This window comes from Cherax quadricarinatus, chromosome 99 (genome assembly GCF_038502225.1).
Source record: "Cherax quadricarinatus isolate ZL_2023a chromosome 99, ASM3850222v1, whole genome shotgun sequence".
Classification (NCBI taxonomy): Eukaryota; Metazoa; Arthropoda; class Malacostraca; order Decapoda; family Parastacidae; genus Cherax; species Cherax quadricarinatus.
Window position 1 is genome coordinate 10,273,134 of NC_091390.1, and position 72,089 is coordinate 10,345,222.

The window sequence follows — 72,089 nt, forward strand, 5'->3', positions numbered from 1 at the left end:
ACCTATAATAACTACCATTCTCGCCTATAATAACTATCATTCTCACCTATAATAACTATCATTCTCACCTATAATAACTGCCATTCTCACCTATAATAACTACCATTCTCGCCTATAATAACTATCATTCTCACCTATAATAACTACCATTCTCACCTATAATAACTACCATTCTCACCTATAATAACTACCATTCTCACCTATAATAACTACCATTCTCACCTATAATAACTTCCATTCTCACCTATAATAACTACCATTCTCACCTATAATAACTACCATTCTCACCTATAATAACTATCATTCTCACCTATAATAACTATAATTCTCACCTATAATAACTATCATTCTCACCTCTAATAACTACCATTCTCACCTATAATAACTATCATTCTCACCTATAATAACTCTCATTCTCACCTATAATAACTACCATTCTCACCTATAATAACTATCATTCTCACCTATAATAACTATCATTCTCACCTATAATAACTACCATTCTCGCCTATAATAACTATCATTCTCACCTTTAATAACTACCAATCTCACCTATAATAACTACCATTCTCACCTATAATAACTACCATTCTCACCTATAGTAACTACTATTCTCACCTATAATAACTATCATTCTCACCTATAATAACTATCATTCTCACCTATAATAACTACCATTCTCACCTATAATAACTACCATTCTCACCTATAATAACTACCATTCTCACCTATAATAACTATCATTCTCACCTATAATAACTATCATTCTCACCTATAATAACTACCATTCTGACCTATATTAACTATCATTCTCACCTATAATAACTACCATTCTCACCTATAATAACTATCATTCTCACCTATAATAACTACCATTCTCACCTATAATAACTATCATTCTCACTTATAATAACTATCATTCTCACCTATAATATCTACCATTCTCACCTATAATAACTATCATTCTCACCTATAATAACTACCATTCTCACCTATAATTACTATCATTCTCACCTATAATAACTACCATTCTCACCTATAATAACTATCATTCTCACTTATAATAACTATCATTCTCACCTATAATAACTACCATTCTCACCTATAATAACTATCATTCTCACCTATAATAACTACCATTCTCACCTATAATAACTATCATTCTCACCTATAATAACTACCATTCTCACCTATAATAACTATCATTCTCACTTATAATAACTATCATTCTCACCTATAATTACTACCATTCTCACCTATAATAACTATCATTCTCACCTATAATAACTACCATTCTCACCTATAATAACTATCATTCTCACCTATAATAACTACCATTCTCACCTATAATAACTATCATTCTCACTTATAATAACTATCATTCTCACCTATAATTACTACCATTCTCACCTATAATAACTATCATTCTCACCTATAATAACTACCATTCTCGCCTATAATAACTATCATTCTCACCTTTAATAACTACCAATCTCACCTATAATAACTACCATTCTCACCTATAATAACTACCATTCTCACCTATAGTAACTACTATTCTCACCTATAATAACTATCATTCTCACTTATAATAACTATCATTCTCACCTATAATTACTACCATTCTCACTTATAATAACTATCATTCTCACCTATAATAACTACCATTCTCACCTATAATAACTATCATTCTCACCTATAATAACTACCATTCTCACCTATAATAACTATCATTCTCACTTATAATAACTATCATTCTCACCTATAATTACTACCATTCTCACCTATAATAACTATCATTCTCACCTATAATAACTACCATTCTCACCTATAATAACTATCATTCTCACCTATAATAACTACCATTCTCACCTATAATAACTATCATTCTCACTTATAAAAACTATCATTCTCACTTATAATAACTACAATTCTCACCTATAATAACTACCATTCTCACCTATAATAACTACCATTCTCACCTATAATAACTACCATTCTCGCCTATAATAACTATCATTCTCACTTATAATAACTACCATTCTCACCTATAATAACTATCATTCTCACCTATAATAACTATCATTCTCACCTATAATAACTACCATTCTCACCTATAATAACTAACATTCTCACCTATAATAACTACCATTCTCACCTATAATAACTATCATTCTCACCTATAATAACTACCATTTCTCACCTATAATAACTATCATTCTCACCTATAATAACTATCATTCTCTATAATAATAACTACCATTCTCACCTATAATAACTACCATTCTCACCTATAATAACTATCATTCTCACCTATAATAACTATCATTCTCACCTATAATAACTATCATTCTCACCTATAATTATCATTCTCACCAATAATAACTACCATTCTCACCTATAATAACTATAATTCTCACCTATAATAACTATCATTCTCACCTATAATAACTATCATTCTCACCTATAATAACTACCATTCTCGCCTATAATAACTATAATTCTCACCTATAATAACTATCATTCTCACCTATAATAACTACCATTCTCACCTATAATAACTACCATTCTCACCTATAATAACTATCATTCTCACCTATAATAACTATCATTCTCACCTATAATAACTACCATTCTCACCTATAATAACTATCATTCTCACCTAAAATAACTATCATTCTCACCTATAATAACTATCATTCTCACCTATAATAACTACCATTCTCGCCTATAATAACTATCATTCTCACCTATAATAACTATCATTCTCATCTATAATAACTATCATTCTCACCTATAATAACTACATTCTCACCTATAATAACTACCATTCTCACCTATAATAACTATCATTCTCACCTATAATGACTATCATTCTCGCCTATAATAACTATCATTCTCACCTATAATGACTATCATTCTCGCCTATAATAACTATCATTCTCATCTATAATAACTATCATTCTCGCTTATAATAACTATCATTCTCACCTACAATAACTATCATTCTCACCTATAATAACTATCATTCTCGCCTATAATAACTATCATTCTCACCAATAATAACTATCATTCTCACCTATAATAACTATCATTCTCACCTATAATAACTATCATTCTCACCTATAATAACTATCATTCTCGCCTATAATAACTATCATTCTCACCTATAATAACTATCATTCTCGCCTATAATAACTATCATTCTCACCTATAATAACTATCATTCTCACCTATAATAACTGCCATTCTCACCTATAATAACTACCATTCTCGCCTATAATAACTATCATTTTCACCTATAATAACTACCATTCTCACCTATAATAACTACCATTCTCACCTATAATAACTACCATTCTCACCTAGTCTCACCTGGTCACAGACCGGGCCGCGGGGGCGTTGACCCCCGAAACTCTCTCCAGGTAACTCCAGGTATAATAACTACCATTCTCACCTATAATAACTACCATTCTCACCTATAATAACTACCATTCTCGCCTATAATAACTATCATTCTCACTTAAAATAACTACCATTCTCACCTATAATAACTACCATTCTCGCCTATAATAAGTATCATTCTCACTTATAATAACTACCATTCTCACCTATAATAACTATCATTCTCACCTATAATAACTATCATTCTCACCAATAATAGCTACCATTCTCACCTATAATAACTACCATTCTCACCTATAATAACTACCATTCTCACCTATAATAACTATCATTCTCACCTATAAAAACTACCATTCTCACCTATAATACTACCATTCTCACCTATAATAACTATCATTCTCACCTATAATAACTATCATTCTCACCAATAATAGCTACCATTCTTACCTATAATAACTATCATTCTCGCCTATAATAAATAACCATTCTCACCTATAATAACTATCATTCTCACTTATAATAACTATAATTCTCACCTATAATAACTACCATTCTCACCTATAATAACTACCATTCTCACCTATAATAACTACAATTCTCGCCTATAATAACTATCATTCTCACTTACAATAACTACCATTCTCACCTATAATAACTGTCATTCTCACCTATAATAACTATCATTCTCACCTATAATAACTACCATTCTCACCTATAATAACTACCATTCTCACCTATAATAACTACCATTCTAACCTATAATAACTATCCTTCTCACCTATAATAACTATCATTCTCGCCTATAATAACTACCATTCTCACCTATAAAAACTATCATTCTCACTTATAATAACTACCATTCTCACCTATAATAACTACCATTCTCACCTATAATAACTACCATTCTCGCCTATAATATCTATCATTCTCACTTATAATAACTACCATTCTCACCTATAATAACTATCATTCTCACCTATAATAACTACCATTCTCACCTATAATAACTACCATTCTCACCTATAATAACTACCATTCTCACCTATAATAACTACCATTCTCACCTATAATAACTATCATTCTCACCTATAATAACTACCACTCACCTATAATAACTATCATTCTCACCTATAATAACTATCATTCTCGCCTATAATAACTACCATTCTCACCTATAATAACTACCATTCTCACCTATAATAACTATCATTCTCACCTATAATAACTATCATTCTCACCTATAATAACTATCATTCTCACCTATAATTATCATTCTCACCAATAATAACTACCATTCTCACCTACAATAACTATAATTCTCACCTATAATAACTATCATTCTCACCTATAAAAACTATCATTCTCACCTATAATAACTACCATTCTCACCTATAATAACTACCATTCTCACCTATAATAACTACCATTCTCACCTATAATAACTACCATTCTCACCTATAATAACTACCATTCTCACCTATAATAACTATCATTCTCACCTATAATAACTACCATTCTCACCTATAATAACTACCATTCTCACCTATAATAACTATCATTCTCACCTATAATAACTGTCATTCTCACCTATAATAACTACCATTCTCACCTATAATAACTATCATTCTCACCTAAAATAACTATCATTCTCACCTATAATAACTATCATTCTCACCTATAATAACTACCATTCTCGCCTATAATAACTATCATTCTCACCTATAATAACTATCATTCTCATCTATAATAACTATCATTCTCACCTATAATAACTACCATTCTCACCTATAATAACTACCATTCTCACCTATAATAACTATCATTCTCACCTATAATAACTATCATTCTCGCCTATAATAACTATCATTCTCACCTATAATGACTATCATTCTCGCCTATAATAACTATCATTCTCACCTATAATAACTATCATTCTCGCTTATAATAACTATCATTCTCACCTATAATAACTATCATTCTCACCTATAATAACTATCATTCTCGCCTATAATAACTATCATTCTCACCTATAATAACTATCATTCTCACCTATAATAACTACCATTCTCACCTATAATAACTACCATTCTCACCTATAATAACTATCATTCTCACCTATAATAACTATCATTCTCGCCTATAATAACTATCATTCTCACCTATAATGACTATCATTCTCGCCTATAATAACTATCATTCTCACCTATAATAACTATCATTCTCGCTTATAATAACTATCATTCTCACCTATAATAACTATCATTCTCACCTATAATAACTATCATTCTCGCCTATAATAACTATCATTCTCACCTATAATAACTATCATTCTCACCTATAATAACTACCATTCTCACCTATAATAACTACCATTCTCGCCTATAATAACTATCATTCTCACCTATAATAACTATCATTCTCACCTATAATAACTGCCATTCTCACCTATAATAACTACCATTCTCGCCTATAATAACTATCATTCTCACCTATAATAACTACCATTCTCACCTATAATAACTACCATTCTCACCTATAATAACTACCATTCTCACCTATAATAACTACCATTCTCACCTATAATAACTTCCATTCTCACCTATAATAACTACCATTCTCACCTATAATAACTACCATTCTCACCTATAATAACTATCATTCTCACCTATAATAACTATAATTCTCACCTATAATAACTATCATTCTCACCTCTAATAACTACCATTCTCACCTATAATAACTATCATTCTCACCTATAATAACTCTCATTCTCACCTATAATAACTACCATTCTCACCTATAATAACTATCATTCTCACCTATAATAACTATCATTCTCACCTATAATAACTACCATTCTCGCCTATAATAACTATCATTCTCACCTTTAATAACTACCAATCTCACCTATAATAACTACCATTCTCACCTATAATAACTACCATTCTCACCTATAGTAACTACTATTCTCACCTATAATAACTATCATTCTCACCTATAATAACTATCATTCTCACCTATAATAACTACCATTCTCACCTATAATAACTACCATTCTCACCTATAATAACTACCATTCTCACCTATAATAACTATCATTCTCACCTATAATAACTATCATTCTCACCTATAATAACTACCATTCTGACCTATATTAACTATCATTCTCACCTATAATAACTACCATTCTCACCTATAATAACTATCATTCTCACCTATAATAACTACCATTCTCACCTATAATAACTATCATTCTCACTTATAATAACTATCATTCTCACCTATAATATCTACCATTCTCACCTATAATAACTATCATTCTCACCTATAATAACTACCATTCTCACCTATAATTACTATCATTCTCACCTATAATAACTACCATTCTCACCTATAATAACTATCATTCTCACTTATAATAACTATCATTCTCACCTATAATAACTACCATTCTCACCTATAATAACTATCATTCTCACCTATAATAACTACCATTCTCACCTATAATAACTATCATTCTCACCTATAATAACTACCATTCTCACCTATAATAACTATCATTCTCACTTATAATAACTATCATTCTCACCTATAATTACTACCATTCTCACCTATAATAACTATCATTCTCACCTATAATAACTACCATTCTCACCTATAATAACTATCATTCTCACCTATTATCCCACCTTTAATATAGACTTACCTTTAAATTTAAAGGTATAACTAAGGTCTTGTACGTCCACTGTGACTTCCATTTTGCACTCACATTCCCCTCTAGGGAGGTTCCTTGATGCTGGTGAGGGGCTCTTGATCTAGGGAATTGGATCTGTGCTCCAGTTCCCTGAAACGAGTCTAAATACCTTCCATTCCCCCCCCATGTGCTGTATAATCCTACGGGTTTAGCGCTTTCCCATAGATATAATTCTATTCTTTAAGACAGTAGTAAAATTTAAATAATAATTACAGAGTATTAATTTAAATAATAATTACGGGGTAAATTTAATTTTCTAATGGGGAAAAGGACACTTACGTACAGTTCAGGATATTAAGGACACCGTTTCTCTACGAACGGTTTCTTCAGTCCTAAGTACTGAAGAAGCCAAGTATAGGAACATAAGAAAGGACCTACAGGCCTACTGGCCTATGAGAAGCAGGTCCAATTCCCCTACCGGTTAAGCTCACTAACCTAGTGACCTTAAGCTCACTTAGGTCCAACTCACACCCACCCACACCCGCTCATGTATTTATCCAACGTGGCTCTGGTGGCCTGGTGGTTAACGCTCTGGCTTCACACGGTGAGGGCCTGGGTTCGATTCCCAGCCAGAGTAGAAACATTGGACGTGTTTCTTTCCACCTGTTGTCTATGTTCCCCATCAGTAAAATGGGTACCTGGGTGTTAGTCGACTGGTGTGGGTCGCATCCTGGGACACTGACCTAAGGAGGCCTGGTCACAGACCGGGCCGCGGGGGCGTTGACCCCCGGAACTCTCTCCAGATAAACTCCAGATAAACTTTTGATACTACACAACGTTTTAGCTTCTCTGACGGTACTCGGGAGTTTGTTCCACTCCCCCACTCCTGTCTTCCAATAAACCTCCTAATCTGTACATACCTGGAGTAAACCTGGAGGGTATTCCGGGGATCAACGCCCCCGCGGCCCGGTCCACGACAAGGCCTCTCGGTGGATCAGGGCCTGATCAACCAGGCTGTTACTGCTGGCCGCCCGTAATACAACGTGCGAACCACAGCCCGGCTGATCTGGCACCGACTTTAAATATCTGTCCAGTTCCCTCTTAAAGGCAGCCAGGGGCCTATTAGGCAGCCAGGGGCCTATTAGGCAGTCAGGGGCCTATTAGGCAGCCAGGGGCCTATTAGGCAGCCAGGGGCCTATAAGGCAGCCAGGGGCCTATTAGGCAGCCAGGAACCTATTAGGCAACCAGGAGCCTATTAGGCAGCCAGGGGCCTATTAGGCAGTCAGGGGCCTATTAGGCAGTCAGGGGCCTATTAGGCAGCCAGGGGCCTATTAGGCAGCCAGGGGCCTATAAGGCAGCCAGGGGCCTATTAGGCAGCCAGGAACCTATTAGGCAACCAGGAGCCTATTAGGCAGCCAGGGGCCTATTAGGCAGTCAGGGGCCTATTAGGCAGTCAGGGGCCTATTAGGCAGCCAGGGGCCTATAAGGCAGCCAGGGGCCTATTAGGCAGCCAGGAACCTATTAGGCAACCAGGAGCCTATTAGGCAGCCAGGGGCCTATTAGGCAGCCAGGGGCCTATTAGACAGCCAAGAGCCTATTAGGCAGCCAGAGACCTATTAGGCAGTCAGGGGCATATTAGGCAGCCAGGGACCTATTAGGCAGCCAGGGGCCTATTAGGCAGCCAGGGGCCTATTAGGCAGCCAGGTGCCTATTAGGCAGCCAGGGGCCTATAAGGCAGCCAGGAACCTATTAGGCAGCCAGTAGCCTATTAGGCAGCCAGGGGCCTATAAGGCAGCCAGGAACCTATTAGGCAGCCAGGAGCCTATTAGGCAGCCAGGGGCCTATTAGGCAGCCAGGGACCTATTAGACAGCCAGGAGCCTATTAGGCAGCCAGGGGCCTATTAGGCAGTCAGGGGCCTATTAGGCAGCCAGGGGCCTATTAGGCAGCCAGGGGCCTATTAGGCAGTCGGGGCCTATTAGGCAGCCAGGGGCCTATTAGGCAGCCAGGGGCCTATTAGGCAGCCAGGGACCTATTACATATGTGTTTTTCCCACATCTTGTGGGTATCACCATTCCTCATTTTCTAATGGGTTGCAGACAAGCACACCTGGACACAAGACGCTACCAGCAGCTAAAGATAGCAGAGCGTTTCACTCAAGCCGATGGCAGCGCTAAGCTTTACATAGGCAGGGAAAGCCTCTTGCCCGGGCAGTCAGCTTGGCCCATCCCTCACGATGCTCCTTACAGATCCTACCTAGACCGCTGCCTCATGGCTGTTACTGAGGTCAGTGCCTGTAGAAATTTCTCCAACAGTTGTGAAGGGCTATTAATTCCAAGGAATTGGAGCTATCCTACCCTTTCGCGGATCACACCTAATTACCCCTCGTTCTCTTAAGGTTTTAACTTAGCCCTATGAATATGGTAATTGATAATGGATGCTAATTACATCGTGGCTATAATATTTTTTGCAAATCTTGTATTCAACAGGTTGGACTGTACGAAAAATGGAGTAAAGATCTTATGTTGCAAGCTCAGGCAAAGAGCCGCAAGAGACAGCAGCAACAGCAGCATGGATCAGGGGAGTCAGGCAGCATCATTGTGGCACTCACCATCAAACACTGTCAGGGCGCCTTCATGCTGCATCTCCTGGGACTTATAATTGCTCTACTTTCGTTTCTCGTGGAGGTGTTGACACTGTGTGTACTGTACAGCGGACATTAACGTTGTGTCATGTCATCCCAGGAACTAAAACATCCCTAATAGGTAGATGAAATGCTTATAATCATAACCATAGAAAGGGTGGACTGGCAAACCAGCGGAAGGCCTCGGTCAGATGACCAAAAGCTCCAATGGCAGGTCTTCGTATACACATGTGTCCTTTTACCTAAGATATTGTCAGAAATTCTTCCTTTAGTAATAAAGTGTCTCTCTCTCAGTCCTCGTAGCGAATAATAATCATAATTAACATGACAGACAAGAGATAATGTGTGTAAATTATTCCCAAAATTAATACCAGGTAACCCCTGGAAGAGAACTTCAGGCCGGTGAAGGGCTCTTGATTTAAGGAAATACAGCTAGTACCTTGTTCATCCCGTCAAAACTGATTACCTTCCATTATCCAGGTACTGTATGACCCCTTAGAGTCTGGTGCTCCAAATAAATATAACGATGCCCGTGGCCTGGTGGCTAAAGCTATAGCTTCACACCGCGAGGGACTGCGTTCGATTCTCCGCGAGGGTAGAAACATTGGACGTGTTTCTTGACACCGGTTATCTATGTTCACTCATCAGTAAAATGGGTACCTGGGTGTTAGTCGACTGGTGTGGGTCACATCCTGGGTGTTAGTCGACTGGTGTGGGTCACATCCTGAGTGTTAGTGGACTGGTGTGGGTCACATCCTGGGTGTTAGTGGACTGGTGTGGGTCACATCCTGGGTGTTAGTGGACTGGTGTGGGTCACATCCTGGGTGTTAGTCGACTGGTGTGGGTCACATCCTGGGTGTTAGTGGACTGGTGTGGGTCACATCCTGGGTGTTAGTGGACTGGTGTGGGTTACATCCTGGGTGTTAGTGGACTGGTGTGGGTCACATCCTGGGTGTTAGTGGACTGGTGTGGGTCACATCCTGGGTGTTAGTCGACTGGTGTGGGTCACATCCTGGGTGTTAGTGGACTGGTGTGGGTCACATCCTGGGTGTTAGTGGACTAGTGTGGGTCACATCCTGGGTGTTAGTGGACTGGTGTGGGTCACATCCTGGGTGTTAGTGGACTGGTGTGGGTCACATCCTGGGTGTTAGTGGACTGGTGTGGGTCACATCCTGGGTGTTAGTGGACTGGTGTGGGTCACATCCTGGGTGTTAGTGGACTGGTGTGGGTCGCATCCTGGGTGTTAGTGGACTGGTGTGGGTCACATCCTGGGTGTTAGTGGACTGGTGTGGGTCACATCCTGGGTGTTAGTGGACTGGTGTGGGTCGCATCCTGGGTGTTAGTGGACTGGTGTGGGTCGCATCCTGGGTGTTAGTGGACTGGTGTGTGTAACATCATGGGTGCTAGTGGATTGGTGTCGGCCTCATCCTGGGTGTTAGTGGATTGGTGTGGGTCACATCCTGTGTTAGGGGAATGGAGTGGATCGCTTCCTGGGTGTTAGTGGACTGTTGTGCTTCACACTCTGGGTGTTAGTGGTCTGGTGTGGGTCACATCCTGCGTGTTAATGGACTGGTCTGGGTCGCATCCTGGGTGTTAGTGGTCTGGTGTGGGTCACATCCTGGGTGTTAGTGGACTGGTGTGGGTCACATCCTGGGTGTTAGTGGACTGGTGTGGGTCGCATCCTGGGTGTTAGTGGACTGGTGTGGGTCACATCCTGGGTGTTAGTGGACTGGTGTGGGTCGCATCCTGGGTGTTAGTGGACTGTTGTGCGTCGCATCCTGGGTGTTAGTGGACTGGTGTGGGTCACATCCTGGGTGTTAGTGGACTGGTGTGGGTCACATCCTGGGTGTTAGTGGACTGGTGTGGGTCGCATCCTGGGTGTTAGTGGACTGGTGTGGGTCACATCCTGGGTGTTAGTGGACTGGTGTGGGTCACATCCTGGGTGTTAGTGGACTGGTGTGGGTCGCATCCTGGGTGTTAGTGGACTGGTGTGGGTCACATCCTGGGTGTTAGTGGACTGGTGTGGGTCACATCCTGCGTGTTAGTGGACTGGTGTGGGTCGCATCCTGGGTGTTAGTGGACTGTTGTGCGTCGCATCCTGGGTGTTAGTGGACTGGTGTGGGTCACATCCTGGGTGTTAGTGGACTGGTGTGGGTCGCATCCTGGGTGTTAGTGGACTGTTGTGCGTCGCATCCTGGGTGTTAGTGGACTGGTGTGGGTCGCATCCTGGGTGTTAGTGGACTGGTGTGGGTCACATCCTGGGTGTTAGTGGACTGGTGTGGGTCACATCCTGGGTATTAGTGGACTGGTGTGGGTCGCATCCTGGGTGTTAGTGGACTGGTGTGGGTCGCATCCTGGGTGTTAGTGGACTGGTGTGGGTCACATCCTGGGTGTTAGTGGACTGGTGTGGGTCACATCCTGGGTGTTAGTGGACTGGTGTGGGTCGCATCCTGGGTGTTAGTGGACTGTTGTGCGTCGCATCCTGGGTGTTAGTGGACTGGTGTGGGTCACATCCTGGGTGTTAGTGGACTGGTGTGGGTCGCATCCTGGGTGTTAGTGGACTGGTGTGGGTCACATCCTGGGTGTTAGTGGACTGGTGTGGGTCACATCCTGGTTGTTAGTGGATTGGTGTGGGTCGCATCCTGGGTGTTAGTGGACTGGTGTGGGTCACATCCTGGGTGTTAGTGGACTGGTGTGGGTCACATCCTGGGTGTTAGTGGACTGGTGTGGGTCGCATCCTGGGTGTTAGTGGACTGGTGTGGGTCGCATCCTGGGTGTTAGTGGACTGGTGTGGGTCACATCCTGGGTGTTAGTGGACTGGTATGGGTCACATCCTGGGTGTTAGTGGACTGGTGGGGGTCACATCCTGGGTGTTAGTGGACTGGTGTGGGTCACATCCTGCGTGCTAGTGGACTGGTATGGGTCACATCCTGGGTGTTAGTGGACTGGTATGGGTCACATCCTGGGTGTTAGTCGACTGGTATGGGTCACATCCTGGGTGTTAGTCGACTGGTATGGGTCACAACCTGGGTGTTAGTCGACTGGTATGGGTCACAACCTGCGTGTTAGTGGACTGGTATGGGTCACATCCTGGATGTTAGTCGACTGGTATGGGTCACATCCTGGGTCTTAGTGGACTGGTATGGGTCACATCCTGGGTGTTAGTGGACTGGTATGGGTCACATCCTGGGTGTTAGTCGACTGGTATGGGTCATATCCTGTGTGTTAGTCGACTGGTATGGGTCACATCCTGGGTGTTAGTTGACTGGTATGGGTCACATCCTGCGTGTTAGTGGACTGGTATGGGTCACATCCTGGGTGTTAGTCGACTGGTATGGGTCACATCCTGGGACAATGACCTAATTTGCACAAAATGTTACATAGTAGTATGTCACTGATGTCAGCTATGATCTGTATACCTTGTACATGTACTTGTATACCTTGTACATGTACTGGTATACCTTGTACATGTACTTGTATACCTTGTACAGGTACTGGTATACCTTGTACATGTACTTGTATACCTTGTACATGTACTGGTATACCTTGTACATGTACTTGTATACCTTGTACATGTACTTGTATACCTTGTACATGTACTTGTATACCTTGTACATGTACTTGTATACCTTGTACATGTACTTGTATACCTTGTACATGTACTTGTATACCTTGTACATGTACTTGTATACCTTGTACGTGTACTTGTATACCTTGTACATGTACTTGTATACCTTGTACATGTACTTGTATACCTTGTACATGTACTGGTATACCTTGTACATGTACTGGTATACCTTGTACATGTACTTGTATACCTTTTACATGTACTTGTACACCTTGTGCATGTACTTGTATACCTTGTACATGTACTTGTATACCTTGTACATGTACTTGTATACCTTGTACATGTACTGGTATACCTTGTACATGTACTTGTATACCTTGTACATGTACTTGTATACCTTGTACATGTACTGGTATACCTTGTACATGTACTGGTATACCTTGTACATGTACTTGTATACCTTGTACATGTACTTGTATACCTTGTACATGTACTTGTATACCTTGTACATGTACTTGTATACCTTGTACATGTACTTGTATACCTTGTACATGTACTGGTATACCTTGTACATGTACTGGTATACCTTGTACATGTATTTGTATACCTTGTACATGTACTTGTATACCTTGTACATGTACTTGTATACCTTGTACATGTACTTGTATACCTTGTACATGTACTTGTATACCTTGTACATGTACTTGTATACCTTGTACATGTACTTGTATACCTTGTACATGTACTTGTATACCTTGTACATGTACTTGTATACCTTTATACATGTACTTGTATACCTTGTACGTGTACTTGTATACCTTGTACATGTACTTGTATACCTTGTACATGTACTTGTATACCTTGTACATGTACTGGTATACCTTGTACATGTACTGGTATACCTTGTACATGTACTTGTATACCTTTTACATGTACTTGTACACCTTGTGCATGTACTTGTATACCTTGTACATGTACTTGTATACCTTGTACATGTACTTGTATACCTTGTACATGTACTTGTATACCTTGTACATGTACTTGTATACCTTTTACATGTACTTGTATACCTTGTACATGTACTTGTATACCTTGTACATGTACTTGTATACCTTGTACATGTACTTGTATACCTTGTACATGTACTTGTATACCTTGTACATGTACTTGTATACCTTTTACATGTACTTGTACACCTTGTGCATGTACTTGTATACCTTGTACATGTACTTGTATACCTTGTACATGTACTTGTATACCTTGTACATGTACTTGTATACCTTGTACATGTACTGGTATACCTTGTACATGTACTGGTATACCTTGTACATGTACTTGTATACCTTGTACATGTACTTGTATACCTTGTACATGTACTTGTATACCTTGTACATGTACTTGTATACCTTGTACATGTACTTGTATACCTTGTACATGTACTGGTATACCTTGTACATGTACTTGTATACCTTGTACATGTATTTGTATACCTTGTACATGTACTTGTATACCTTGTACATGTACTTGTATACCTTGTACATGTACTTGTATACCTTGTACATGTACTTGTATACCTTGTACATGTACTTGTATACCTTGTACATGTACTTGTATACCTTGTACATGTACTGGTATACCTTGTACATGTACTGGTATACCTTGTACATGTAATTGTATACCTTTTACATGTACTTGTATACCTTGTGCATGTATTTGTATACCTTGTACATGTACTTGTATACCTTGTACATGTATACCTTGTACATGTACTTGTATACCTTGTACATGTACAAGGTATACAAGTACATGTACTGGTATACCTTGTACATGTACTTGTATACCTTGTACATGTACTTGTATACCTTGTACATGTACTTGTATACCTTGTAAATGTACTTGTATACCTTGTACATGGACTTGTATATCATGTACATGTACTTGTATACCTTGTACATATACTGGTATACCTTATACATATACTTGTATACCTTGTACATGTACTTGTATACCTTGTACATGTACTTGTATACCTTGTACATGTACTTGTATACCTTGTACATGTACTGGTATACCTTGTACATGTACTGGTATACCTTGTAAATGTACTTGTATACCTTGTACATGTACTTGTATACCTTGTACATGTACTTGTATACCTTGTACATGTACTTGTATACCTTGTACATGTACTTGTATACCTTGTACATGTACTTGTATACCTTGTACATGTACTTGTATACCTTGTACATGTACTTGTATACCTTTATACATGTACTTGTATACCTTGTACGTGTACTTGTATACCTTGTACATGTACTTGTATACCTTGTACATGTACTTGTATACCTTGTACATGTACTGGTATACCTTGTACATGTACTGGTATACCTTGTACATGTACTTGTATACCTTTTACATGTACTTGTACACCTTGTGCATGTACTTGTATACCTTGTACATGTACTTGTATACCTTGTACATGTACTTGTATACCTTGTACATGTACTTGTATACCTTGTACATGTACTTGTATACCTTTTACATGTACTTGTATACCTTGTACATGTACTTGTATACCTTGTACATGTACTTGTATACCTTGTACATGTACTTGTATACCTTGTACATGTACTTGTATACCTTGTACATGTACTTGTATACCTTTTACATGTACTTGTACACCTTGTGCATGTACTTGTATACCTTGTACATGTACTTGTATACCTTGTACATGTACTTGTATACCTTGTACATGTACTTGTATACCTTGTACATGTACTGGTATACCTTGTACATGTACTGGTATACCTTGTACATGTACTTGTATACCTTGTACATGTACTTGTATACCTTGTACATGTACTTGTATACCTTGTACATGTACTTGTATACCTTGTACATGTACTTGTATACCTTGTACATGTACTGGTATACCTTGTACATGTACTTGTATACCTTGTACATGTATTTGTATACCTTGTACATGTACTTGTATACCTTGTACATGTACTTGTATACCTTGTACATGTACTTGTATACCTTGTACATGTACTTGTATACCTTGTACATGTACTTGTATACCTTGTACATGTACTTGTATACCTTGTACATGTACTGGTATACCTTGTACATGTACTGGTATACCTTGTACATGTAATTGTATACCTTTTACATGTACTTGTATACCTTGTGCATGTATTTGTATACCTTGTACATGTACTTGTATACCTTGTACATGTATACCTTGTACATGTACTTGTATACCTTGTACATGTACAAGGTATACAAGTACATGTACTGGTATACCTTGTACATGTACTTGTATACCTTGTACATGTACTTGTATACCTTGTACATGTACTTGTATACCTTGTAAATGTACTTGTATACCTTGTACATGGACTTGTATATCATGTACATGTACTTGTATACCTTGTACATATACTGGTATACCTTATACATATACTTGTATACCTTGTACATGTACTTGTATACCTTGTACATGTACTTGTATACCTTGTACATGTACTTGTATACCTTGTACATGTACTGGTATACCTTGTACATGTACTGGTATACCTTGTAAATGTACTTGTATACCTTGTACATGTACTTGTATACCTTGTACATGTACTTGTATACCTTGTACATGTACTTGTATACCTTGTACATGTACTTGTATACCTTGTACATGTACTTGTATACCTTGTACATGTACTTGTATACCTTGTACATGTACTTGTATACCTTGTACATGTACTTGTATACCTTGTACATGTACTTGTATACCTTGTACGTGTACTTGTATACCTTGTACATGTACTTGTATACCATGTACATGTACTTGTATACCTTGTACATGTACTGGTATACCTTGTACAAGTACTGGTATAACTTGTACATGTACTTGTATACCTTTTACATGTACTTGTACACCTTGTGCATGTACTTGTATACCTTGTACATGTACTTGTATACCTTGTACATGTACTTGTATACCTTGTACATGTACTTGTATACCTCGTACATGTACTTGTATACCTTGTACATGTACTTGTATACCTTGTACATGTACTTGTATACCTTGTACATGTACTTGTATACCTTGTACATGTACTTGTATACCTTGTACATGTACTTGTGTACCTTGTACATGTACTTGTATACCTTGTACATGTACTGGTATACCTTGTACATGTACTGGTATACCTTGTACATGTAATTGTATACCTTTTACATGTACTTGTATACCTTGTGCATGTACTTGTATACCTTGTACATGTACTTGTATACCTTGTACATGTATACCTTGTACATGTACTTGTATACCTTGTACATGTACAAGGTATACAAGTACGTGTACTGGTATACCTTGTACATGTACTTGTATACCTTGTACATGTACTTGTATACCTTGTACATGTACTTGTATACCTTGTAAATGTACTTGTATACCTTGTACATGTACTTGTATACCTTGTACATGTACTTGTATACCTTGTACGTATACTGGTAAACCTTATACATGTACTTGTATACCTTGTATATGTACTTGTATACCTTGTACATGTACTTGTATACCTTGTACATGTACTTGTATACCTTGTACATGTACTTGTATACCTTGCACATGTACTTGTATACCTTGTACATGTACTGGTATACCTTGTACAAGTACTTGTATACCTTGTACATGTACTTGTATACCTTGTACATGTACTTGTATACCTTGTACATGTACTGGTATACCTTGTACATGTACTGGTATACCTTGTACATGTACTTGTATACCTTGTACATGTACTTGTATACCTTGTACATATACTTGTATACCTTGTACATGTACTTGTATACCTTGTACATGTACTGGTATACCTTGTACATGTACTTGTATACCTTGTACATGTACTTGTATATCTTGTAAATGTACTTGTATACCTTGTACATGTACTTGTATACCTTGTACATGTACTTGTATACCTTTTACATGTACTGGTATACCTTGTACATGTACTGGTATACCTTGTACATGTACTTGTATACCTTGTACATGTACTTGTATACCTTGTACTTGTACTGGTATACCTTGTACATGTACTGGTATACCTTGTACATGTACTTGTATACCTTGTACATGTACTTGTATACCTTGTACATGTACTTGTATACCTTGTACATGTACTGGTATACCTTGTACATGTACTGGTATACCTTGTACATGTACTTGTATACCTTGTACATGTACTTGTATACCTTGTACATGTACTGGTATACCTTGTACATGTACTGGTATACCTTGTACATGTACTGGTATACCTTGTACATGTACTTGTATACCTTGTACATGTTTACCTGGAGTTTACCTGGAGAGGGTTCCGGGGGTCAACACCCCCGCGGCCCGGTCTGTGACCAGGCCTCCTGGTGGATCAGCGCCTGATCAACAGGCTGTTGCTGCTGGCTGCACGCAAACCAACTTCCTCTCTGCTCTGCTTCTCTTTCTTTACCTTCCCTTCATGCTGATGGACCCTCCTTTAATCCAGACTCTCTCATTGACTTTTTGACAGCAACTGATTTACTACACAAACTCTGATGATGATGCCTCTAGCACTCCCCTCAGTCCTTTCTACCTCAATCTCTTGCTACCCTCTACCCCTGCACTATCCCCTGCCCCACTGCACACCATGACCCAATGATAATTCCTCTCCCTCTTGTTACCCAATACCCCTGCACCTTTCCCTGCCCTGCAGCGTTGTATGACCCTTGTAGGTTTAGCGCTTTTTTATTATAGTAATATTCTTAGTTCATAGCTTACTGAGACTGTGATGATGGCTTCCCTCGACCATTTCCAGCTTAAAGCTGAGTTAATGGAAGTTAAAAGAGAGATTCAGTGGGTGAAAAGTATGTACAAGGATTATCCTCGGAACAACGTCGTCGAGAACAGCCGCGTCAGTGATCGGACATACGATTGGATGCTACCTGGATGAGATGAAGTTGAAGCCCCCATCTTATTCCTCATCCTCATATCAGACATAAACAGAGATATACACCACAGCACCGTATCATCCTTTGCGGATGATACTAGGATCTGCATGAGGCTGTCATCTGCTGAGGACGCGGTTAACCTCCAAGAAGATATAAACAAAGTTTTCCAGTGGGCAACGGTAAACAATATGATGTTCAATGAGGACAAATTCCAACTACTCCGTTATGGAAAACTGGAGGAGATAATAACTAGAACAGAGTATACTACTGACTCTGGCCATGGGGCTCTGGTGGCCTGGTGGTTAACGCTCTGGCTTCACACGGTGAGGGTCTGGGTTCGATTCCCAGCCAGAGTAGAAACATTGGACGTGTTTCTTTCCACCTGTTGTCTATGTTCCCCATCAGTAAAATGGGTACCTGGGTGTTAGTCGACTGGTGTGGGTCGCATCCTGGGACACTGACCTAAGGAGGCCTGGTCACAGACCGGGCCGCGGGGGCGTTGACCCCCGGAACTCTCTCCAGGTAATCTCCAGGTAATACAATAGAGCGGAAAAATAATGTAAGGGACCTGGGAGTAGTAATGTCTGAGGATCTCACTTTCAAGGATCACAACAGTGCCACGATCGCACGTGCAAAGAAAATGATAGGATGGATAATGAGAACTTTCTAAACGAGAGATGCCAAGCCCATGATGATCCTTTTCAAATCACTTGTTCTCTCTAGGCTGGAATACTGCTGTACATTAACATCTCCATACAAAGCAGGTGAAATCGCAGATCTAGAGAGTGTACAGAGATCCTTTACTGCACGTATAAGTTCTGTCAAGCACCTTAACTACTGGGAACGCTTGGAAGCACTTGACTTGTACTCGTTGGAACGCAGGAGGGAGAGATATATCATAATCTACACCTGGAAAATCTTGGAAGGAATGGTCCCAAATCTGCACACAGAAATCACTCCCTACGAAAGTAAAAGACTGGGCAGGCGATGCAAAATGCCGCCAATAAAAAGTAGGGGCGCCATTGGTACACTAAGAGAAAACACCATAAGTGTCCGGGGCCCAAAACTGTTCAACAGCCTCCCATCAAGCATTAGGGGAATTGCCAATAAACCCCTGGCTGCCTTCAAGAGAGAGCTGGACAGATACCTAAAGTCAGTGCCGGATCAGCCGGGCTGTGGCTCGTACGTCGGACTGCGTGCGGCCAGCAGTAACAGCCTAGTTGATCAGGCCCTGATCCATCGGGAGGCCTGGTCATGGACCGGGCCGCGGGGGCGTTGATCCACGGAATAACCTCCAGGTAACCTCCAGGTAAGGTCCAGGATATTTCTGTGAGACCAGTAATTCTTTGTTCTGTGTAATCAAGGGAATGTAAATCGAAGATCCGGGACATCCCAACGAGGACGATCGAGAACGTCACGACGAACACCGCCAAAGACAGTAAGAATATTGTTATAGTCAGGTACAGTCAGGTTAAGTATTACCTGGAGTTTACCTGGAGAGAGTTCCGGGGGTCAACGCCCCCGCGGCCCGGTCTGTGACCAGGCCTCCTGGTGGATCAGAGCCTGATCAACCAGGCTGTTGCTGCTGGCTGCACGCAAACCAACGTACGAACCACAGCCCGGCTGATCAGGAACTGACTTTAGGTGCTTGTCCAGTGCCAGCTTGAAGACTGCCAGGGGTCTGTTGGTAATCCCCCTTATGTGTGCTGGGAGGCAGTTGAACAGTCTCGGGCCCCTGACACTTATTGTATGGTCTCTTAACGTGCTAGTGACACCTTTGCTTTTCATTGGGGGGATGGTGCATCGTCTGCCAAGTCTTTTGCTTTCGTAGTGAGTGATTTTCGTGTGCAAGTTCGGTACTAGTCCCTCTAGGATTTTCCAGGTGTATATAATCATGTATCTCTCCCTCCTGCGTTCCAGGGAATACAGGTTTAAGAACCTCAAGCGCTCCCAATAATTGAGGTGTTTTATCTCCGTTATGCGCGCCGTGAAAGTTCTCTGTACATTTTCTAGGTCAGCAATTTCACCTGCCTTGAAAGGTGCTGTTAGTGTGCAGCAATATTCCAGCCTAGATAGAACAAGTGACCTGAAGAGTGTCATCATGGGCTTGGCCTCCCTAGTTTTGAAGGTTTTCATTATCCATCCTGTCATTTTTCTAGCAGATGCGATTGATACAATGTTATGGTCCTTGAAGGTGAGATCCTCCGACATGATCACTCCCAGGTCTTTGACGTTGGTGTTTCGCTCTATTTTGTGGCCAGAATTTGTTTTGTACTCTGATGAAGATTTAATTTCCTCATGTTTACCATATCTGAGTAATTGAAATTTCTCATCGTTGAACTTCATATTGTTTTCTGCAGCCCACTGAAAGATTTGGTTGATGTCCACCTGGAGCCTTGCAGTGTCTGCAATGGAAGACACTGTCATGCAGATTCGGGTGTCATCTGCAAAGGAAGACACGGTGCTGTGGCTGACATCCTTGTCTATGTCGGATATGAGGATGAGGAACAAGATGGGAGCGAGTACTGTGCCTTGTGGAACAGAGCTTTTCACCGTAGCTGCCTCGGACTTTACTCTGTTGACGACTACTCTCTGTGTTCTGTTAGTGAGGAAATTATAGATCCATCGACCGACTTTTCCTGTTATTCCTTTAGCACGCATTTTGTGCGCTATTACGCCATGGTCACACTTGTCGAAGGCTTTTGCAAAGTCTGTATATATTACATCTGCATTCTTTTTGTCTTCTAGTGCATTTAGGACCTTGTCGTAGTGATCCAATAGTTGAGACAGACAGGAGCGACCTGTTCTAAACCCATGTTGCCCTGGGTTGTGTAACTGATGGGTTTCTAGATGGGTGGTGATCTTGCTTCTTAGGACCCTTTCAAAGATTTTTATGATATGGGATGTTAGTGCTATTGGTCTGTAGTTCTTTGCTGTTGCTTTACTGCCCCCTTTGTGGAGTGGGGCTATGTCTGTTGTTTTTAGTAACTGTGGGACGACCCCCGTGTCCATGCTCACTCTTCATAGGATGGAAAAGGCTCGTGATAGGGGCTTCTTGCAGTTCTTGATGAACACAGAGTTCCATGAGTCTGGCCCTGGGGCAGAGTGCATGGGCATGTCATTTATCGCCTGTTCGAAGTCATATGGCGTCAGGATAACATCGGATAGGCTTGTGTTAATCAAATTTTGTGGCTCTCTCATAAAAAATTCATTTTGATCTTCGACTCTCAGTCTGGTTAGCGGCTTGCTAAAAACTGAGTCATATTGGGACTTGAGTAGCTCACTCATTTCCTTGCTGTCATCTGTGTAGGACCCATCTTGTTTAAGTAAGGGCCCAATACTGAACGTTGTTCTCGATTTTGATTTGGCATAGGAGAAGAAATACTTTGGGTTTCTTTCGATTTCATTTATGGCTTTTAGTTCTTCCCGACATAGACAAGGATGTCAGCCACAGCACCGTGTCTTCCTTTGCAGATGACACCCGAATCTGCATGACAGTGTCTTCCATTGCAGACACTGCAAAGCTCCAGGCGGACATCAACCAAATCTTTCAGTGGGCTGCAGAAAACAATATGAAGTTCAACGATGAGAAATTTCAATTACTAAGATATGGTAAACATGAGGAAATTAAATCTTCATCAGAGTACAAAACAAATTCTGGATACAAAATAGAGCGAAACACCAACGTCAAAGACCTGGGAGTGATCATGTCGGAGGATCTCACCTTCAAGGACCATAACATTGTATCAATCGCATCTGCTAGAAAAATGACAGGATGGATAATGAGAACCTTCAAAACTAGGGATGCCAAGCCCATGATGACACTCTTCAGGTCACTTGTTCTATCTAGGCTGGAATATTGCTGCACACTAACAGCACCTTTCAAGGCAGGTGAAATTGCCGACCTAGAAAATGTACAGAGAACTTTCACGGCGAGCATAACGGAGATAAAACACCTCAATTATTGGGAGCGCTTGAGGTTCCTAAACCTGTATTCCCTCGTACGCAGGAGGGAGAGATACATGATTATATACACCTGGAAAATCCTAGAGGGAATAGTACCGAACTTGCACACGAAAATCACTCACTACGAAAGCAAAAGACTTGGCAGACGATGCACCATCCCCCCAATGAAAAGCAGGGGTGTCCCTAGCACGTTAAGAGACCATACAATAAGTGTCAGGGGCCCGAGACTGTTCAACTGCCTCCCAGCACACATAAGGGGGATTACCAACAGACCCCTGGCAGTCTTCAAGCTGGCACTGGACAAGCACCTAAAGTCAGTTCCTGATCAGCCGGGCTGTGGCTCGTACGTTGGTTTGCGTGCAGCCAGCAGCAACAGCCTGGTCGATCAGGCTCTGATCCACCAGGAGGCCTGGTCACAGACCGGGCCGGGGGGCGTTGACCCCCGGAACTCTCTCCAGGTAAACTCCAGGTTATATGGTTTTTTTCAATAAAATTCGTATCTAGAAGTACAAATTAAATATAAAATACTTCCAGTTGTGATACTCAGTTTGAATCCAATCAGAAGAACCATTCTCTAGATATTTTGTGGACCAGTTTAATAAGCCTTTCCAATCTAAAATTACACAGCTCGAAGTTTGAAGCCTATCAGAATAATCATTTTCCTGTAAATCATCAGAATTCATTGATTCCAAATTTTAAACATTATTACCTAGGGATTGGCAGAGAGCATGCATAGTTCCTTTGTATAAAGGCAAAGGGGACAAAAGAGAGTGCAAAAATTATAGGGGGATAAGTCTGTTGAGTATACCTGGTAAAGTGTATGGTAGAGTTATTATTGAAAGAATTAAGAGTAAGACGGAGAATAGGATAACAGATGAACAAGGAGGCTTTAGGAAAGGTAGGGGGTGTGTGGACCAGGTGTTTACAGTGAAACATGTAAGTGAACAGGATTTAGATAAGGCTAAAGAGGTTTTTGTGGCATTTATGGATTTGGAAAAGGCGTATGACAGGGTGGATAGGGGGGCAATGTGGCAGATGTTGCAGGTGTATGGTGTAGGAGGTAGGTTACTGAAAGCAGTGAAGAGTTTTTACGAGGATAGTGAGGCTCAAGTTAGAGTATGTAGGGAAGAGGGAAATTATTTCCCAGTAAAAGTAGGCCTTAGACAAGGATGTGTGATGTCACCGTGGTTGTTTAATATATTTATAGATGGGGTTGTAACAGAAGTAAATGCGATGGTCTTGGCAAGAGGCGTGTAGTTAAAGGTAAAGAATCACACATAAAGTGGGAGTTGTCACAGTTGCTCTTTGCTGATGACACTGTGCTCTTGGTAGATTCTGAAGAGAAGTTGCAGAGATTGGTGGATGAATTTGGTAGGGTGTGCAAAAGAAGAAAATTAAAAGTGAATACAGGAAAGAGTAAGGTTATGAGGATAACAAAAACATTAGGTGATGAAAGATTGGATATCAGATTGGAGGGAGAGAGTATGGAGGAAGTGAATGTATTCAGATATTTGGGAGTGGACGTGTCAGCGGATGGGTCTATGAAAGATGAGGTGAATCATAGAATTGATGAGGGGAAAAGGGTGAGTGGTGCACTTAGGAGTCTGAGACAAAGAACTTTGTCCTTGGAGGTAAAGAGGGGAATGTGTGAGAGTATAGTTTTACCAACGCTCTTGTATGGGTGTGAAGCATGGGTGATGAATGTTGCAGCGAGGAGAAGGCTGGAGGCAGTGGAGATGTCATGTCTGAGGGCAATGTGTGGTGTGAATATAATGCAGAGAATTCGTAGTTTGGAAGTTAGGAGGAGGTGCGGGATTACCAAAACTGTTGTCCAGAGGGCTGAGGAAGGGTTGTTGAGGTGGTTCGAACATGTAGAGAGAATGGAGCGAAACAGAATGACTTCAAGAGTGTATCAGTCTGTAGTGGAAGGAAGGCGGGGTAGGGGTCGGCCTAGGAAAGGTTGGAGGGAGGGGGTAAAGGAGGTTTTGTGTGCGAGGGGCTTGGACTTCCAGCAGGCATGCGTGAGCGTGTTTAATAGGAGTGAATGGAGACAAATGGTTTTTAATACTTGACGTGCTGTTGGAGTGTGAGCAAAGTAACATTTATGAAGGGGTTCAGGGAAACCGGCAGGCCGGACTTGAGTCCTGGAGATGGGAAGTACAGTGCCTGCACTCTGAAGGAGGGGTGTTAATGTTGCAGTTTAAAAACTGTAGTGTAAAGCACCCTTCTGGCAAGACAGTGAAGGAGTGAATGATGGTGAAAGTTTTTCTTTTTCGGGCCACCCTGCCTTGGTGGTCACCCTGCCTTGGTGGGCCACCCTGCCTTGGTGGGCCATCCTGCCTTGGTGGGCCACCCTTCCTTGGTGGGCCATCCTGCCTTGGTGGGCCACCCTGCCTTGGTGGGCCACCCTGCCTTGGTGGGCCACCCTGCCTTGGTGGGCCACCCTGCCTTGGTGGGCCACCCTGCCTTGGTGGGAATCGGCCAGTGTGATAATAAAATAATGATAAAATATTAGTAAAATTTTAAATTTGCGTTAGCATTAACAATATAAATTCGATCGGAAGAAGCATTCTTTAGTTACTGAATGAAAATTAAAATAACTTTTTTAATAAATTTTGTAAATTCGTATTAATACAAATTAATAACAACATGAACCCGGCACATTGGAAAATACACCAAGACTGAAAGTTTGAAGCCAATCTAAAGAGTCATTCTCCAGTTATTTCAATTATTTTATTTTTTAAACTATTTTATTTGAGAATTTTGGCTGCATATAAACTAAATTTAATAGGATACAATCCTCTCCGTAAGATACATAAGCTATTAAATAACATAGCTGCCCAGAAGAGGTAGATTCGGATACCTTGTTTATCGGCATATAAGACGCACGAGTATTACAAGTTTATCACTGTAATAATGAACCGCATGTCCACTTATAAGCTACCACTTGCTAGTATTATTATAAGTATAATTAAGTGCTAAAACCAGCACTTAACAGTAACTCTACTACAGAGGTGTGAAGGCTGCAGAGACAGTCTCACGACACAGCAAACACAACACAAGAATTCAGATTCATTACAGCTTGACTCTTTCCTTGTAAGTAAGAAGTCCGTCTCATCTATTGTTTTCGTAGTATTGCAGAGTCTCTCTCTCTGTCTTTCTCTCTCTGTCTCTCTTTTTTTTCTCTCTCTCTCTCTCTCTCTCTTTTATTTTTTTTTACACAGGGTTTGACAGGGTTAAGGATCCCTAGCTTTATTGACAAGCTAAAACCTGTTACCTACATCAGCTCTGTCTCTCTCTCTCTCTGTCTGTCTGTCTGTCTGTCTCTCTCTCTCTCTCTCTCTCTCTCTCTCTCTCTCTCTCTCTCTCTCTCTCTCTCTGTCTTTCTCTCTCTGTCTCTCTCTTTCTCTATCTGTCTCTCTCTTTCTTTCTCTCTCTCTCTCTCTCTCTCTCTCTCTTTTATTTTTTTTTACACAGGCTTTGACAGGGTTAAGGATCCCTAGCTTTATTGACAAGCTAAGAGCTGTTACCTACATCAGCTCTGTCTCTCTCTCTCTCTCTGTCTGTCTCTCTCTCTCTCTCTCTCTTTCTCTCTCTCTCTCTCTCTCTCTCTCTCTCTCTCTCTCTCTCTCTCTCTCTCTCTCTCTCTCTCTCTCTCTCTCTCTCTCTCTCTCTCTCTCTCTCTCTCTCTCTCTCTCCCTTTTACACAGGTTACACAAGGTTAGGTTAAGGATCCGTAGCTTTATTGACAAGCTATTTACAGGTTAAGGATTCCTAACTTTAGTGACAAGCTAACAGCTTTCTCTCTCTCTCTCTCTCTCTTTCTCTCTCTTTCTCTCTCTCTCTTTCGGAAGTAAGCGGTACAGGTTATCTAAAAATCTACCCTTAACTCTGACCTTGAATATATAAGGAACAATGTGATTTTCTAAGACTTTTCTTGGGAAAAAAAGCGCGCCTTATATGCCGGAAAATATATTTTAAGTTATATGGAGGGAATAATTTTTTCCTAATTTTACTCATATAAATCGCACTTAAATTTCACTCTCAACTCTCGTCATAAGATTCATCAAAGAAACATACACAAATAACCCGCACATAGAAGAGAGAAGCTTACGACGACGTTTCGGTCCGACTTGGACCATTTACAAAGTCACAGTAACGAGAAATAGAGCAGGACGGGTATTTAGTGGCAGGAAATGGTAGTAATGGTAATAGAAGCAGTAGTAGTAGTAGTAGTAGTAGTAGTAGTAGTGGTAGTAGTAGTAGTAGTAGTAGTAGTAGTAGTAGTAGTAGTGGTGGTGGTGGTGGTGCTCTGTAGCCTCATGACTCTAGTCTCTTCCCACCTTTTCTTGTAGCTCTTAATAATCTTGCCTCTTCCATTAAGTTTAAATCTGAATGGAAATCTAATTCCTTGCTTACTTTTCTTGATGTCCATGTCCACCGTTCTGATATAGGTTTTTCCTTTTCCGTGTACCACAGTCCTATGCACAGTGGCATGTACATTCACTACTTTTCTTATCATGCTTCCTCTGTCAAGAAAAGTGTTCTTATCTCCCTCTTTCTCCGTGCTCTCCACATATGTTATCCTCAGTTCCTTGGGTCAGAAATTTCCACTCTTCATAATTCATTTTCCCGTCTTGGCTTCCCTTCCCACTTCATACACTCTGTCTTCTCACGTGTTAAACGGACTTTCTTCTCTCCCAAACTCTCTACTCCCTATATTTCCAGTCTTTCTAATCTCAACAATTCTCTCCTGTCCTTGGACATCAAACTTACTTTCCGCCAGACTAACACTCCTCTCACCAATCTCGTTCATACCTCTCCTCCCTCTATAGATGTTCCTGGTGTCTAGTCTATTTCTTGTTCCTCCTGTCATCTTCAATACTTTGGAGAAACTGGTCGATCTCTTTCTGACAGACTCAGGGAGCACAAAAATAGTGTTAGGCTTGCCAACACTAACAATGCTCTTTTCTGTCACGTCAGAGATCACAGTCATCATATTGACTGGTCTTCTGCTAAAACTGTCTTCCCTACTTCCAACTTTAACAGTCGCCGTCTGGTTGAATCCTCCCTAATACACAACTTTCCTTGTATGAAACTTAGCCCTGGCTTCGTCTCTGTAGATGTCTTCCTCTCCCACTACATTGTAAAATGCTCCAAACTTCACAACACTCGTGACTTAACCTGATTCCTCCTTTTTCTTCTCCCTCTTCCCGTTTCCTCTTTCCTTTTTTCTCTTCTGGATTGTCTTTCTTTCCTCTGCCTTGTTTCTGTTCCTTCATTTATTTTATCCCATCCCACCTGTGTTCTCCCTCTCCCCCTGTGGGCACTTAGCTCCCTTGTGGGCACCTAGCTCCCTTGTGGGCACCTAGCTCCCTTGTGGGCACCTAGCTCCCTTGTGGGCACCTAGCTCCCTTGTGGGCACCTAGCTCCCTTGTGGGCACCTAGCTCCCTTGTGGGCACCTAGCTCCCTTGCAATGCTCCCCCCTCTTAGTATTTGACTGGCTCCTCATTCTTTCTTCCCCACTACTACTTCCTTATACTGCTTCCTTCTACTACTACTACTACTACTACTACTACTACTACTACTACTACTACTACTACTACTACTACTACCACCACTACCACTTCCTGCCTATAAATACCCGTCGTGCTCTACTTCTCGTTAGTGTGACTTTGTAAATGGTCCAGTCAGACCGAAACGCCGTCGTAAGCTCCTGTCTCCTATGTGCGGGTTATTTGTGTATCGTTCCAGTCACGGTATTGTGCCTTTTTTGTTATTCATCAAAGAAGTTACACCCATTCCTTAAATCTTGAAATGTTTACAACAACTATGGTGAAGAACAATGCCGTGACTGGAACAATGCCGTGACTGGAACAATACCGTGGCTGGAACAATGCCGTGACTGGAACAATGCCGTGACTGGAACAATACCGTGACTGGAACAATACCGTGACTGGAACAATACCGTGACTGGAACAATACCGTGACTGGAACAATACCGTGACTGGAACAATATCGTGACTGGAACAATACCGTGACTGGAACAATACCGTGGCTGGAGCAATACCGTGACTGGAACAATGCCGTGACTGGAACAATACCGTGACTGGAACAATACCGTGACTGGAACAATACCGTGACTGGAACAATACCGTGACTGGAACAATACCGTGACTGGAACAATACCGTGACTGGAAGAATACACAAATAACCCACACATAGGAGAGAGGAGCTTACGACGGCGTTTCGGTCCGACTGGACCATTTACAAAGTCACACTAAGAGAAAGGAAACAGTATATACATACGCCGTAGACAGGGACGGGGAGTAGTAGAGTTAAGGCAGGTAGAGGAAGTAGTGGAAGTTGTGGTAGTGTAGAGAGAGTAGTTGATGGGACAAGAAATAGAAAGGGGGAGAGAAAAAATGAGAAAAGAGCCAATAGGAGCCAAAAGTAGTAGGGAAGGAAGTTGTGGTAGTGGGGCCACTCAAAGGCCATGAAAGACTAACACTGCAGGTGACCTAAGGAGCCACAAGGGGTAAAACTAACACTGCAGGTGACCTAAGGAGCCACAAGGGGTAAAACTAACACTGCAGGTGGCCTAAGGAGCCACAAGGGGTAAAACTAGCACTGCAGGTGACCTAAGGAGCCACAAGGAGTAAAAATAATACTGTAGGTGACCTAAGGAGCCACAAGAGGTAAAACTAACACTGCAGGTGACCTAAGGAGCCACAAGGGATAAAACTAATACTGCAGGTGACCTAAGGAGTCACAAGGGGTAAAACTAACACTGCAGGTGACCTAAGGAGCCACAAGGGATAAAACTAATACTGCAGGTGACCTAAGGAGCCACAAGAGGTAAAATTAACACTGCAGGTGACCTAAGGAGCCACAAGGGATAAAACTAATACTGCAGGTGACCTAAGGAGTCACAAGGGGTAAAACTAACACTGCAGGTGACCTAAGGAGCCACAAGAGGTAAAACTAACACTGCAGGTGACCTAAGGAGTCACAAGAGGTAAAATTAACACTGCAGGTGACCTAAGGAGCCACAAGGAGTAAAACTAATACTGCAGGTGACCTAAGGAGCCACAAGAGATAAAACTAACACTGCAGGTGACCTAAGGAGCCACAAGGGATAAAACTAACACTGCAGGTGACCTAAGGAGTCACAAGAGGTAAAATTAACACTGCAGGTGACCTAAGGAGCCACAAGGAGTAAAACTAATACTGCAGGTGACCTAAGGAGCCACAAGAGGTAAAACTAACACTGCAGGTGACCTAAGGAGCCACAAGGGATAAAACTAACACTGCAGGTGACCTAAGGAGCCACAAGAGGTAAAACTAACACTGCAGGTGATCTAAGGAGCCACAAGAGGTAAAACTAACACTGCAGGTGACCTAAGGAGCCACAAGGAGTAAAACTAACACTGCAGGTGACCTAAGGAGCCACAAGGGGTAAAACTAGCACTGCAGGTGACCTAAGGAGCCACAAGGGGTAAAACTAACACTGCAGGTGACCTAAGGAGCCACAAGGGGTAAAACTAACACTGCAGGTGACCTAAGGAGCCACAAGGGATAAAACTAAAATCATAGGGGAGAAAAGTATAGGATAAAACACCCAAGGCAGAAGAAAGGAAACCCAAAACAAAAAAAAAGAACAAAAAAGAAAAGGAGAAGAGAGAGAGAGAGAGAGAGAGAGAGAGAGAGAGAGAGAGAGAGAGAGAGAGAGGGAACCTTGTCAAACCCTGTGTGAAAAAAAGAGAGAGAGAATCAGGTTACATACGTGTGTTCTGAAGTTTGTCGTATTTGACAGTATAATGGGAGAGGAAGGCATTTACAGAGACAAAGGTCTAAGATGCATAAAGGAAAGTTGTGTATAAAAGAGTATTCAACCAGATGGTGACAGTGAGAGTTAGACGTAGGGTAGACAGTTTTGACAGAAGACCAGTCAACAGGATAACTGTGATCTTTGACATGACAGAACAGAGCATTGTTGGTGTCTGCAAGCCTAATACTTTCTTCTGTCCCAAACTCTCTACTCCTGGGAAATCTGTCCTCTGTCTTCGCAATATTTCTAGTCTTCATAATCTCAACATTATCTCCGTTACTTAGACATCAAACTTACTAGTCACTAGACTAACACCATTCCCACTAATGTAGTTTATACTTCTCCCACTCTAGATGTTCCTGGTGTTTACTGTTTCATGTTCCTTCTGTCCTCTTCAGTACTTTAGAGAAACTGGCCGTTCTCCTTCTGACAGACGATGTGTTAAAAATAAATATAATAAATAATAAACAATAGCAATATCAATAGTAGAAACAATACCTGAAGCAGCAACAATAGCAGCAGCAGCAGTCAGCTAACAATATCCAACAACCAGCATCAATTATTACTATTAATATTGTAGTAACGATAAAAATACAGTGGACCCCCGCATAACGATCACCTCCGAATGCGACCAATTATGTAAGTGTATTTATGTAAGTATGTTTGTACGTGTATGTTTGGGGGTCTGAAATGGACTAATCTACTTCACAATATTCCTTATGGGAACAAATTCGGTCAGTACTGGCACCTGAACATACTTCTGGAGTGAAAAAATATCGTTAACCGGGGGTCCACTGTACTACTACTACTACTACTACTACTACTACTACTAATAATAATAATAATAATAATAATAATAATAATACTATCACATCACTGGTGAGGGAGGTCCTGCCTACCATTAACATTATAACATTATAATAACAAGAGTGAGGTGCAGTACATGACAACGTAAGGAGAGGAATACACTCTTCTTCTCAAAATTAACTTGGGAAGACAGTATTGTCTTGTCCCACATTAAAGTCTAAACACTACATTGACCTCTCTCCTTGACTATATTTTACTAAATATATACTTAGACACATCTATATTAAGAAGGATTGACGTGTTCTTCCATAGTCTGAATATAATAGAGATTTCTAAGCACTTCACACCTAATAAAAATTCTCACTTTTATTTTCACTAATATTGCAGAATATAAAAGGGGAGGAAAATAAATATTCTATAATCAAGAATGTATTACATAATTTTAAACTTAAATTACTAGAGATGTATTGATATATAAATTATGCAGTTTGATATTATGAAATACAGTGGACCCCCGGTTAACGATATTTTTTCATTCCAGAAGTATGTTCAGGTGCCAGTACTGACCGAATTTGTTCCCATAAGGAATATTGTGAAGTAGATTAGTCCATTTCAGACCCCCAAACATACACGTACAAACGCACTTACATAAATACACTTACATAATTGGTCGCATTCGGAGGTGATCGTTATGCGGGGGTCCACTGTATATTAGAGCTGATTTCCTGTTTATTACAATATACATCACTCTACTGTATAAACATTTAAAAATATACCAGAAATGTAATAAATGGTGCAAAAGTGACATTAAAACAATATCAAAGATGGTCGACACAAACTCACTACCATTATAGTATGCTCCTCACTTAGTGACTAATTCGTTTACCGACGTGGTCTTAGGAATGGAACTCCGTCGTTAAGTGAGGAGAGGCTGTATATATTTATTGTAGGAAATCTGAATAAATGAAGAATGGGTATAATTGAAAACTGCTGTACAGTGGACCCCCGCATAGCGACTTTAATCCGTCTTGTGAGCAGCAAGCTCTAGCTCAGGTACCTACCCTGCCCTAGAAGGGCTGGGTATGGTGTCGATCAAATAAAATTTGAATAATTTTTCCTGTGACTTCTGTTAGTATTTAAATTTAAGCTCAGGAAGATAAATATATTATTATTATGATTATTATTATTATTATTATTATTATTATTATTATTATTATTATTATTATTATTATTATTATCATTATTATTATTATCATTATTATTATTATCATTATTATTATTATTATTATTATCATTATTATTATTATCATTATCATTATTATGAGTGCCACTGCCAGATTATAGTATTGTCATTGAGTGCCACTGTCAGATTCTAGTATCGTCGATGTGTGCCACTGTCAGATTCTAGTATCGTCAATGAATGCCACTGTCAGATTCTAGCATCGTCGATGTGTGCCACTGTCAGATTCTAGCATCGTCGAAGTGTGCCACTGTCAGATTCTAGTATCGTCAATGAATGCCACTGTCAGATTCTAGCATCGTCGATGTGTGCCACTGTCAGATTCTAGCATCGTCGATGTGTGCCACTGTCAGATTCTAGCATCGTCGATGTGTGCCACTGTCAGATTCTAGCATCGTCGATGTGTGCCACTGTCAGATTCTAGCATCGTCGATGTGTGCCATTGTCAGAGTCTAGCATCGTCGATGTGTGCCACTGTCAGATTCTAGCATCGTCGATGTGTGCAACTGTCAGATTCTAGCATCGTTGATGTGTGCCACTGTCAGCTTTTAGCATCGTCGATGCGTGCCACTGTCAGCTTCTAGCATCGTCGATGTGGGCCACTGTCAGATTCTAGTATCGTCGATGTGTGCCACTGTCAGATTCTAGCATCGTCGATGTGTGCCACTGTCAGATTCTAGCATCGTCGATGTGTGCCACTGTCAGATTCTAACATCGTCGATGTGTGCCACTGTCAGATTCTAACATCGTCGATGTGTGCCACTGTTAGATTCTAACATCGTCGATGTGTGCCACTGTCAGATTCTAGCATCGTCGATGTGTGCCACTGTCAGATTCTAGTATCGTCAATGAGTGCCACTGTCAGATTCTAACATCGTCGATGTGTGCCACTGTCAGATTCTAGCATCGTCGATGTGGGCCACTGTCAGATTCTAGTATCGTCAATGAGTGCCACTGTCAGATTCTAACATCGTCGATGTGTGCCACTGTCAGCTTCTAGCATCGTCGATGTGGGCCACTGTCAGATTCTAGTATCGTCAATGAGTGCCACTGTCAGATTCTAGTATCGTCAATGAGTGCCATTGTCAGATTCTAGTATCGTCAATGAGTGCCACTGTCAGATTCTAGTATCGTCAATGAGTGCCATTGTCAGATTCTAGTATCGTCAATGAGTGCCACTGTCAGATTCTAGCATCGTCGATGTGTGCAACTGTCAGATTCTAGCATCGTCGATGTGTGCCATTGTCAGATTCTAGCATCGTCGATGTGTGCCACTGTCAGACTCTAGCATCGTCGATGTGTGCCATTGTCAGATTCTAGTATCGTCAAGAGTGCCACTGTCAGATTCTAGCATCGTCGATGTGTGCCATTGTCAGATTCTAGCATCGTCGATGTGTGCCACTGTCAGATTCTAGTATCGTCAAGAGTGCCACTGTCAGATTCTAGCATCGTCGATGTGTGCCATTGTCAGATTCTAGCATCGTCGATGTGTGCCACTGTCAGATTCTAGCATCGTCGATGTGTGCCACTGTAAGAGTCTAGTATCGTCAATGAGTGCCACTGTCAGATTCTAACATCGTCGATGTGTGCCACTGTCAGATTCTAGCATCGTCGATGTGTGCCACTGTCAGATTCTAGCATCGTCGATGTGTGCCACTGTCAGATTCTAGCATCGTCGATGTGTGCCACTGTCAGATTCTAGCATCGTCGATGTGTGCCACTGTCAGACTCTAGCATCGTCGATGTGTGCCATTGTCAGATTCTAGTATCGTCAAGAGTGCCACTGTCAGATTCTAGCATCGTCGATGTGTGCCACTGTCAGATTCTAGTATCGTCAATGAGTGCCACTGTCAGATTCTAGCACCGTCGATGTATCCCACTGTCAGATTCTAGTAACTCCTGCAAAAGGATAATACGAATACACAAATACAAACACGGATCTATGAGTCGTGTCTTCATACCTGATTTCAACGCAAGAATGAGAACACGTACCAGTACTGTGCGTTGGGTAACAGACTTTCTGTATGGCTACTTCTGATTTCATTCTCTACACTGCTGTTTATTGGACTTTAATCGGTCAGTAGATAAATATCCAACTATCTATCTTTCCAGTAAATAATAAACCTTGGCTACATATTTGCAAAGTCAGTCAGCGTGTGTGTAGTCATCTTGTGCTCATCTAGTTGTGGTTGCAGGAGTCGAGTCACAGCTCCAGGCCCCGCCTCTTCACTGGTTGCTACTAGGTCACTCTTAAGGCTTCATGGGCTTTACCACACTTCTTCTTAAAGCTGTGTATGGATCCTGCCTCCACTACAACACTTCCCAAACTATTCCACTTCCTGACAACTCTGTCACTAAAGAAATACTTCCAAACATCACTGTCAATCATCTGAGTCTTCAACTTCAACTTGCTGTGTCCCATCTCTGGAATATCCTGTCTCTGTCCACCTTGCCAATTCATCTCAGTGTTTTGTATGTCGTTATCATATCCCCCCCCTGTCTCTCCTGTCCTTCGGTGTCGTCAGGTCAATTTCCCTTAACCTCTCCTCGTAGGACATACCCCTTAGATCCGGGACTAGTCTTGTTGCAAACCTTTGCACTTTCTTTAATTTCCTTACATGCTTGTCTAGGTGTGGGTTCCAAACTGGTGCTGCATACTCCAATATAGGCTTGACATACATGATGTATAGGGTCCTGAACGATTCCATATTGAGGTATAGGAATGTTATTCTTAGGTTTGCCAGGCGCTCATATGCTGCAGTAGTTATTTTATTGATGTGTGCTTCGAGAGATGTGCTCGGTGTTATACTCACCCCAGGATCCTTTTCTTTGAGTGAGGTTTGCACTCTCTGGCCCCCTAGCCTGTACTCATTCTGCGATCTTCTTTGCCCTTCCCCAATCTTCATAACTTTGCACTTGGTGGGGTTGAACTCCAGTAACCAGTTGCTCGAATAGGCCTGCAGCCTGCCCAGATCTCTTTGTAGTTCCGCCTGGTCCCCGTCCGACTGAATTCTTCTCGTCAACTTCACATCATCTGCAAACAGGCAATCTCCTGAGTCTATTCCTTCTGTCATGTCGTTCACATATACCAGAAATAGCACCGATCCTAGGACTGACCCCTGTGGAACTCCGCTGGTCACAGGCGACCACCCTGGCATCTTCCGACGTACCAAGACTCGCTGATGTTTTCCCGACAGGCATTCCCTGATCCACTGCAGTGCCTTCCCTGTTATACCCGCCTATGTGTGAAACTGTGTCAAAAGTCTTTTTAGAGTCCAAGAGAACCCAGTCTACCCCCCCCCCCTCCTTCTTCTCTCTCTTGTCTTACTGCTGTCGCCCTGTCATTGAACTCCAGTAGGTTTGTGACACAGGATATCCCGTCCCTGAAACCGTGCTGGCTGTCGCTGATATGCTCATTCCTTTCTAGGTGCTCCACCACTCTTCTGATAATATTCTACATGACTTTGCATACTACACATGTCAGTGACACTGGTCTGTAGTTTAATGTTTCTTGTCTGCCTCCTTTTTTAAAAATTGGGACTACATTTGCTGTCTTCCATACCTCAGGTAGTCGCCCTGTTTCGATAGATGTGTTCAATATTCTTGGTAGGGGTACAAATAGCGCCTCTGCTCCCTCTCTCAGAATCCATGGAGAGATGTTATCCGGCACCATTGCCTTATGTGTTTGTGTGTGTGTGTGTGTGTGTGTGTGTGTGTGTCTTTTGAAATCACACACACACACAAACTGACTGACTGACTTTGCAAAAGTGCAGCCGTGGTGAAATAGCCCACAATCAATATATATATATATATATATATAAGGTACATATAAGGTAGGGGGTGTGTGGACCAGGTGTTTACAGTGAAACATATAAGTGAACAGTATTTAGATAAGGCTAAAGAGGTCTTTGTGGCATTTATGGATTTGGAAAAGGCGTATGACAGGGTGGATAGGGGGGCAATGTGGCAGATGTTGCAAGTGTATGGTGTAGGAGGTAGGTTACTGAAAGCAGTGAAGAGTTTTTACGAGGATAGTGAGGCTCAAGTTAGAGTATGTAGGAAAGAGGGAAATTTTTTCCCAGTAAAAGTAGGCCTTAGACAAGGATGTGTGATGTCACCGTGGTTGTTTAATATATTTATAGATGGGGTTGTAAGAGAAGTAAATGCGAGGGTCTTGGCAAGAGGCGTGGAGTTAAAAGATAAAGAATCACACACAAAGTGGGAGTTGTCACAGTTGCTCTTTGCTGATGACACTGTGCTCTTGGTAGATTCTGAAGAGAAGTTGCAGAGATTGGTGGATGAATTTGGTAGGGTGTGCAAAAGAAGAAAATTAAAAGTGAATACAGGAAAGAGTAAGGTTATGAGGATAACAAAAACATTAGGTGATGAAAGATTGAATATCAGATTGGAGGGAGAGAGTATGGAGGAGGTGAACGTATTCAGATATTTGGGAGTGGACGTGTCAGCGGATGGGTCTATGAAAGATGAGGTGAATCATAGAATTGATGAGGGAAAAAGAGTGAGTGGTGCACTTAGGAGTCTGTGGAGACAAAGAACTTTGTCCTTGGAGGCAAAGAGGGGAATGTATGAGAGTATAGTTTTACCAACGCTCTTATATGGGTGTGAAGCGTGGGTGATGAATGTTGCAGCGAGGAGAAGGCTGGAGGCAGTGGAGATGTCATGTCTGAGGGCAATGTGTGGTGTGAATATAATGCAGAGAATTCGTAGTTTGGAAGTTAGGAGGAGGTGCGGGATTACCAAAACTGTTGTCCAGAGGGCTGAGGAAGGGTTGTTGAGGTGGTTCGGACATGTAGAGAGAATAGAGCGAAACAGAATGACTTCAAGAGTGTATCAGTCTGTAGTGGAAGGAAGGCGGGGTAGGGGTCGGCCTAGGAAAGGTTGGAGGGAGGGGGTAAAGGAGGTTTTGTGTGCGAGGGGCTTGGACTTCCAGGAGGCATGCATGAGCGTGTTTGATAGGAGTGAATGGAGACAAATGGTTTTTAATACTTGACGTGCTGTTGGAGTGTGAGCAAAGTAACATTTATGAAGGGATTCAGGGAAACCGGCAGGCCGGACTTGAGTCCTGGAGATGGGAAGTACAGTGCCTGCACTCTGAAGGAGGGGTGTTAATGTTGCAGTTTAAAAACTGTAGTGTAAAGCACCCTTCTGGCAAGACAGTGATGGAGTGAATGATGGTGAAAGTTTTTCTTTTTCGGGCCACCCTGCCTTGGTGGGAATCGGCCAGTGTGATAATAAAAAAAAAAAAATAAATAAATAAATATATATATATATATATATATATATATATATAATATAAATATAATATATATATATATATATATATAACATATATATATATAAGAACATAAGAACATAAGAATGTAGGAACACTGCAGAAGGCCTACTGGCCCATACGAGGCAGGTCCTTATCAAAACATCTACCTAAAGCTACTCAAGAAATAACTCCCGTACCCCTTAACACCAATCAAACCCAGCCCCTCCCAGTCATATATTTGTCCAGTCTCTTCTTAAAGCTACCCAAGGTCCTAGCCTCTATCACCCCACTGGGAAGACTGTTCCACGCATCTACACTCTGTTAGAAAACCAGTACTTACCTATGTCCTTTCTAAATCTAAATTTATCCAACTTAAATCCATTATTCCTGGTTCTTACCTGGTTCGACACCCTCAGTACTTTATTAATGTCTCCCTTGTTTATGCCCGTCATCCACTTATACACTTCAATGATATCTCCCCTCATTCTACGCCTCTCCAGAGAGTGGAGATTTAAGGCTTTAAGTCTATCTTCATACGGGAGGTTCCTTACACAGTAAATCATTTTAGTCATTCTTCTCTGTATGTTCTCTAATGAGTCTATGTCCATCCTGTAGTAAGGGGACCAAAACTGAGCAGCATAATCTAAATGAGGCCTCACTAGTGATGTATAGAGCTGTAAAATAACTTTTGGACTTCTGTTACTTATACTTCTTGAGATAAATCCAAGTAATCTGTTGGCCTTGTTGCGCACACTGAGGCACTGCTGTCTTGGCTTTAGATTTCTGCTTACCATGACTCCCAAGTCTTTTTCACATTCTGTATGACCAAGCTCTACTTCACCTAGATTATAGCTTCGAGGGTTATTTTCATTACCAAGGGCAAGTACCTTACACTTATCCACATTAAACTTCATCTGCCATTTCTCAGACCAAGACATTAATTTGTTCAAATCGTCCTGGAGTTCATTGATATCCTCCTCAGAGTGAATTATACGGCCTATCTTTGTATCATCAGCAAACTTACTCATGTCACTAGTAATCCCTTCATCAAGGTAATTAATGTAAATTATGAACAAGAGAGGGCCTAAAACTGATCCTTGTGGAACGCCACTAGTGACTAATCCCCATTCAGATTTCACTCCATTAATGGTAACTCTCTGCTTTCTATTGGTAAGCCATGCCTCAATCCATGCTAGAACTTTACCTCCTATACCATGAGCTGCCACTTTTCTTAAGAGTCTCTTGTGAGGTACTCTGTCGAAGGCTTTACTAAAATCCAAATAAACAATATCATATTCCTTATCACTGTCAACTGCCTCAAATGTTCTATTGAAGAACGACAGTAAGTTTGTCAGGCAGGAACGACCTCTCGTGAATCCATGCTGAGATTCATTTATCAAGTTATGCTCTTCAAGGTGACTTCTGATAATGTCAGCTATAATTGATTCTAATAACTTGCCCACTATAGATGTCAGGCTTATTGGACGGTAATTTGAAGGAGTGGACTTATCCCCTGATTTGAATATAGGAACCACATTAGCCATCTTCCACATCTCTGGCACAACACTGGTAAGGATGGACGCATTGAATACACTCGTTAATGGCTGACTAAGCTCCATCTTGCATTCCTTAAGTACCCTTGAAAACAACTCATCGGGTCCCGGGGACTTATTTTGTTTCAGTTTGTCTATCTGTTTAATAACCATGTCCCTCGTGACAGTAATATTAGTTAACTTAAATTCATCAGGAACTAAATAATTGTTAATTACTGGAATCTCATTTACATCTTCCTGTGTAAAAACTGACAAAAAATAGTCATTAAATAAGGAACACATTTCCAGTTCATTATCCGTCAGCTGTCCATTCCCAGATTTCAGAGGTCCTACTTTTTCCTTCACCTTCGTCCTATACACTTGAAAGAACCCCTTTGGATTAGTCTTTGATTCATTAGCAACTCTAATTTCATAGTCACGTTTAGCCTTTCTAATCGCCTTTTTTACTTCTCTTTTAAGCTGAACATATTGGTCAGTAAGGTTAACCTCTCCTCTTCTGATGCGCCTATAAATTCCCCTTTTCTCCCCTAATAGATGCTTTAGCCTCCTGTTAACCCATTTGGGATCGTTATTATTAGACCTAATTTCTCTCTGGGGAATGTATATACTCTGGGCACTGTGTACATTATTAAGAAAACAATCATAAAAGCAGATAAACACAATCATAAAAGCACACACACACACACACATATATATATATATATATATATATATATATATATATATATATATATATATATATATATATATATATATATATATATAAATATATATATATATATATATATATATGTGTGTGTGTGTGTGTGTGTGTGTGTGTGTGTGTGTGTGTGTGTGTGTGTGTGTGTGTGTGTGTACTCACCTAGTTGAGGTTGCGGGGGTCGAGTCCGAGCTCCTGGCCCCGCCTCTTCACTGATCGCTACTAGGTCACTCTCCCTGAGCCGTGAGCTTTATCATACCTCTGCTTAAAGCTATGTATGAATCCTGCCTCCACTACATTGCTTCCCAAACTATTCCACTTACTGACTACTCTGTGGCTGAAGAAATACTTCCTAACATCCCTGTGTGTGTGTGTGTGTGTGTGTGTGTGTGTGTGTGTGTGTGTGTGTGTGTGTGTGTGTGTGTGTGTGTGTATGTGTGCAATTTGAGCAGTTACAATCACTCTTATCAACATCGGCAACACATTGCTGGAGTGGAGTTGTGACTTCTAATATTAATTTTTTGACGTCAGTGCGTTGGTTACCTGTGTTGTTGTTCCTGATCTATCATACCTTGATGAAGAATTTAATAAGTTTACACTGTTGTTCGATAAGAACACCATTACTGAGTTGATCAAGATGTGTGTAGTTGATTGCAACTTTGAGTTTGAGGAAAAATATTTCGCTGAAAGCCAGGGATTAGCTGTGAGGAATCCATTCTCTTCCCTATTAATTAACCTGCATATGAATTTTTTTTAGACTAAGCTGTTGAAAGATATTCTGACCCATGAAGCTAAGTATTTCAGATTTGTGGATAATATCTTGTATACTGGGCCGAATGTTATGGATCACGACACATTTTTACCGGGACTTAACGTTCTTGTCGCGTCCATTAATTCACTGTGGAGAAAGAAGTAGACTTTAGATTTATGATCATAGATGGAAATATAAACACAAATGCAGTATAATGTGATCCTTTATTGACTACGTTTCACCCACAGTCAATAAAGGATCACATTATACTGCATTTGTGTTTATATTTCCATTGTGTCGGTATTTTATACCATTTATTTTCACTAATTCTTGCTCAAACATCCACTATTTACACCATGAAACAACAATGCAAAGAATTGTTATTCTCACCCCTCAGGGAAGGTTCCATGATGTTGGTGAGGGGCTGTTGATTTAGGGAATTGGATCTGTGCTCCAGTTCCCCGAATTAAACCTGAATGCCTTCCACATCCTCCTTCCAGGTGCTGTATAATCCTCCGGGTTTAGCGCTTCCCCCTTGATTATAATAATAATGTTATTCTCAGTTTCGTAGAGCCTACCAAGTGTTCAACCCGAAATTTGTAGATGAGGAAATTAGGAAAATCTTTGACATTTCTACGAAACTACGGTACCGTAAGGAGTTTGTGGAAATGGCTTTTCAGTCAGCAAACTTTTCATTAGACTGAGCCTAGAGTAACTTATAGGATCAAGAATGTGCTAGTTATAGTCACGCACGCACACATGCACGAGCATAACCAACACGGATTCAGGAACGGGAAATCCTGTGTCACAAACCTACTCGAGTTCTATGACATAGTGACAGCAGTAAGAGAAGAGAGATAATGGGGTGGGTAGATTGTATTTTCTTGGACTGTTAAAAATTTTGTGACACAGGTCTACACATGAGATTAGTGCAAAAGCTGGAGGACCAGGCAGGTATAACAAGGAAGGCACTGCAATGGTTCAGAGAATACCTGACAAGAAGGCAACAGCGAGTCATGGTATGTGACGAGGTGTCAGAATGGGCGCCTGTGACGAGCGATATTCCACAGGGGTCACCGGTGCTGTTTCTGGTGTATGTGAATGACATGACGGAAAGAATAGACTCAGAAGTGTCTCAGCAGACGATGTGAAGTTAATGAGGAGAATTCAGTCGGAGGAGAACCAGGCAGAACTACAAAGGGATCTGGACAGGCTGCAGACCTGGTCCAGCAACAGGCTCCTGCAGTTCAACCCCACCAAGTACAAAGTCATGAAGATCGGGATAGGGCAAAGAAGACCGCAGACAGAGTACAGCCTAGTGGGCCAAAGACTACAAACTTCACTCAAGGAAAAGGATCCTGGGGTGAGTATAACACCGAGCACATCTCCAGAGGCACACATCAACCAGGACTCTGTACACTGTGTACGTCAGACCTATACTGGAGTATACAGCACCACTTTGGAACCCACACCTGGGCAAGCACCTCAAGAAGTTAGAGAACGTGCAAAGGTTTGCAACGATACTAGTCCAGGAGCTATGAGGCATGTCCTACGAGAAGTTAAAAGAAATTGATCTGACGACACTGGAGGACAAGAGGGATATGATAACAACATAAAATACTGAGAGGAATCGAGAAGGGGGACAGAGATAAGATGTTCCAGAGATGGGACAGAGAGACAAGGGGTCAAAAGTTGTCAGGAAGTGGAATAATCTGTAAAGTTAGGTGGTGGCAGGATCCATACATAGCTTAAGAAGAGGTATGATAAAGCTCACGGAGCAGGGAGTGACTTATTAGCGACCAGTGAAGAGTCGGGGCCAGGAGCTATGACTCGACCCCCGCAACCACAATTATATTTATATATATATATATATATATATATATATATATATATATATATATATATATATATATATATATATATATATATATATATATATATATCATGCAGAATAGGAAAAAGTTGCGATTTTTGGCTTAAATATCAACGCTCGTCTTGCCAAATAAGGCAAGCGAAAATTTGTGTATGCAACAATTTCGCAAAAATAATTCTGAACCTAACGAAAAAAATATATTTCATCGCGTTTTTTTTTTATTATTAAATTATTGTAAACATATAAAATATATTTAGATGGATTAGGCTAAAAGTCATAAATGAAACTGGAAAAACAAAAATCCAAAGTATTTCTTTTGTTATGCCAAATAAAAGTCGAGAACATTATTATTATTATTATTATTATTATTATTATTATAATAATCAAGGGGAAGCGCTAAACCCGGAGGATTATACAGCGCCTGTGGGGGGGGGGGTGGAAGGCATTCAGGCTATATTAGGGGAACTGGAGCACAGATCCAATTTCCTAAATCAAGAGCCCCTCACCAACATCAAGGAACCTTCCTTGAGGGGAAAGTCGAGAACAACGTCCAGTATTGGGCCCTTACTTAAACAAGATGGGTCCTACACAGATGACAGCAAGGAAATGAGTGAGCTACTCAAGTCCCAATATGACTCAGTTTTTAGCAAGCCGCTAACCAGACTGAGAGTCGAAGATCAAAATTATTTTTTTATGAGAGAGCCACAAAATTTGATTAACACAAGCCTATCCGATGTTATCCTGACGCCAAATGACTTGGAACAGGCGATAAATGACATGCCCATGCACTCTGCCCCAGGGCCAGACTCATGGAACTCCGTGTTCATCAAGAACTGCAAGAAGCCCCTATCACGAGCCTTTTCCATCCTATGGAGAGGGAGCATGGACACGGGGGTCGTCCCACAGTTACTAAAAAAAACAGACATAGCCCCACTCCACAAAGGGGGCAGTAAAGCAACTGCAAAGAACTACAGACCAATAGCACTAACATCCCATATCATAAAAAACTACGCAGGTATATCATAAATAAACTACGTAGGTATATCATAAAATAAACTACGCAGGTATATCATAAAATAAACTATGCAGGTATATCATAAAATAAACTACGCAGGTATATCATAAAATAAACTATGCAGGTATATCATAAAATAAACTACGCAGGTATATCATAAAATAAACTACGCAGGTATATCATAAAATAAACTACGCAGGTATATCATCAAATAAACTACGCTGGTATATCATAAAATAAACTACGCAGGTATATCATAAAATAAACTATGCAGGTATATCATAAAATAAACTACGCAGGTATATCATAAAATAAACTATGCAGGTATATCATAAAATAAACTACGCAGGTATATCATAAAATAAACTACGCAGGTATATCATAAAATAAACTACGCAGGTATATCATAAAATAAACTACGCTGGTATATCATAAAATAAACTACGCTGGTATATCAAAATAAACTACACAGGTTTATCATAAAACAAACTACGCAGGTATATCATAAAACAAACTACGCAGGTATATCATAAAACAAAACTACGCAGGTATATCATAAAACAAACTACGCAGGTATATCATAAAACAAACTACGCAGGTATATCATAAACTAAACTACGCAGGTATATCATAAAATAAACTACGCAGGTATATCATGAAACAAACTACGCAGGTATATCATAAAACAAACTACGCAGGTATTTCATAAACTAAACTACGCAGGTATATCATAAAATAAACGTCATTGTTCGCATCGCTCTCGGGCCGTGCGGACCTCCTGCGCAGTAGCTCCTGACTCTATTGGTTTCTGCGCAGTCTTCCTCAGTGCACTCACAATGGCGGAAGGTGCACGTAGGCGAGTCAACACCGTCAGCCTTGAATTAGTGACAGGCTCGTTCAACAACCAGAATACTCATCTGCTGCTTACTGCGATACTCCGAGATACATATGGTATCAATGATGAAGATCTTTATGGTGTCTCTTTAAACGGCAATTCGAGGCTTGTTGTCAAATTCAGACAAAATAGTGTTTATGAAAACATGTTGCCAGGTATCAGGATGTGATCAAGACCGTTAATCCTGGTGTCACCGTTCGACTTCACGACGTCTATCGTTTTTACACCTGGATCAAAGTCCGAAACGTTCCTTTTGAGGCAGACGAAAGTGATTTGAGGAATGTTTTTGCACGCTATGGCACGGTTCATATGGCAACTTTGGGACGGTGGCGTGATGGTCCTCTAGTTGGTATGCTGGAGGGGTTTTTTCTCCCTGAAAATGTCCCTCAAGCACCCTATTCCGTCGTATGTGGTTATTGGGGACTTTCGTACGCAAGTGTATGTTACGTACTCAGACCAACGGCGTACGTGTAGGCTTTGTGGGATGTATGACCATATGGCGGAGCAATGCCCTACAAGACGTGGTAAAACGACGGAAGTAAGGCGGATTGGTGTTACAACGGAGCAGTGGTCATATGCTGCTGCTACGCAACAACAGACAGTGGCTAGTAAACCGTGGAGTGAGGAGGTAGAGGGTGAGATTGAAGAATCACCGGTATGTCTAACTCTCCCTGGTGCAGTGGAGGACGTGGGCGTGGTATCGGCGACGACAGAGGAAGACTTCGTTCATACTCAGGATGACATGGAGCACTCTATTTAAGAAGCTCTGAACATTTTGTTGGATGCTTCCACATCTGAGGGGATTCAAGGTGGTTTAGAGGATGTAAGTGTACAGGAGAAGGACGGAGCATCCACCAGGCATATTGCTGAACATCAGGTTGTGGTCGTGGAGGTTCATAGAAACAACAGATCTGAGGATGAGATGGATACTGGCCGCAGTTCTCGTAAGAGAGCGGCGGTGATACCTGACCGTGAAGATGTTTTAACACCAGGGCAAAGGTCAGGGAACAAAGCATGGTGCGACGAGACCCGTAGAGACACCGGCAAAACTAAATGTGTTCAGCATGTCAAAGAGAACGACACAGGGGGGGGGGAGGAAGAAGTGGAGATATACGTAAGGGAACCAAGATTGTTAAGGTATCCAAGGGTAAACCTCCAATGAAACGTTCAAGTGTCTTACTTTAAATATAAATTGGTTACGATCTGTTGGAAAACGTAAGTGTTTGGAGGTTTTGTTAAAAAATCATGTCCCCAATGTCGTGTTCTTAAAAGAACACAATTATAAATCTTTAGGTGAACTGCTGATTCCTGAATATATCTTGTACATGGGCTGCTCTAATAGACTGAAAGGTGGTGTGGCAGTGTTAGTTAAAGAGGCTAGCCCGTTTTCTTTGCAAACATGTGAGGTAGGAGAGGATGGGGTTTGGGGTGGGGTACAGGTGGCCTTCCTGGGTGTATACGGACCGGCGGAAGGCGACATGCGTATAAAAAATACGTTTTTTAGGGACGTGTTGGTGTACCATTTAAGATCACTGCCAGTCGTCACGATTATTGGGGGTGATTGGAATTGCATTGATCGTCGCAAGGATGTCGAACCTAGAGGGAGAGGTTTTTTTTTCAGGATATTTAGGGGATCTATTGCGGAGTGTTAATGTTACGGATGTGGGGGGGATGAGGTGGGTGGGGTCATACATACGTTCGTTAGAAGGGAGTATGCGGCAAGACTGGATCGCATATACGTTTCTAGAGGTGTCAGCGTCAGAAGTGTACGTATCTTAAATGTGAGCTTTTCCGATCACAGAGGTGTTATGGCGGATGTTGACTGGGTAGGATTACCGAGGCGTTTCAGAGGTTTCTGGAAACTGAATGTGGGATTAATGCGTAAAAGAGGTGTGAGGGAAGCTTTTGCGAGTGCTTGGAGGGGATGGTGGGCTGAATGTCGGGTGGGGGTTGATATAGTTGAATGGTGGGATGCGGTCGGTAAGGTGAAGATGAGGGATTTTTATCAGCAGCGAGGCAAAGAAGACAGGAGAATGCAGTACGGGCTCTTGAACTATCTTGAAGGTCAACTGCAAGCATGTTATACGAATGGGGGAGTGTATCCGGTGGTTGAAATTGAAAATTTAAAACGCTTAATTGGAGACATTCACAATCGTATTTTTGATGCGGCGAGGATAGCGAGTGGTACACAAATAACCCGCACATAAAAGATAGAAGCTTACGACGACGTTTCGGTCCGACTTTGACCATTTACAAAGTCACACTAACAAGAAGTGGAGAAGGACGGCTATATATAGGCAGGAAGAGGTGATGGTAGTAGTAGTAGTAGTACAAGAATGGTATATAATACCGACAAGATGAAATTAAGACACATGCGCAACACCTGGGCATCCCTATCGTAGACGTTTCGCCATCCAGCCAGCCACTGGATGGCGAAACGTCCACAACAAAGACAACCAGACGCCGCACATGTGTCTTAATTTCATCAGTACTACTACTACTACTACTACTACTACCACCATCTCTTCCTGCCTATATATAGCCGTCCTGCTCCACTTCTGGTTAGTGTGACTTTGTCAATGGTCCAAGTAGGACTGAAACGTCGTCGTAAGCTTCTCTCTTTTATGTGCGGGTTATTTGTGTATCGTTCCAGTCACGGTATTGTGCCTTTTTGTTATTTATAGCGAGTGGAATAGATGAGGTTTTATGGGGTGACCGTCCTTCGCCGTTTGTCTTGCGAGAGCATGGCAGACGTCGCAGGGCGACAGAATTAATGGGATTAGAGGTTCAGGAGCCATTGGGAGCCTTTAGTAGGGGGAAGGGTCTTATGTCAGCGGAGACCATGAATGCCTTTGTAGACGCATGGTATGAATTGCAATATAAAAATGCTGGGATTTCTAAGGGGGCGCTGGGAGAAATGGGTGAATATGTACGTTGTGATCTAGAGTACATGGACAGGTTGGATTTGAATGGACCTATAAGTGAAGAAGAGATTAGGTTGGCTGTGGAGAGTATGAGTATAGGGAAGTCACCGGGGATTGATGGAATCCCTTGTGATTTTTACAAGGAAAATTTGGATTGTATTCGTGATTTTTTAGTGATGTTATTTAATGCCATGAAAAATGGTGGCATCATGGAACAGCAACAAAGAACAGGTGTTGTTGTTCTGGTCCCGAAAAAAGAAATCTGGGAATTATATACATAATTATAGGGCAATCTCATTAATGTGTGGCGATTATAATTTTTTTGCGAAAATGTTAGGAAATAGGATAAAACGGGTTTTGGACGAGGGACAATATGGTGTGCCAGGACGATCTATGTGTATGGGGCAGGGAATTATTCGCAGGTTCATTGAGGAAAGAGGGAAGGGTATTAAAGGTGGAATATTACCTTTAGACTGGCACACTACATACGACTGTATGGAGAGAGATGCATTATGGAAGTTTATGCAGTGGCAAGGTTTCGGAAAGGAAATTGTTAGTTGGGCGCGGGTTTTGTACAAGCAGGCTATGTTTAGGGTGCAGGTAAATGGTAGGTTGGGAAAAGTAGTTAGGATGCATAGGGGATTGCGACAGGGGTGCCCTGTATCACAAATTCTTTTTGCGTTGATTCAGGACCCATTTTTTAGAGCCGTGCGGGGGATTGTACGACAGGATGAAATGCAAGGTGAGGTGGGGGTACAATCAGGAATTATAGGTTACGTGGACGACACTACGGTTTTATTTCGTGGAGCCAAGGTTTTAGGAAAAGTGAGCGAATTGGTGGAATGTTTCGGGAAAGCAACTGGGATGACGGTCAATAAGGAGAAGTCAATGCTTATGGGGGTGGGAGATTGTGCGGGTGTGGTATTGGGCCAGGGGGAAGGCTGGCCTTTAGTAAATCAAATTAAGGTGTGTGGGATTGTGCATATGGAAAACATACAGGATGCGAGGAAGGTGAATTCAAGTGAGGCTGTAGAGAGGGTTTTAGGTCGTTTGACAGGATTGAGGGAAGGTGGCTTGTCTATACATCAGCGTGCAGTTGTGGTCAATGTGATTTTGTTCAGTAAGTTGTGGCATGTGGCATGTATTTATCCGTTAAATCCATATGATGAGAAGCGTATGTTAACGCGTGTATATAGATATATTTGGGGTTCAGGATGTGATTGGTTAACAAGGGATGTGGTGTATCTTCCGGTTAGCCGGGGTGGCCTGGGGTTAATGAATCTGCATAATAGATTGTTAGGCATGTATGTCAAGCATAGCTACTTGAGGGAGGGTAGAATGGCTGGCACGGGTTTGACCTGGATAAGAAGGGACCTGGTACGTTGGATGAACGGCACGGACGTAAAGAGATGTGAGGACATGTTGAGGATGCTAATTTATATAAGAGATCCACGCAAGATCAAGATTGGCAAACTGGCACTGGTAGAGGGCAGGGAGGTAGTGGCCAAGGTGGAGGGAATATATCCAATGTATGCATGGAAGGACATATGGGGTCGTTTAAAAGCGTTACGGTTACGAGCCAAGGTCAGAGAGATAATGTTTAATTTTTTACATAATATATTGCCGTCTGGGGAAGTGTTAGCGAATAGGTGCGTGCAGGAGGGGGGGCTGTGTTGTGTGTGTGGGGATCCTGATACGGTCTTTCATGCAGTTTATTTCTGTTCGAGATTGGAACCCGTAAGGTTGTGGTTTAGTAAGGTTTTAAGAATGGTGGGTGGGGGTGGGATTTGTGTCTTAAGAGCTTAAAGTTTAGATGTGGGGGGTCGGAACACCGGTACAGAATGCAATCAGATATTTAGTGACGGATTTGGTATACACATCATGGGTACATAGGCATTTATCTGTGAGGGAGAGAATCAGAGCACTGGTAGCGATTTTTTATGGGACACAACAGCGAAATAAAGACATTTCAGAAAACAGATAGTTTTTATTATTTTCGGAGGGATATTGCAGATTCCATGTCAGGGATTTATGGGCGTTAATACCTTAGAGGGTACACGAGGCTGGCTTCTTGACTATGGTTGTGTGAAGGTGGCATACGATTGGTACAGGGACGTATGATGTATAAGTATGATCGTTAGTTATAATGATGTTTTTCATACAAATATATATAATATTACTTGGATACAATCTTTTATTGTTCTTATATAGATGTGGGTTAAGGGAGTGGATCTCTTGCGAAGCAAACTCATACATGGCATGACAGGTGTTACGTAAAAGAACCTCGTGCAACTTATATATATAGTTTTTTCATTTTATACTTTCCTTGTATTAGCCATGTGGCTGATACCTGGTAGCGTTCTGCCTGGGGACTCCTGGGATACATGGCAGGAATATGACCAGATATGGAAGTTAACTATGTGTGTTTTCTGCATGTAGTCCGATTACCCATATTTGATCACTGTTGTGGATGCGATGATTAGTGCAACGTTTTCCTTTGACAGTTCAGTGGATGTATCATTTTTTTTTTCTTGTGTGTGTATTTTGTGTATAATCTATAATAATGTGTGTGTGTATATAAGGTAAGAATGTATGGTGTATGTATGTTGCATAATGGTACTTGTGTTAGCAATTCAGAATTATCCCATGTTATTAAGTGGAACCCTTTGTGTATTGTACTGCATCGACACCATACCCAGCCCTTCTAGGGCAGGGTAGGTGCCTGAGCCATAGCTTGCAGCTCACAAGACTGTCATTCCCATTAGCCCCCTTGTGGCGGGGATGACAGACCAGAGAGGCCTAGCTTGTGGCTAGGCCTGGGGACAGTTGGTCCCAAAGATGAGGAGGTACTTGTGCCTCCTCCCATGGGAGACTTAGGTCTCACACACTCCCTAAAGAGGGAGCCAAGGCCGGGCCACCACTTGGAAAAGGCCCGGGCCGGGAGAATACCGGCGAATATTTAATAATAATAATAATAATAATAATTATTGTACTGAATATATTTTCTATCATTACAATAATCCAGTAGTCTGAGTACCGGAATAATTACATATCGTTCGTATTTGAATATTTTGTTATATATGCAATTGTTTTAATAACATGAAATCAAATACTAATGTATATTATAGATGTAACATTACTCTTTGTTTATATTAATGTATATAATATATATTTATATATATTTCATTAATATAACGTAGATGTTGTGTACTCTTGTCTTACCTTAGGCTAGGTACATAATGCGTAGGAGACGGGAGACAATTAGTTAACCGTTCTAGCGAAGTTAACCGTTCTAGCGAAGTTAACCGTTCTAGCGAAGTTAACCATTCTAGCGAAGTTAACCGTTCTAGCGAAGTTAACCGTTCTAGCGAAGTTAACCGTTCTAGCGAAGTTAACCGTTCTAGCGAAGTTAACCGTTCTAGCGAAGTTAACCGTTCTAGCGAAGTTAACCGTTCTAGCGAAGTTAACCGTTCTAGCGAAGTTAACCGTTCTAGCGAAGTTAACCGTTCTAGCGAAGTTAACCGTTCTAGCGAAGTTAACCGTTCTAGCGAAGTTAATCGTTCTAGTGAAGTTAACCGTTCTAGCGAAGTTAACCGTTCTAGCGAAGTTAACCGTTCTAGCGAAGTTAACCGTTCTAGTGAAGTTAACCGTTCTAGCGAAGTTAACCGTTCTAGGGAAGTTAACCGTTCTAGCGAAGTTAACCGTTCTAGCGAAGTTAACCGTTCTAGCGAAGTTAACCGTTCTAGCGAAGTTAACCGTTCTAGCAAAGTTAACCGTTCTAGGGAAGTTAACCGTTCTAGCGAAGTTAACCGTTCTAGCGAAGTTAACCGTTCTAGCGAAGTTAACCGTTCTAGCGAAGTTAACCGTTCTAGCGAAGTTAACCGTTCTAGCGAAGTTAACCGTTCTAGCGAAGTTAACCGTTCTAGCGAAGTTAACCGTTCTAGCGAAGTTAACCGTTCTAGCGAAGTTAACCGTTCTACCGAAGTTAACCGTTCTAGCGAAGTTAACCGTTCTAGCGAAGTTAACCGTTCTACCGAAGTTAACCGTTCTAGCGAAGTTAACCGTTCTACCGAAGTTAACCGTTCTAGCGAAGTTAACCGTTCTAGCGAAGTTAACCGTTCTAGCGAAGTTAACCGTTCTAGCGAAGTTAACCGTTCTAGCGAAGTTAACCGTTCTAGCGAAGTTAACCGTTCTACCGAAGTTAACCGTTCTAGCGAAGTTAACCGTTCTAACGAAGTTAACCGTTCTAGCGAAGTTAACCGTTATACTTTGTTATTTAATGTATTGTATTGTTTTAAATAAAAAAACTACGCAGGTATATCTTAAAATAAACTACACAGGTATATCTTAAAATAAACTACGCAGGTATATCTTAAAATAAACTACGCAGGTATATCATAAAATAAACTACGCAGGTATATCATAAAATAAACTACGCAGGTATATCATAAAATAAACTACGCAGGTATATCATAAAATAAACTACGCAGGTATATCATAAAATAAACTACACAGGTATATCTTAAAATAAACTACGCAGGTATATCATAAAATAAACTACACTGGTATATCATAAAATAAACTACGCAGGTATATCATAAAATAAACTACACAGGTATATCTTAAAATAAACTACGCAGGTATATCATAAAATAAACTACGCAGGTATATCATAAAATAAACTACGCAGGTATATCATAAAATAAACTACACAGGTATATCTTAAAATAAACTACACAGGTATATCATAAACTAAACTACGCAGGTATATCATAAAATAAACTACACTGGTATATCATAAAATAAACTACGCAGGTATATCATAAAATAAACTACGCAGGTATATCATAAAATAAACTACGCAGGTATATCATAAAATAAACTACGCAGGTATATCATAAAATAAACTACACAGGTATATCATAAAATAAACTACGCAGGTATATCATAAAATAAACTACACTGGTATATCATAAAATAAACTACACTGGTATATCATAAAATAAACTACGCAGGTATATCATAAACTAAACTACGCAGGTATATCATAAAATAAACTACACTGGTATATCATAAAATAAACTACGCAGGTATATCATAAAATAAACTACGCAGGTATATCATAAAATAAACTACGCAGGTATATCATAAAATAAACTACGCAGGTATATCATAAAATAAACTACACAGGTATATCATAAAATAAACTACGCAGGTATATCATAAAATAAACTACGCTGGTATATCATAAAATAAACTACACTGGTATATCATAAAATAAACTACGCAGGTATATCATAAAATAAACTACGCAGGTATATCATAAAATAAACTACGCAGGTATATCATAAAATAAACTACGCAGGTATATCATAAAATAAACTACGCAGGTATATCTTAATATAAACTACGCAGGTATATCATAAAATAAACTACGCAGGTATATCATAAACTAAACTACGCAGGTATATCATAAAATAAACTACACTGGTATATCATAAAATAAACTACGCAGGTATATCATAAAATAAACTACGCAGGTATATCATAAAATAAACTATGCAGGTATATCATAAAATAAACTACGCAGGTATATCATAAAATAAACTACGCAGGTATATCATAAAATAAACTACGCAGGTATATCATAAAATAAACTACGCAGGTATATCATAAAATAAACTACGCAGGTATATCATAAAATAAACTACGCAGGTATATCATAAAATAAACTACGCAGGTATATCATAAAATAAACTACGCAGGTATATCATAAAATAAACTACGCAGGTATATCATAAAATAAACTATGCAGGTATATCATAAAATAAACTACACTGGTATATCATAAAATAAACTACACTGGTATATCATAAAATAAACTACGCAGGTATATCATAAAATAAACTACGCAGGTATATCATAAAATAAACTACGCAGGTATATCATAAAATAAACTACGCAGGTATATCATAAAATAAACTACGCAGGTATATCTTAAAATAAACTACGCAGGTATATCATAAAATAAACTACGCAGGTATATCATAAACTAAACTACGCAGGTATATCATAAAATAAACTACACTGGTATATCATAAAATAAACTACGCAGGTATATCATAAAATAAACTACGCAGGTATATCATAAAATAAACTATGCAGGTATATCATAAAATAAACTAAGCAGGTATATCTTAAAATAAACTACGCAGGTATATCATAAAATAAACTACGCAGGTATATCATAAAATAAACTACGCAGGTATATCATAAAATAAACTACGCAGGTATATCATAAAATAAACTACGCAGGTATATCATAAAATAAACTACGCAGGTATATCATAAACTAAACTACGCAGGTATATCATAAAATAAACTACGCAGATATATCTAAAAATAAACTACGCAAGTATATCATAAAATAAACTACGCAAGTATATCATAAAATAAACTACGCAGATATATCATAAAATAAACTACGCAGGTATAATCATCAAAATCAACATTAAAAAAGTGGTTGGTCCCAGTATGGTAACCCGGAGTTCACTATTAACCTCCCGAGTGTTGAACATCCTCGTGAACAACAGACAACCCTCGGATATGGGTTAAGGTTCGAGCCTTCTAGTAGGGACACTATGTTGATCTTACCAAGTCCTTTTGCAAGTTGGAAAAGCAAGGAGACCTATCCCCTGAAATGTTCAACATTTGCAAAGAGGACAAGGAAACTTACGTGTCCCTTATATATATATATATATATATATATATATATATATATATATATATATATATATATATATATATATATATATATATATATATATATATATATATATATATATATATATATATATATATATATATATATATATATATATATATATATATATATATGTCGTGCCGAATAGGCAGAACTTGTGATCTTGGCTTAAATAGCAACGTTCATCTTGCCATATAGGACAAGTGAAAATTTGTGTATGCAATAATTTCACTAAAATCATTCTGAACCTAACGAAAAAAATATATTTCACTGTGTTTGTTTAGTATTAAATTACTTTTAACAAATCTAAAATATATTTAGTTGGGTTATTCTAAAATAAATTGTTCTTGTTATATTAAGGTTAGGTAAGTTTTCTAAGATTCTTTTGGTGCAAAATTAAAAATTTTTACATTAACATTAATGAAAAAAATATATCTTTAAACGTATAAGAGAAAATTTTTGAAAGGACTTAATTTTAAATGAGTTCTTGCTAATTGACCAGTTTTACATATTCGGCACGACATATATATATATATATATATATATATATATATATATATATATATATATATATATATATATATATATATATATATATATATATATATATATATATATATATATATATATATATATATATATATATATATATATATATATCTTGCTAGGAGCACCTCTGGGAAGAATGGAACAACGAATAGGCAATCTTGACACCCATGATGCCTTGTACCTTCTCACAAAGTGCTTGAGTCTGCCCAGGTTGACATATTTCCTAAGATGTGCACCTTCATATGATAACCCTATACTGCACGAATATGACAGTATTCTGAGGCAGATTTTTAGGAAAGTGCTTAACCTTACTCTAGAAGACGGGCAGTGGAACCAAGCTACACTTCCAGTCAGACTAGGAGGCAATGGTGTCCGCAAGTCATCACAGATTGTGTTACCTGCTTTTCTGTCCTCGTGTATTGCATCCAGAGAGCTTGTAGCAGCGATTCTCCCTGAACATCTTACGGACAAGACTGGAGTCCAGGACCAAAAGTTCATTGACGGAGCCATGATCTGGGATAATCTAACGGGTTCAGAAACCAGACCTGCTCCCCCCAACAACTACTAACAGTCGCACTGGGATGGCCCAATATAGCCTCAACAATGCTTCAGAGTGTGTCACGGAAGGATAGAGTCCACCTCCTGGCAGTGAGAGCTCATCATGCTGGGGACTTTCTGTTGGCTGTTCCCAACTCCAGCCTTGGCACACGCCTCGACCCACAGACCATCCGCTTTGGTGTTGTCCTTCAACTTGCCGCCCCTATTCTCGCCGAACAAAGGTATATTTGTGGCAGTGAAGCAGCAGACCGATTCGGGTACCATGGTCTTGTGTGCCGTAAATCCGAGGTAAAGATTGCAAGACATGAGGAGGTTAATAACATTATCAAGAGGAGCCTCACAACAGCCTTATGCCCAGCAGTAAGAGAGCCACCCCAACTATGCAGATCTGATGGCAGCCAGAAGCGTCCAGATGGTATCACCCTTCAAGCCTGGACAGACGGGAAGCAGGAGGTGTGGGACTACACATGTGCATCTACCTTGGCTGATACCTATCTCCAATACACCAGGGAGGAAGGAGGGGCAGCTGCCAGCTTCAGGGAGTCCCAAAAGTCTAGAAAATATGGAGAACTTGCCCATCATTATATGTTTGTTCCCATAGGCTCAGAGACCCTTGGCTCATGGGGAAAGAGTGCATTTAAATTCCTTAAGGAGCTAGGTAAAAGACTCATCAGGGTAACTAGGGACCCCAGGGCAGCTAGTTTTCTGTTCCAGCGACTCAGTGCGGCTGTTCAGAGTGGAAATGCCTGCTGCATTTTGGGCATGCGTCCCAGCTCTGTAGAGCTGGGTGAGATTTTCGCCCTATTATCGGTGATACACGGGTAACAACATGTACCTTATATGCCACCTTTATATCAACAATGTATCTCTTAAATCTTCTGTACCATATTATGTAATAAAATATTCCTACTGGTAAAAAAAAAATATGAAAAGATGGGGTGGTAGAGGAAGTGGAATATTCAAACTGCCTCAGGAAGAAATCCAAATATTCTTCCTTGAAGCCTTTTTACCCATATATATATATATATATATATATATATATATATATATATATATATATATATATATATATATATATATATATATATATATATATATATATATATATATATATATATATATATATATATATATATATATATATATATATATATATATATATATATATATATATATATATATATATATATATATATATATATATATATATATATATATATATATATATATATTACAAAATACACAGCCTCGTTACCATTTAACTAAAATGTCAAGTTTGCTCCACACATCAGTAAGAAGCTCAGGTCTCCCATTGGTCAAGGTGCTCCAGCCAATCAGAGAGCAGTTCACCCATATCAGTGTAGCCAACCTTCGTATATAAGAACTTAACATATGTGAGTATTTGCCATTAAAGAGTCGCATTACTCACACGTGAACATACAACACATCTGGAGAACAGTGAGTTTTTGTTACTTTCCTTAGATTATAGCAGTTACTGGCAAGACAGTGATTGAATGGTTGACAGTTAAAAGTATTTTCTTCTTTGTTAGGTCACGCTACCTCGGCCTGTTTATATATATATATATATATATATATATATATATATATATATATATATATATATATATATATATATATATATATATATATATATATATATATATATATATATATATATATATATATATATATGTCGTGCCGAATAGGCAGAACTTGCGATCTTGGCTTAAATAGCAACGTTCATCTTGCCATATAGGACAAGTGAAAATTTGTGTATGCAATAATTTCGCCCAAATCATTTTGAACCTGACGAAAAAAATAAATTTCACTGTGTTTGTTTAGTATTAAATTATTGTAAACAAATCTAAAATATATATAGTTGGGTTAGGCTCAAATAAATTGTTCTTGTTATAATAAGGTTAGGTAAGTTTTCTAAGATTCTTTTGGTGCAAAATTAAAGTTTTTTACATTAACATTAATGAAAAAAATATATCTTTAAACGTATAAGAGAAAATTTTAGAAAGAACTTAATTTTAAATGAGTTCTTGCTAATTGACCAGTTTTACATATTCGGCACGACATATATATATATATATATATATATATATATATATATATATATATATATATATATATATATATATATATATATATATATATATATATGTGTGTGTGTGTGTGTGGTGTTAGTTTGTGTGTGTGTGTGTGTGTGTGTGTGTGTGTGTGTGTGTGTGTCGATGTAGTGCGGATAAGAAAGACATCACTGCTATGATAAAAATATAAAGCAGCTGGATATTCTTGCTCTCAGTGAAACAATGCTGAAGGAGAGAGCAGAGTTTCGGTGGGTAGAAATAAACTGGATTACGTTCGGTGTATCTGAGAAAGTTAGAGCTAGGGAAGGAGTAGCAATAATATTGAAAGATTAGTCATGACAAGGAAATATATATTATAAATATTTGAATTCAAGAGATGAGTGTAGACGAGACAGATTTTTGAAGATGTTAAGTGAGTGTTGAGGAAGTTTTGAACAATGTGGTTATTACAACCCAGGAGTCCAAATGTCCTGTTATCCTGGTGTAAAGGGAGCAAAATAAACACAGTAGAAAAGTTTTGACTTATATTATCCTTCACCAATTTAGAACAGCAGTATGTACACTATGTACACTATGTACAGTGATAGGTATTAGTGCACTCCACGGTAAGCAACGCAGAATAGAAGCCACAAGATAGCAGAAAGTGCTTCAACCAGCTCTAGAATGGGAATGACAAGGGCAGACAGGAGAGTGGTACCCACATAACTTCTGCGATTGCCAAAACCATCTTATTATTGGCTGGAACCTGGTTACTAGTTGAACGACGGGGCCCCATCATCAACCCTCAGTCACCTGGTTCACTGGTTGGGGGAGATAGCCTGTAAATGAAGGTGTGTATATGCGCCGAATATAGGTTACGTACTCTTTGCATGCCACAGTTAGAGAATAACTAGGGTAGGGACCTGAATGCTAAATTGGGAGAAACGACTGTAGTGAGCGTAGCAAATAAATTTGAGGCGCCAGGTTCCCGATTGCTTGGTGGCAAATATCTGGCTTCACACCAGAGATGGGACACACAAACAAGGGGTTGCAATTGGAAACTGAAGACTAAGTTGAGTCAAAGGGATGTTAGGAAGTATTTCTTCTGCCACAGAGTTGTTAGGAAGTGGAATAGCCTGGCAAGTGATGTAGTGGAGACAGGAACCATACATAGTTTTAAGAAGAGGTATGATAAAGCTCATGGAGCAGGGAATGGGAGAACCCAGTAGCGGTCAGTGAAGAGGCGGGGCCAGGAGCTGAGTCTCGGCCCCTGCAACCACAATTAGGTGAGTACAATTAGGTGAGCACACGGTGAGGGACCCTGTTCGATTCCCAGTGAAGGAGTGGAAACATTGGACGTGTTTCCTAATACCGGTTGTCTATGTTCACCATCAGTATAATGGGTACCTGGATGTTAGTCGACATGTTTGGGTCGCATCCTGGGTGTTAGTGGACTGGTGTGGGTCGCATCCTGGGTGTTAGTGGACTGGTGTGGGTCACATCCTGGGTGTTAGTGGACTGGTGTGGGTCACATCCTGGGTGCTAGTGGACTGGTGTGGGTCACATCCTGGGTGTTAGTGGACTGGTGTGGGTCGCATCCTGGGTGTTAGTGGACTGGTGTGGGTCGCATCCTGGGTGTTAGTGGACTGGTGTGGGTCACATCCTGGGTGTTAGTGGACTGGTGTGGGTCACATCCTGGGTGCTAGTGGACTGGTGTGGGTCACATCCTGGGTGTTAGTGGACTGGTGTGGGTCACATCCTGGGTGTTAGTGGATTGGTATGGGTCACATCCTGGGACAAAACTGACATAATTTGCGGGAAATGCTCAGCATAACAAGCGGCTTTCTATATAGTAGTATGTCATTGATGTCAACTATGGTCTGTATACCTTGTACATGTACTTGTATACCTTGTACATGTACTTGTATACCTTGTACATGTACTGGTATACCTTGTATATGTACTTGTATACCTTGTACATGTACTTGTATACCTTGTACAAGTACTTGTATACCTTGTACATGAACTTGTATACCTTGTACACGTACTGGTATACCTTGTACATGTACTTGTATACCTTGTACATGTGCTGGTATACCTTGTACATGTACTTGTATACATTGTACATGTACTTGTATACCTTGTACATGTACTTGTATACTTTGTACATGTACTTGTATACCTTGTACATGTACTTGTATACCTTGTACATGTACTTGTATACCTTGTACATATACTTGTATACCTTGTACATGTACTTGTATACCTTGTACATGTACTTGTATACCTTGTACATGTACTTGTATACCTTGTACATGTACTTGTATACCTTGTACACGTACTGGTATACCTTGTACATGTACTTGTATACCTTGTACATGAACTGATATACCTTGTACATGTACTTGTATACATTGTACATGTACTGGTATAACTTGTACATGTACTTGTATACCTTGTACATGTACTTGTGTACCTTGTACACGTACTGGTATACCTTGTACATGTACTGGTATACCTTGTACATGCACTGGTATACCTTGTACATGTACTTGTATACATTGTATATGTACTGGTATACCTTGTACATGTACTTGTATACATTGTACATGTACTGGTATACCTTGTACATGTACTTGTATACCTTGTACATGTACTTGTATACATTGTACATGTACTGGTATACCTTGTACATGTACTTCTATACCTTGTACATGTACTTGTGTACCTTGTACATGTACTTGTATACCTTGTACATGTACTTCTATACATTGTACATGTACTGGTATACCTTGTACATGTACTTGTATACATTGTACATGTACTTGTATACCTTTTACATGTACTTGTATACATTGTACATGTACTGGTATACCTTGTACATGTAGTTGTGTACATTGTACATGTACTGGTATACCTTGTACATGTACTTGTATACCTTGTACATGTACTGGTATACCTTGTACATGTACTTGTATGCCTTGTGCATATACTTGTATTCATTGTACATGTACTGGTATACCTTGTACATGTACTTGTATACATTGTACATGTACTGGTATACCTTGTACATGTACTTGTATACATTGTACATGTACTGGTATACCTTGTACATGTACTTGTATACCTTGTACATGTACTGGTATACCTTGTACATGTACTTGTATGCCTTGTGCATATACTTGTATTCATTGTACATGTACTGGTATACCTTGTACATGTACTTGTATACATTGTACATGTACTGGTATACCTTGTACATGTACTTGTATACATTGTACATGTACTGGTATACCTTGTACATGTACTTGTATACCTTGTACATGTACTGGTATACCTTGTACATGTACTTGTATACCTTGTACATGTACTGGTATACCTTGTACATGTACTGGTATACCTTGTACATGTACTTGTATACCTTGTACATGTACTGGTATACCTTGTACATGTACTTGTATACCTTGTACATGTACTTGTATACCTTGTACATGTACTTGTATACCTTGTACATATACTTGTATACCTTGTACATGTACTTGTATACCTTGTACATGTACTTGTATACCTTGTACATGTACTTGTATACCTTGTACATGTACTTGTATACTATGTACATGTACTTGTATGCCTTGTACATGTACTTGTATACCTTGTACATGAACTTGTATACCATGTACATGTACTTGTATGCCTTGTACATGTACTTGTATACCTTGTACATGTACTGGTATACCATGTACATGTACTTGTATGCCTTCTACATGTACTTGTATACCTTGTACATGTACTTGTATACCTTGTACATGTACTGGTATACCATGTACATGTACTTGTATGCCTTGTACATGTACTTGTATACCTTGTACATGTACTGGTATACCTTGTACATGTACTTGTATACCTTGTACATGTACTTGTATACCTTGTACATGTACTTGTATACCTTGTACATATACTTGTATACCTTGTACATGAACTTGTATACCATGTACATGTACTTGTATGCCTTGTACATGTACTTGTATACCTTGTACATGTACTTGTATACCATGTACATGTACTTGTATGCCTTGTACATGTACTTGTATACCATGTACATGTACTTGTATGCCTTGTACATGTACTTGTGTACCTTGTACATGTACTTGTATACCTTGTACATGTACTTGTATACCTTGTACATGTACTTGTATACCTTGTACATGTACTTGTATACCTTGTACATGTACTTGTATACCTTGTACATGTACTTGTATACCTTGTACATATACTTGTATACCTTGTACATGTACTTGTATACCTTGTACATGTACTTGTATACCTTGTACATGTACTTGTATACCTTGTACATGTACTTGTATACCTTGTACATGTACTTGTATACCATGTACATGTACTTGTATGCCTTGTACATGTACTTGTATGCCTTGTACATGTACTTGTATACCTTGTACATGTACTTGTATACCTTGTACATGTACTTGTATACCTTGTACATGTACTTGTATACCTTGTACATGTACTTGTATACCATGTACATGTACTTGTATGCCTTGTACATGTACTTGTATACCTTGTACATGTACTTGTATACCTTGTACATGTACTTGTATACCTTGTACATGTACTTGTATACCTTGTACATGTACTTGTATACCTTGTACATGTACTTGTATACCTTGTACATGTACTTGTATACCTTGTACATGTACTTGTATACCTTGTACATGTACTTGTATACCTTGTACATGTACTTGTATACCTTGTACATGTACTTGTATACCTTGTACATGTACTTGTATACCTTGTACATGTACTTGTATACCTTGTACATGTACTTGTATACCATGTACATGTACTTGTATGCCTTGTACATGTACTTGTATACCTTGTACATGTACTTGTATACCTTGTACATGTACTTGTATACTTTGTACATGTACTTGTATACCTTGTACATGTACTTGTATACCTTGTACATGTACTTGTATACCATATACATGTACTTGTATGCCTTGTACATGTACTTGTATACCTTGTACATGTACTTGTATACCTTGTACATGTACTTGTATACCTTGTACATGTACTTGTATACCTTGTACATGTACTTGTATACCTTGTACATGTACTTGTATACCTTGTACATGTACTTGTATACCTTGTACATGTACTTGTATACCCTGTACATGTACTTGTATGCCTTGTACATGTACTTGTATACCTTGTACATGTACTTGTATACCTTGTACATGTACTTGTATACCTTGTACATGTTCTTGTATACCTTGTACATGTACTTGTATACCTTGTACATGTACTTGTATACCTTGTACATGTACTTGTATACCTTGTACATGTACTTGTATACCTTGTACATGTACTTGTATACCTTGTACATGTACTTGTATACCTTGTACATGTACTTGTATACCTTGTACATGTACTTGTATACCTTGTACATGTACTTGTATACCTTGTACATGTACTTGTATACCTTGTACATGTACTTGTATACCTTGTACATGTACTTGTATACCATGTACATGTACTTGTATGCCTTGTACATGTACTTGTATACCTTGTACATGTACTTGTATACCTTGTACATGTACTTGTATACCTTGTACATGTACTTGTATACCTTGTACATGTACTTGTATACCTTGTACATGTACTTGTATACCTTGTACATGTACTTGTATACCTTGTTCATGTACTTGTATACCTTGTACATGTACTTGTATACCTTGTACATGTACTTGTATACCATGTACATGTACTTGTATGCCTTGTACATGTACTTGTATACCTTGTACATGTACTTGTATACCTTGTACATGTACTTGTATACCTTGTACATGTACTTGTATACCTTGTACATGTACTTGTATACCTTGTACATGTACTTGTATACCATGTACATGTACTTGTATGCCTTGTACATGTACTTGTATACCTTGTACATGTACTTGTATACCTTGTACATGTACTTGTATACCTTGTACATGTTCTTGTATACCTTGTACATGTACTTGTATACCTTGTACATGTACTTGTATACCTTGTACATGTACTTGTATACCTTGTACATGTACTTGTATACCTTGTACATGTACTTGTATACCTTGTACATGTACTTGTATACCTTGTACATGTACTTGTATACCTTGTACATGTACTTGTATACCATGTACATGTACTTGTATACCTTGTACATGTACTTGTATACCTTGTACATGTACTTGTATACCTTGTACATGTACTTGTTGTAAATAAAGATATTATTATTATTATTATTATTATTATTATTATTATCATTATTATTATTATTATCATTATTATTATTATTATTATTATTATTATTATTATTATTATTTTGGAGGCCTTAAGTTGAATTTTGTATAGAAAGAGGTTCGGTAGGTAATACAATATTTTTTCAAGAGAGAGGATAAATAAATATAGGAGATACGACGGGCGTAATGACAGTGATTTGCTGAAACATAAATTCGTGGATAAAGGTTTGATATGTAGACTTCTGGATGTGCGTGTTTATGAAGGGGTAACATATATATTTAATCATTATTTTGTTGGAGCTGCAATGAGAGTAAAAGGTAAATGGGATACAAGAATGGCATCGATGAGTAACAGAGAGGTGGAAGTCTAAAATAGAGGAGGTATTTAGGGTAAGATCAAAGCAACTACTAGTAGAGAAATGGGCTAGTGAGAGTATAGGGAATGAGGTTGAAGAGGTTAGGGGTAGAGTTTGGTATGCAGTGTTAGTGTTGAGCAGGAGGTTGAGGATATGAGAGGATGGATTCTGGATGGAAAACAAGCGATTGGTGGGACGAGGTGAAGAGAGTGGTAAGAGAGAAAAAATAAGCTCACGAGAGGTTTTAGCAAAGCAAAAATGTAAGGATTATATGGAAAGGAAAAGAGAGGTTACGAAAGTGTTAAGTGAATTTAAGATGAGAACAAATGAGAAAGTGGGCGAAATGCTGTCAACAAATTTTACTGAGAATATAGAAAAGTTTTGGAGTGAGATTAATAAAAAGGAATAGGGAATGAATGGATATGAGAGTTAAAATCAGAAGTTAGATGGGGAGTTGGAGGTATCTGGAAGTTGGAGGGAATATTTTGAGGAACTGTTAAATGTTAAAGATAGGGAAGCTGTGATTTTATGCATTGGCCAGCGAAGTATAACAACTTCAGTTTAGAAGACCCAGATGTGGTGCGTGTGAGGCTGTAGGTAAAATGAAAGGGGGTAAAGCAGCTGGGATTGTTGGGATCATGATAGAGATGTTAAAATCATTGGGGATATAGTTTTCGAATGATTGATACTTGTATTTAATAAATGTATGAAAGAAGAGAATGTACCTAGGGACTGGCAGATAGCATCATAGTTCCGTTGTATAAAGGCAAAGGGCACAAAAGAGAGTATAAGAATTGGGGAAATAGCCTGTTGAGTATACCAGGTACAGTGTATGGCAGAGCTATTATTGAAAGATTTAAGAATGAGAAGGAGAGCAGAATGAGCAGACAGCAGATGAACAGGAAAACTTTAGGAAGGGTCAGTGGTAAGTAGGCCAAGTGGTGAAGCTTATAGGAGAATAGTATACAGATAGCGGTAGAAAGATTTTCGTTGCATGTTTGGATTTGGAAAACACTAATGATAGAGTGGATTGGGTCGCAATGTGGCAGATATTCCAAGTGTATGAATTAGGTGGCAGGTTGTTGAAAGCAGTTAAGAGTTTTACCGAAGATAGTGAGGCTTAGGTTAGAGTATGTAGGAGAGAGGGAGATTACTACCCATGGATATGTGATGTCACCATGGATGTTCAATATATTTATAGATGGGGTTTTGAAAGAAATGAATGCAGGGGAGTTATAAAGAGGAATGAAATTGAAAGTGAACACTGAAAAGAATAAAGTGGTGAGTAAATTAAAAAACAAAATAGGTGCTGAAAATTTGGATATCGGATTTGAGGAAAGGAATATTGAGACAGTGAATATGTTCAGATACATGGGAGTGGATTATCAGCAGATGGATCAATAAATATGAAGTAAGCCATGGTGCTGACGAGAGAAAAAAAGGTGAGTGGTGCATTAAGGAGTTTGTGGAGACAAAGTACATTATCCATGGAAGCAAAGAGATCAATATATGAGAGATGTTACCCCACTTACGAACATTCGAGGTACGAACATTCGAGTTACGAACATTCGAGTTACGAACATTCGAGTTACGAACATTCGGACATAAAAACAGACTGTACCAATTGTAACTGTACCAGTTAATAAGGTAAGAAGTTTTTATTACATTATTAAAATATACTTTGGTATTAAGAGCCATACGTTACTGATAATATTATTAAAAACAATAATAATAATATTCCCAACAATAGAAAATGGCAAAATAACGACATAAGAATAAATCAGGATACAATCAGTTTTCTGGGAAGTAACTTACTCACTAATATGTACATACGATGTCATGCAGAACCCTGCATAACAATATATATATATATATATATATATATATATATATATATATATATATATATATATATATATATATATATATATATATATATATACACACCAGATAACCACTGTGAAAGAATAGTGAATTTCCAAGCACTTTCGTGACTACTTACACTGTCAAGTCACGAAAGCACTTGGAATTTCACTATTCTTTCACCGAACCTAACCTAACCTAACCTAACCTAACCTAACCTAACCTAACCTAACATAACCTAACCTAACATAACCTAACCTACCCTAACCTAACCTAACCTACTCTAACCTAATCTAAATTAACCTACCCTAACCTAACCTAACCTAACCTACCCAAACCTAACCTAACCTAACCTACTCTAACCTAACCTAACCTACCCTAACCTAACCTAACCTAACCTACCCTAACCTAACCTACCCTAACCTAACCTAACCTACCCTAACCTAACCTCACCTAACCTAACCTAACCTAACCTACCCTAACCTAACCTACCCTAACCTAACCTAACCTAACCTAACCTAACCTAACCTAACCTACCCTAACCTAACCTCACCTAACCTAACCTAACCTAACCTACCCTAACCTAACCTACCCTAACCTAACCTCACCTAACCTAACCTAACCTACGATAACCTAACCTACCCTAACCTAACCTAACCTACCCTAACCTAACCTCACCTAACCTAATCTAACCTAACCTACCCTAACCTAACCTACCATAACCTAACCTAACCTACCCTAACCTAACCTCACCTAACCTAACCTAACCTAACCTACCCTAACCTAACCTAACCTACCCTAACCTAACCTAACCTAACCTAACCTAACCTAACCTAACCTAACCTACCCTAACCTAACCTCACCTAACCTAACCTAACCTAACCTAACCTACCCTAACCTAACCTAACCTAACCTAACCTAACCTAACCTAAGCTAACCTAAGCTAACCTAACCTAACGTAACCTAACCTAACCTAACATAACTTAACCTTACCTAACCTAACTTAACCTAACTTAACCTAACTTAACCTAACCTAACTTAACCTAACCTAACCTAACCTAACTTAACCTAGTGCCGAATAGGTAAAACTTGCTATTTTGGCTTAAATAGCAACGCTCATCTTGCCATATAGGACAAGTGAAAATTTGTGTATGTAATAATTTCGCCAAAATCATTCTGAACCTAACGAAAAATATATATTTCACTGTGTTTGTTTAGTATTAAATTATTGTAAACAAATCTAAAATATATTTAGTTGGGTTAGGCTAAAATAAATTGTTCTTGTTATAATAAGGTTAGGTAAGTTTTCTAAAATTCTTTTGGTGCAAAATTAAAATTTTTTACATTAACATTAATGAAAAAAATATATCTTTAAACGTATAAGAGAAAATTTTAGAAAGAACTTAATTTTAAATGAGTTCTTGCTAATTGACCAGTTTTACATATTCGGCACGACATGTATATATATATATATATATATATATATATATATATATATATATATATATATATATATATATATATATATATATATATATATATATATATATATATATATATATATATATATATATATATATATATATATATATATATATATATATATATATATATATACGCGCTTGCCGGCGTGGAGGGAGGGAGCCAGTGTGTGGTGCTCCATACATTATGTGTGTAAACCAGGAACCAACATGGTTTACGCGGGCCAGTTTCGGCAGACATCATCGTGAGTATCGTCCGGAGATCACAGAGTTGTGACAAACCTCTACATCGGACCATTGCTTCTGTATCAGTGAAAGTGCAGTGTGCATGTTGGGATTTGGGAAGTAGCGGTGGTGAGGAGATCCTGGCAGTGGAGATGTGGAGGAGGTTTTGTTTACATCTGTGATCGGCCGGGGTCGTGGGTTGGGGAAGGAAGTGGCCGCCCACGACATGGTCATTGGATGGTGAATAGAACACCTCGGTTAATAGTGTGAGCATGGTGATCAGTGTGCCAAATGGCGAGGGGTTTTTTCTAAATGGAACAATAAGTGCATAACAATTAGCAAAAGTTAGTCAGTGATGTGCGTCTTGAGCGAACACACAGGGCCACTCCCTCCCCCCTCCCCCATCCCAGATCCCCTCCCCTCATCCCAGCCTAGGCCCACTGACTTCCTGACCAAGGGTGTTGCCGTTTAGTGCCCCACCAATTACAAGTTCCGCCGCTCGCTACTCCCCCACCCTCATCCCCCATGCATCCATGCTGCCCGTCACCCGTCACCCGTCACCCCACAGCTGGCGCCCTCCCACCCCCACGATATCAGCAATGTCACAAGTAGTCGCGGGTTCCCAGGAATCTTCACGACAGAGCCAAAGCTGTCGTTCACGAGGCATCTGCCGGGTGTGCCACAGGGAATGTGCACTCAATCCCACATCTGGCAACATCCGTGCACACAATAGATGTCTAGGCTCCAGGAGAGCTCCAAATGAGAACAACCAACAGCCTCTCCCAGCAGACAGGGCTGACAGCTACCGTGACTTCACCTCTACAGAGGACCTCAAATCTGCAATCAAATTAACATCCACCAGGACTCTGACACACATCCCCAAAGCAGCTCGCCCTCAAGCTGCTAGCAAATTCACTGACCTTCTGAAGAAAGTCAACGATGCTCCTTCAAACAACAGATCCTGGCACAACTTGCTGCTTTTTGGCAATGCCTGTTTGGCTGTCCCACCAAGGAGGGACAAGTCACTAGCAACACATGTTATTAGGGCAATAAATACATTCCCAAGGGATGACAACCTCGTCCGTCTCCCTCCTTGGGCGACAAACACCCGCCGGGCAAATGCCAACAACAGGACACCCGACACCTCAAAAATCAGAGCCCAAATTAGCAAAAAAATAGAAGAGGGTAATACTATTGGAGCTTTGAGACTTATAACCAGTGAGGATACCATCGCTCCCAAGGACGTCAGCACGGCGCAAGCTCTGAAGGACAAACATCCACCCAGGGCTCCCAGTACCAACATTGACCTCCCTGACATTGCAGCAGGCGAAGAACATCTAACCTTACAGGATGCTGATGTGTATAAAGCTGCTATGTCATTTCCACAGGGTTCAGCAGGAGGTTTCACCGGTCTAAGGCCGCAACACTTAAAACAAATACTCAATCCAGCACTTGGTGAGGTTTCAGAGAGGCTGCTGTCTGAACTCACCAAATTTTCCAACCTGTGCCTGGCTGGCGGTGTCCCAGAGGCCATCAGACCCTTTTTCTTTGGTGCCTCATTGTGTGCCCTCCGGAAAAAGGATGGCGGAATCAGGCCCATTGCAGTGGGTAACACCCTTCGGCGCCTAGTCGCCAAGGCTGCAGTAAGAAGGGTGAGTCAAGAGGCTGCTGCAATGCTGAAACCAACTCAGCTCGGTTTCGGCGTTCAACAGGGCTGTGAAGCAGCTGCCCACGCAGCACGAGTATATATCAAAAACATGTCCTATGAAAAAGCCTTGGTCAAATTGGACTTTGCCAATGCTTTCAACTCAGTCAGAAGGGATGCTGCTCTCCAAGCAGTTTATAGAAACTTCCCTTCCCTTTATCCCTTCATAGAATCGTGTTATAGTGTGACTTCCAAACTATTGTTTGGGGACCATGAAATTGACTCGTGTGAGGGAGTGCAACAGGGGGACCCTCTCGCCCCCTTTCTGTTTTGTTTGGTCATCAAGGAAGTCACGGAGGCACTCTCCAGCGAGCTCAATATCTGGTTCCTGGACGACGGTACCCTAGCTGGCACAACAGAATCTCTCCTGGAGGACATCAGTAAAATTAAAGACATGGGAGAAAGCCTGGGCCTTTCTTTAAACCCCACCAAATGTGAAATAGTTTCTACGAATCAACAGTTGATCCAGAATATTAGTACCGTTTTACCAGGAGCACGAGCCATTGATCCAGCCAATAGCACTCTCCTCGGTGCTCCTCTTGGGTCCAATGCCATCGATCTGGTCCTAGGAAAAAAAGTCTCAGACCTCCGGACGATGGAAAACAGGATGAAAGACATTGACACACACGATGCCTTCTACCTACTCACCAGATGCCTGTCAACCCCAAAACTTACCTATTTTCTGAGATGCTCCCCAGCCTTCAGCAGTCCAAAACTCAAGGAATATGACTCTCTCCTGAAGGCCATGCTAGAGAGTGTATTGAATCTTTCCCTTGACGATGGACAGTGGTTGCAAGCCTCACTTCCGGTCAGGCTTGGAGGGCTAGGAGTACGCAGATCCTCCCAGATTGCTCTACCAGCTTTCCTATCCTCTTCCATTGCATCAAACGAGTTGATAAGACAAATTCTTCCTGACACCCTCAGTGACTCAGCAGGAATAGAAGACCCTAGCTATGTCAGTGCCATCACCGAATGGGAGACTCTTGCTGCTCCAGCACCAAACCTTAGTGCAGCACTGGCTCACAAACAGTCAAGCTGGGATAGCCCAATTGCTGAAAAGGTGCTTGCCAACATGCTCAGGGCTGCAACATCAGATAGGGAGATTGCCCGTCTCCAGGCTGTGAGTGCACCTCACTCCGGGGACTTCCTCCAAACAGTTCCCATATCGGCAATGGGAACGCGACTCGACCCTAAGACCCTCCGTATTGCAGTGGCTCTGCGCCTTGCTGCCCCAATTCACACAGAATATATGTGTATTTGCGGCGAAGTGCAAGCAGACCAATACGGTCTACATGGTCTTAACTGTTCCAAAACCAAGGGCTGGCATGCAAGACACAATGAGGTCAACGACATCATTAAGAGAACCCTTGTTACAGCTGGATGCCCTGCCGAGAGGGAGCCACGATCACTTGCAGCAAACAATACCCACAACCCAGCAAACCGCCCCGACGGGATCACCATCTATCCTTGGAAGAGTGGCAAGCTCTTAGCATGGGACTATACCTGTGTGTCCACACTGGCTGACACCTATATCCATCACAGTGTGGGGCGACAGGGAGGAGCTGCTGACCACAGGGAGGAGTACAAGATAAGCAAGTACAGGGACATTAGCCAACAGTATCAATTTGTCCCAGTGGGATCAGAGACCTTGGGATCATGGGGAAAAAATGCCACACGTTTCCTTAAAGAATTGGGTTTCAGACTCATCGACACCACCAGGGACCCAAGGGCAGCCACTTTCATGTTCCAGCGCCTCAGCGTCGCCATCCAGAGGGGAAATGCTTGCTGCATACTTGGCTCACGTCCAGCCTCGGAGGAGCTGGAGGAAATTCAACATCTTTGATACATTGTGCCATTGTATTCATGTTTATGTTTTTTTCTGTAAATGTATTTTGTTTATTAATAAATGTTCACATAGAATAAAAAATATATAGGGGGTGGTAGGAGAAGAAAATATTCAAACAGCTCCGGGTAGAACCTTGAGTTTTCTCTGAGGTACGTTTATTGTCTTCTCTGAGGATGAGGGTCCCCATTCCAGCTATAGAGGTGGTACTTCCCTATATATATATATATATATATATATATATATATATATA